The 70,575-nt window shown below is 48.3% G+C and overlaps 2 protein-coding genes and 2 non-coding genes across 5 annotated transcripts; 2 read left to right on the forward strand and 2 right to left on the reverse strand.

Moving 5' to 3' along the window:
* Positions 1-6,289: 6,289 nt before the first annotated feature.
* LOC131915796 (U5 spliceosomal RNA) lies at positions 6,290-6,405 on the reverse strand. The gene has a single exon (XR_009380438.1). It is a non-coding gene; the product is annotated as a U5 spliceosomal RNA (small nuclear RNA).
* Positions 6,406-12,866: 6,461 nt separating this feature from the next.
* On the reverse strand, positions 12,867-12,982 carry LOC131915797 (U5 spliceosomal RNA). Its single transcript, XR_009380439.1, has one exon. It is a non-coding gene; the product is annotated as a U5 spliceosomal RNA (small nuclear RNA).
* Positions 12,983-23,504: 10,522 nt separating this feature from the next.
* On the forward strand, positions 23,505-53,843 carry Parp16 (poly(ADP-ribose) polymerase family member 16). 2 transcript variants are annotated; one of them, XM_059268112.1, is made up of 6 exons: positions 23,505-23,990; positions 39,757-39,894; positions 44,074-44,280; positions 47,659-47,830; positions 50,640-50,781; positions 52,332-53,843. In XM_059268112.1, exons 1-6 carry the CDS (start codon positions 23,817-23,819, stop codon positions 52,567-52,569), a joined length of 1,071 nt encoding a protein of 356 aa, XP_059124095.1. In that variant the 5' UTR covers positions 23,505-23,816; the 3' UTR covers positions 52,570-53,843. The 2 variants fall into 2 exon arrangements, with proteins under 2 accessions (XP_059124095.1, XP_059124096.1); XM_059268113.1 differs by having other exon boundaries at positions 23,507-23,990; positions 52,520-53,843.
* A 13,126-nt stretch (positions 53,844-66,969) lies between these two features.
* Positions 66,970-67,452, forward strand: LOC131914361 (U1 small nuclear ribonucleoprotein C-like). The gene has a single exon (XM_059266983.1). The coding sequence runs from the start codon at positions 66,970-66,972 to the stop codon at positions 67,450-67,452; it is 483 nt and encodes a 160-aa protein (XP_059122966.1).
* Positions 67,453-70,575: the final 3,123 nt, after the last annotated feature.

Genomic DNA, 70,575 nt, shown 5'->3' on the forward strand with positions numbered 1-70,575 from the left:
AGAGAGAGAGAGAGAGAGAGAGAGAGAGATTGTTGGTTTTATGTGGAACTGTTTACCCTTCGAGGAAAAGCCACGAGGCAGACAAAACCTACTATGCGAGTTTATTAGGAGAAGGGAGGAACAGGAGAGGATGTGCTCAGGGCTGTTGGAGAGACGTGTGTGGAGAGAGAGGAAGAAGGAGAAGGGGGAAGGAGAAGAAGCGGGGAGGAGTCTGTGATCCATTTATTATGGATTCCCCCTGCACATTCACATAGGAGTTTACAGAGTTACGACACGCATGCGCACAGATTGCGTGATCACGCTACGCTCAAATTACATGATCACGCAGCTCACGGATTAAGTGGGACGTAAGGCCCTGGGTGACTAATGCTTTTGCCTGCCAGCGCATGGGAAGTCATGTAGCTGGAGGAGTGGCCAGTGGCCACGAATTCCAACATAGATGGAGAGTAGATAGATGAATGAACAAATGGTGAAATAAAATAAATGGCGGGCGGTAGTGGCGCACGCCTTTAATCCCAGCGCTTTGGAGGCAGAGGCAGGCAGATGTCTGTGAGTTCGAGGGCAGCCTGGGCTACATAGCAAGTTCCAGGCCAGCCAATAGTGAGACCATCTCATACATAAATAAATACATACATAATAAAATACATAAGCCCAGATAACTCAATCAGACCATCCGACTTTGCCAGTGGCTGGAGGAGACTTCATGTGGGGTGTTGGAGGATTGATCTGATCAAAATTCATTGCATATATCTATGAAATTCTCAAAGAATAAATTTTTTGGTAGCACTTTTTAAAAAAGATTTATTGTATGTATGCTGCGGGACAGGGCGGGACACAGAAAAGCCTCTCACTACCGTGTTCTGCTTGCTATATGCCTGCAGGCCAGAAGAGGGCACCAGATCTCTTACGGATGGTTGCGAGCCACCCTGTGGTTTCTGGTACTCGAACTCAGGACCTTTGGAAGAGCAGCCAGTGCTCTTAACCTCTAAGCCATCTCTCCAGCCCAGGAATAAGTTTAAAAATTAAACAATAAAGTAAAATAAATTTTAAAAGCCTGGTGAGGTGGCTCAGAGCGTAAGAGCATTTGTGCACCTGAATTCAAGCCCTAGGACCCACAGGAACATGCATGCTCTCACCCACACCAGTGACAGTGATGATGATAACGAGCTAAATGTTTTTCCAAGATAGACAGTGCTTGAGGAACAATACCCGAGGCTGGCCCCGGGCCCCTACATACACGTGTGCACATAGGTGTGTGCGCACCTTCACATACAAAATTTGCCCTTTTTTCACCCATATACTCCCACCCCCAAGGGAGAGCACTTTGTTAAACTGCTACATTTTACACCTGCGATGTTTTCCAAATGGCCACGTGTTGAAGGACAGGTGGAGGGCTACTGGGCAGTGAGAGGCCTTAGGAGCTGGGGCCTAGAGGAAGGACGTCGTGTGGGTTCACCTCCTTAGGGTTCCCTGCGGCACCCTTCTGCTCTCCCGCCCCTCCTCGGGTCTGAGTTCATGCAGTGACCCAGTGACCTCGGAGCGCTGAGCCGGAAGCAGCCCTCCCACCGGCACAGCACAGAAAGCTGACAACCAGTGAGGCTCTTTTTCTTCCTGTCGTTTAAAAGCAAAAGATTCAGAGGCCCGCCAGTCATGGAATGCCTGGCAACATGGACCCAGAGAGGCGGCCACGAGGCAGAGACTAAACAGACGGACAGCCGCAGCTAGCTGCTCGGAAAACTGGACATGATTCTGTTCTAGGTGTCCAGCCCAGAGAAGCGCCCCAAGCTCTCCTCTCTCACTGATCAAGGATGTGGGGATGGAGTGTGATCGGTTGGGCCCACTCGGGGACCACCGTCCCTCTCCAAACCCCAAATCTGTGGCGATTTCCCACCGCACAGCACTGAATCTCAATGGAAATAGTGCCTATGGAGAACCAGTAAACCTTGCAGTGGCCTGTGTCGCCAGGAAGGGCCTACCGTGGCCAGGGTGGCAGCCCCCGGCCCAGAGGCCCAAGTTCTGGGTAAGGGATGCAGATTCTTTAATAAGATAACCCCAGATTGTCCACTCCGCCCCGACTCAGCCCAGGCTACCCCATCACGGACATACTGTGTTGTTACCTCCCTGGCACCCGTGGGAAATTGTGGGCCAGGCACAATAATGTCCAGACACATGGGGGCCATCAATGGTGCTTTTGAGAGTGAATAAGAAGACCCTTCTGGGGTTGGAGATTTATCTCAGTGGTACAGCGCTTGTCTAGCAAGCGCAAGGCCCTGGGTTCAATCCTCAGCTCAAAAAAAAAAAAAAAAAGACCCTTCTCGGGACCGGAGGAAAAAACCTGAAGACTGGGGACTGAGCCATGCTCATCTCTGCTCATAGCTCCCTCCAGCACATCCTCTGCTCTTGTGGATACAGCAAAGTAAAGAAGAGCTTTCATGGCAGAAGGAAACTTCCTTCTTAGAAGAACTAAAGACTCCGGAGGCTGAGGCAGGAGGGTGAATCAAGCCAGACTTAATACATAGTAAGACCATATCTCAAAAGAAATGAAAGTCTAAAACCATTTGTCACTAAGTTGCTTTAAAGTTCTAAAATTAACTGTCTTAGTGACAGAATATTGTTACTTTCCTGTGTCAGTACAGAAGACTATTCTGGTATTATTTCTATGCATCAGAATTATACAGCTTAAACGGAAATCATCTTCCTGACCATCCACAACTGTAAGTGTGCACAAGGATGTAAAACACACTAACAGTGGGCTGTGGAAGGAACCCCACAGCTGTTCTTCTTAGGGAGGTATAGAGGTAGCACCCGAGAAAGTTACAGACAGAAAACAACCGTTTCCACAGCCAGTGACCCCACGGCTTTGCCAGGTGGGGCTCCCCATCAGGGGGTCATACATCTGGTGGGTCGACTTGTCAAACACTAGTTGTCACCTGCTGTATACTGCCACCTGCCTCCCATGGTCTGCATTAGGTGATCATAAATTACCTGCCTATTTTTAGCTGAAACTCACAGAAACCCATTCTAAAGACCTCCAAGAAAAAAAGCAATTCCCCTGCCTGCCCTGTTTTCCCAAGATGTGTGATTCCTCGTGTCAATGTAATTTTTTTGTTTTTTAGACAGGTTCTCATATTGTAGCTCAGGCTGGTCTTGAACTCACAGAGAGCTGTCTGTCTGTGCCTCCCCAGGGCTGAGATTAAAGGTCTGTGCCACCGAGCCCAGCAGTGTGATGCCTCCTACCATCCCTATTTGACACTGAAGGGTTTTTATTCTTGGGGATTATAATTCAGGGCCTTGTGCATTCCAGGCAAATGCTCTACTACTGAGCTACATCTCCCCACACTAGTTCACTTACTTCAATAAAATGATTTTTTGAAGGACAAACCACTCTTTATTTAGGAGTTCTGATATCTCTAACTAACAGTACTGTGTGGATATGTTCTGAGAGTCTTTTGGCATGATTGAACTAAGTCTTTTATGGGAGGTTTGTAAACATTGAAAAATAAATGTTGGGCTGGAGAAATGGCTGAGTGGTTAAGAACACTTGTTGCTCATGCAGAGGACCCAGGTTTGGGTCCCAGCACCCACACAGTGGCTCACACCATTGGTAACTCCAATTCCTGGGGACACAACACCCCCTGCTGTGATCTGAGGGCATTAGGCACTCACGCGGTATGTGGACAGGCATATATGCAGGCAAAACACTCATACACATAAAAATCTAAAAAAAATTTGCTGAAGAATATAACCTAGTAAAATTAATAGCACTTGGCTTTGATACAATAATTTTAACTTTAAAAAATTATTTATTTTTGTTTTATGGCACTGGTGTTTTGCCTGCATGTCTGTCTGTGTGAGGGTGCCAGATCTCCTGGAACTGGAGTTACAGTTGTGAGCTGCTATGTGGGTGCTGGGAATCAAACCCAGGTCCTCTGGAAGAGCAGTCAGTGCTCTTAACTACTGAGCCATCTTTTCTTTAGATTTGTTTTGCTGGGCTCAATAGCACATACCTTTAATCCTAATGCTTGGGAAGCAGAAGCAGGCAGATCTCTTGTGAGTTCAAGGCTAGCCTGGTCTACATAGAGTTCCAGGCCAGCCAGGGTTACATAGTGGAACCGTCTCCCACTCTCTCTCTCTCTCTCTCTCTCTCTCTCTCTCTCTCTCTCTCTCTCTCTCTCACACACACACACACACACACACACACACACACACACACACACAGAGAGAGAAAGAATTATTGCTGTACCCTCTCTAGAGGTGAGAACATCCAGGCCTCTAAAGGTTATGTGATAGACAGCAGGTAGTGGTACTAGTTAACAGGTCCTCAACTTCTGTCCAGCAGGCTCCCTCTGTGCTTACTCTAGCAGCGGATGTGAGGAGATTTTTAGATGGGGTGTGTCTCTCTGGACCGTCTTTGAAGAGCAGAACGTGATGATTCATCACTGTTAACTAATCATGACCCTTCATAGCCTGTGTCTTCTGTCACCCCGATGGTGTCTTTGTTTAGTGATCCCTGATCCAAAGTCAAGTTAAAAATCTCCCTCTCCAGCTGGCCACATCTGTACTCCCCTTCCCTCCAGAACAGCCCCGCTTTGCTTGCTTTCCAGGACACTGATGTTTCAGATGGTACCAGGCCTGCCCTCTTGCAGAGTGATCCTAGTGTGGAAATGCATAAATGACTCAGAAGCCATGCTACATCCTCCTTGATGGGTGGCAGCTTGTCTTACTTAAGGGACCCAGAATTGCCAGCCAGAGGCTTGTTTCGCCTTCTGGAGGCTTCCCCAGCCTGAAGGGGAGAAGAGATGGGCAGGAATTAGTTCCTTCCAATGGGAATTAGCGTGAGCCACAGAGAAACAGTCTCTGGGACCCTGACACAAAGGGTGAGCTTGGGAGGGAGTCTACCCATCCCAGGCGGAGATGTGCCTGCCAGTCCTTTCTGGGACATTCTGGGTTTGCCTCAAGGTCTGACAACCACACCTCTGCTTCCACAAAGCCTTTGTGAATCTTGGGCAGAGTCTGTTCCCACTACCCTTCACCTGCATGGCTTCCCTCAGATCCATTGCTGTAGAGTTCCAGCGCCCATGCTAGTGCTCAACAAAGCAAGTTCTCCACGGGCAGGGAATGTAACTCAGTGGTAGAACACTTGCCTGCCAGCATGCACGAGGTCATAGTTATGCGAGCTATGCATGCCCAGCAGTTTCACTTCCAGGCATGTATGTGAATATGCATGTGAGTGTATGCATGTGAGTGTATGCATGTGTGCATAAGTAACTGTATGTTATTTAGGGGAATGTATGTATGCAAGTGTGTATGTGGTATGTGACATGGGTATACTGCATGTTTATAAGTATGCATGTGCGAGTGTATGCATGAGAGTGCACACGTATTGTGTGCCTGGTTTTATGAATGCGTGTGAACATGTGACAGCATATGTAGCCTGTCAGTCTTGGCTTGACTTTGCAGTGTGGCTCTGTCCCTGCTGCGTCTTTCATCCCCACAGGAAGCCTGTCTGAGTCAGGTCCCATAGGATGGACAGCCTTGTAGTAACTAAAGGCGGGGGCGGTTCTTATAGACTGTGTGCACTTTGGTTTCTGCTGCTCTCTCATCTCTACTCCCTGGGGCCTGGAGCTTAGCATCATGAAATGTCAGAGCCTGGGGGACCGGGCTTAGAGATGATCTGACTCACCTGATAAGTAGGGGAGACCAGGCCCTAGACAGGTCCCTGAATCAGGACTAGGGGCCACACAGCGTTTAGTCCGTAAGCCAGCTGAGAACAGCATCTCCCCAGTCTGTTGCCACAACAAAGTTGGCCTCTCTGGGACCTATCGATCCTGGCTAGTAGTTAAGACGAGCTTCCAGAAGAGTTTCTAGCTAGGTGGGGAGATCAAGGCTCAGGAAGGATGCTGCCCTCCGTTAGAGTTTACCTCACTTGTTTGTTTCCTGGGTGTGTTGACTCATCTGTAATGCCAGCACTTGGGAGACTGAGGCAGGAGGATTGCTGCTGAGTTCAAGGAGATGCGCGAGAAAATCCAATTCTGTTCCTCACCCCTAAAAAGGCAAAGTAGCTATGGTTTTGTAATGCTCTAAACCCCTCAACTATACAAGTGGGGGGATCAGGTAAGTGCCTAGCCTGTCTAGTTAACGACAGGCAAGGAACTTGCTATCTTCCGTGTCTACCCGGCGTACCCACCGTGCTATAGTGCTGTTGATTTACCTTCGTAGCTAGACAAACCATGCTAACTGAATACGAAAAGCACGAAAGTTTAACTCTTACTTTAAACACCATTTATGTAGCCTTGCCAGAACAAGGCCTCAAAAAATTGGTTTAAGACTCAGAGTTGTTCCTCTCCACGGAAATCTTTAGTAAAAGGCGAAAGATTTATACGATCTGAAGAGAAACCAGAGTATGCCCGAGCTTGCCGCCACCCACAACTCGAGTAACAGCTACTCCTAGCTCAGTGGTGGTGTCTTCCTTGACGCAAGACTACTATAGCTCAAAAGAACCATTCTTTTCGTTTTATAAATTAAAGCTCACTTTCACAAAGACATTCTTAGAAAGATACGTTAATTTCTCGTTTTGTTGTTGTCTTGTGCGCGCTGTTCCGCGGGTATGCAAATTTGTGGCGGCCCCGCCCTGTGGACGAGGGCGGGAACGGCGCCGCCCGCAGTGCTCGGCCGGGCCACCAGAGGGCGACGCCGAGAGCTGGCTAGGAGCAGATCTGCGCTCAGTCCAGGACCCGGACTCAGGTTTTGGGTTTTGGGTTTCTGTGCGTCTACGTTTTATTAACGTTAAAGACTGTATTTCTTTTTTCTTTTTACTTTCGTAGTTCTGGGGATTGGACTTAAAACCTCATCCATGTCAAACAAGCGCTCTACCAACGAGCTATATTCCCGGCCCTAATGAATGCAATAGACTCCAACTAGAAGATAGATAGCTATCACCTGTGGAGATGCTAAATTCAGGACGCGGGTTCCTCGCTTTAGTAGTGAGAGCGAGGGATGAGTATAAACAATGCTCCAGTTTCCTGTTTCTTACTCTGCACGGCGGGCATCTACTACATCCACTATGGTTGTAGTGGATGCTAGCCGAGCACGCAGCGCTTCGTTTGTGAATATTCTGCTTTCTTATCTGTTCTTTGAAATCTCTGACCATGCTTGCTTTAAAACTGGAGCTTGCAGCCAGGTGTAGTGGTGTGCACCTTTAGTCCCAGCACTCGGGAGGCAGAGGCAAGCAGATCTCTAGGAGTTCGAGGCCAGCCTGGTCTACATAGTGGGTTCCAGGACAGCCAGAGCTACATAGTGAGACCCTGTCTGGAGAAAAAAACAACAACAACAAAACCCATATATATATATATATATATATATATAATTGCAGCTTGCACGCTGGTTCCGGTTTCCTGCAGGCTTTGCCACCGCTGTGGATGAGATGTTGTCTGTCGGTCTCTGACCCTGAACTTTAGTGCAGTGGCACCCGGGGCTGGCCCACCCTGACTCCTTGTCCTGAATGGAAACCAGCTCTTTTCGTGTGTTTGGAGGCCGTCTCGCTGTGTGACTCAGGTGGAGTCAGCAGTTCTCGCCTCGGTGGAAGGTGATGGAGCTCTTGGTTTGGAATAGCTTTGACAGAAAAGATATGCACAAAGTGACAGCCACTGTTCCCACGTGACCGCTGGGCCCTTGAAATAGTGCATCTGGGAACTGAATGTTGTTGTGAGATGGGTCTTACTCTGTACTTCACGCACGCTCAGGTCCTAAAATATTTTTTAAAAAAAAAATTTTAACTTTTATTTTCTGTGTATGAATGTTTGTCAGATCCCCTGGAACTGGAGTTAGAGACTATTGTGAGCCACCACGTGGGTACCAGGAACAGAATTCGGGTCCTCTGGAAATGCTCTTAGCCACTGTGTTGTCTGTCTAGCCGCTCCTGGGCTTTTTATTTCATAGTTTGAATTAATTACATCTAATGGATAGCATGGATAATGGTTACTGTGTTGTGCAGCGTTTACCCAGCCATGTTTGGGGCTTGATTTTCTACTTGAGGAAGGGGATGGACTGTTGGATTTTTCTCTTACAGGAAAGAGGAGATGGGAGTCAAGTCCCTCTCTTCTGCAGTCAGGTCTGAGAGCAGTAGAATATGACACGGAGGCACGAGATTTATTTTGAGCCGAAGACCTGGGGGGCGGGGGGCAGATGGCTGGACAGTGATGGTGCACACTTTTAATCCCAGCTCGCCCGAGGCAGCGGCAGGAGGATCTCTGTGATATTGAACCCAGCCTGGTCTACACAATGAGTTTCAGGAAAGCCAGGGTTACACAGTGAAACCTTGTCTTAAAGAAGGAAAAGAAAAAAGAAAAACAAAAAACAGAGCTGGAGAGATGGCTCAGAGGTTAAGAGCACTGGGTAGTCTTCCAGAGGTCCTGAGTTCAATTCCCAGCAACCACATTGTGACTCACAACCACCTATAATGAGATCTGGTGACCTCTACTGGTTTGAAGACATACATGCAGACAGAACACTATATATACAATAAATAAATATGTCTTAAAAAAAAAAAAAAAAGAGGGGCTGGAGAGATGGCTCAGAGGTTAAGAGCACTGACTGCTCTTCCAGAGGTCCTGAGTTCAATTCCCAGCAACCACAGGATGGCTCACAACCATCTGTAATGAGATCTGGTGCCCTCTTCTGGCCTGCAGTCATACATGCTGTATACATAATAAATAAATAAATAAATAAATAAATAAATAAATAAATAAATAAATAAATAAATAAATAAATCTTTAAAAAAAAAAAAGAAAAAGAAAAAAGAAAAACAGACTAGCCTGCACAGGAATGGCACTCTGACCTCACCTCCTCTTTCTGACAGCAGGAAACAAGGCCAGCTCCCTGTAAAAGATAAGCGAGTTCCCTGTGAAAGATTCCCTGTCCACAATAGGAGGAAAGAACATTCTGATCACCAGAGAGAGGGCATCCAGTTGAGAGAAGTCTATGCAAACAAACCTTGATAAAATACCTCCCAGCTTCCTGTAGTCTCATTCCAGTGAGGTTTCTATTGCTGTGGTAAAACCCGATGAGCAGAAGCAGCTCCACGAGGAAAGGGTTCATTTCATCTTTGTCTGTTTGTTTTGTTTTGATTTTCTTTTTTTTTTTTTTTTTTAAGATTTATTTATTTATTATATATACAGAAGAAGGCACCAGATCTCATTACAGATGGTTGTGAACCACCACGTGGGTGCTGGGAATTGAACTCAGGACCTCTGGAAGAGCAGTCGGTGCTCTTAACCTCTGAGCCATCTCTCCAGCCCCCTTGTTTTGATTTTCAAGACAGGATTTCTCTGTGTAACAGCCCTGGCTCTCTAGTCCCCTGTCCTCTTTAATGTTTTACAAGACATTATTGGGGATATGCTGTCATGTATGCGTGGAGGTTAGAAGTCGACTTGGGGGAGTCAGTTTTACCACGTGGGTTCTAGTAATCAAACTCAGGTCATCAGGCTTGGCAGTAACTGCTTTTGATGTTATTTAGGGGTGCAGGAATGGGTTCATTTTCTCTGATGATTAAAGAAAGGCAGGAAAGCAGTGTCATCATAAATCTTGGGGCATTCCAGCAGAGCTATCGTATGACATCAGGGATCTGGGTGTCCCCTCTTGAGGTTTTAGTCTCACTAGAATATAATTTAAGAACAGACACAAACAGAAGCTCAGGGTTTTAAAGAAAAATGCCCGGGGCAGGCAAGCTGTAGATCTTGCAGCTGCCTGGAGGAGAACCAAGACGATAAGTTGGCATGGTAGCTACATGGCTGGGAGCGGAGCTTTGAGGACGCCTCAAGCACCAGCTAAGGAGCTTAAAGCATTCTCGGGCTATGGTCAGCAACAGGAAGAAAAAGACAAGAGAGCAAAAGGAATAGTTATAGTTACATCTCAGAGAGGTGGGTGGACCCAGCCCAACCTCCCGCCACTCTTAGGATCTGCACCAGAACCCGGATTCAGAGAAAGAAATTGTATCTAATTGTAAAATGAACTCTTCTTCCTAGAGGGGGTCCCCTAGCCAGATCCCTCACCTGCCCCACTGGATTAAACCTCAAGGGAGGAGACAAGGGCAGATCTCTACCTAATGTTGATTCCACTCTGTACAGCTTTACAGCCAAGGGCTCCAGCCCACCTTTCCTTCTCTTTATTCAACAGTGCATAAACACGTGATCATCTATTTTAGTGGTCACTTTTTTTGTATATAGAAAATTTGTATGCTTTTCTCCTACTAATCTTTTTATAAAAAGATTTATGCGTTTTATGTGCATGAGTGTTTTGCCTGCATGTATGTGTGTGCACCATTGTGTGCCTGGTACCTTTGGATGTCAGAAGAATGCGTCAGATTCTTTGGAACTGAAGTTATGGCTGGTTATGAGTCACCATGGGTGCTAGGAACCAAACCCAGATCCTCTGGGAGAGTTTTGTTTTTTTTGAGACAGGGTTTCTCTGTGTAGACCTGGTTGTTCTGGAACTCTCTCTGTAGACCAGGCTGACCTTGAACTCAGAGATCCACCACCACTCCTGGCTGCCAATTTAATTCTTAGGCTGAGAGGTTTTATTTATTGATTGGTTGGTTGGGTTTCTTTGAGACAGCTCTGGCTGACCTGGAACTTGTTTTGTGGAGCATACTGTCCTGGAACTCACAGAGATCTGCCTGCCTCTGTCCCAACCCCCACAGTGTTGGGATCAAAGATGTGTGCCACTGTGCCCAGCTAGCTGAGAGGTTCTAGAGGAGTAGTGATAAAGTGTAGGGAGAAGTTTCTCTGTGTCCCGCCCGGTCCGCAGCTTCTCAGTCCAAACTGCTCGATTCCAAGCTGCTCGATTCCAGGTAAACATAGAGGCTTATATTAATTACAAACTGTATGGCTCAGGCTTCTTGCTAGCTAGCTCTTTCCTCTTAAATTAACCCATTTCTGCTGGGCGGTGGTGGCGCACGCCTTTAATCCCAGCACTCGGGAGGCAGAGCCAGGCGGATCTCTGTGAGTTTGAGGCCAGCCTGGGCTACCAAGTGAGTTCCAGGAAAGGTGCAAAGCTACACAGAGAAACCCTGTCTCAAAAAAAAAATTTTTTTCTATTAATCTATATGTTGCCACGTGGCCGTGGTGTTACTGGCATCTTGTGGTCCTTGGGCATCAAGCTGGCATCTCCCTTCTGACCCCACCTTTCTTCTCTCTATATCATTCTTGGATTTCTCGCCTGCCTCCATTCTGCCCTGCCATAGGCCAATGCAGCTTTAATTGTTAACAAACTATTCATATATATGAATATATAACATATATTCACAGCATACAGAAAGACATCCCACAGCAATAAAATTTGCTCTTGAATGCCAAGCAGATGTGGTGCACGCCTTTAATCCCAGCACCCAGGAAGCGGAGGCAGGTGGGGCTCTGTGAGTTCAAGGCCAGCCTGGTCTACAGAGCGAGTTCCAGGACAGCCAGGGTTACACAGTGAAACCCTGTTTGTTTGTTTGTTTGTTTGTTTGTTTTAGTTTTTCGAGATAGGGTTTCTCTGTGCAGCTTTGCGCCTTTCCTGGAACTCGCTTTGGAGACCAGGCTGGCCTCGAACTCACAGAGATCCACCTGCCTCTGCCTCCCGAGTGCTGGGATCAAAGGCGTGCGCCACCACCGCCCGGCGAAACCCTGTCTCGGAAAACCAGCAAACAAATAAACAAACAAACAAACAAATAAATGAAAGTTTGCTCTTGACGTCAAAGCAGCTCTCATTTCTCCTTCTATCCACTTATCACCTCCTAACTTCTCCAGGCTCTGAACAGAGAGGACCCCAAAGGTGTATCTAGAGACATCCGAGAGCAAAATCCGAGTGATGCTAGGAACTCTTGGGGCAGACAGGCAGCAGGGTAGTCATAGCTCCAGATCTTTCCTCTGAGCTCTAAGTCTGCAGTGCTCTGATTCATGTTTCTGTTGTGTTTAAACACATCTGTGCTTGTGTGTGTGTGTGTGTGTGTGTGTGTGTGCGTGTGCGCGCGCGCGCGTGCACTCAACTCCTCCCCCCCACCCCCCCCACCCCCCCACCCCACTCCCAGTGCTAGGGATCAAACCCAGGGCCTTGTATGTAGCAGGCACCACTCTACGCTGAGCTGTGTTCTCAGCTCCTTTTATACTGAGGAAAACCACCCGAGAGGCAGAGTGCCTGAGTGACTACGGAAGGAAAGACCAGTCTCCGTGTTACAAAGGACGAAAACGGTTCAGAGTGCTCCGGGCCGTGCATGAGGACAGGAGCAGAGCGGCTTTCAACAGGGGAGGGTTGGAGTGTGGAACGGGACGGTGGCACGGGGTCCTGGTAAGCGCTCTGAAGTTACACATCACGCCAGCCCGGTGTAGATGCTCTTGGGAGATGGTGCCAGCCTGTGAATAACCACACCGGACTTAAACAGCTTCAGGAAGGGGGGGCACATTCTGGCTTACAGATAGGTGGTGTAGTCTGGGACAGTAGTCACAGCAGCTGTCACACTGCATCAGTCGGGAAAGGGAGGGCGGGACTCTGCTGCTGAGGACCCAGAACTCAGGGCGAGGTTGGCCACTCTAAGTGGGGGTTTCCTTCAGAAGTTCCTGTTTTCTTTTTTAATGGATATGCCTCTATTCCAGGGGAAGGCATCAGATCCCACCACTGATTAATAGTCTGTGAGCCATCATGGGGGTGCTAGGACCTGAACTCAGGGCAGCTCGGTGTGCAGAGCCAACTTCCAGGGCAGCCAGAACGACTGTACACACCCAAACCCCGAGTAAATAAAAAATAACAGTCACTGCTAACAAGCATGCACAAAGCTAAGACAAAGCACAGTTAGGGAAGTCTGAAAAGTCGTCTATTATTAACACAGCATGTGGAGCCTTGTGAGAACAAGGCCTCAAAAAATTGGTTTAAGACTCAGAGTTGTTCCTCTCCACGGAAATCTTTAGTAAAAGGCGAAAGATTTATACGATCTGAAGAGAAACCAGAGTATGGATCCGGGGTGGCTTAAGTACGTCTCTAAGGTACCTGAACCTCCTTGTTTACTGATGGTGACTATATAGTTAAAGAGTCATTACATACAGCTATTTCTTCATGATTGTACTACATAATATGTACATTTTTAATTTTAAAACTTCTAGGGAAGCTAAGTATATTTCCACGAAAATATCGGTATTAGTTGCAGTGTGTTATGGGTATGCAAATGATCCTAGCAATCGCCCTGGAGACTGGCCGCGTTCCCGGGGGCCTCCTACAGGGGCGGGGCGAAGGCTTCCTCCTCCTGCTCACCGAGTGGCTGGGTTCGTACCTCCGTACCTAGGCATTTGAGCATCGTTTCTTTTAAATATTTCCGATGGTTTAGGCATCGAGGAACTGAAAAGGTTTTCTGTTCTGGGAGGTGGGATTGGGACAGGAGCCCAGAGGCCCTCAGGAGTGTTGGCAATGTGTTTTCTCTGTTCTTAGTTTCTGTAATGAAACCCACGTAGGTAAGATCTCGCATATTCAATGTAGTGTGTTACCTCTGTACAAATGGAGAAAAGAAAATGAAGTTCATCATTTCTAAACCATTGCGGCTTTCATTTCTGTACCATGCCAACTCAGCGTAGTAAAGGGGGCTACCTTTCCCACGGTTGATATATGTATCATATTTGTGAGTGAGTGTGTATGTGTACGTTTTTATTTATATAAAAAGGCCAATAACTACAGCACGCTCTGCATCAACAGCAGCAGCAGCTTTTCCAGGTTCTGCAGTCTTATGAATAAAATTGTAGAGACATCCAGCACACTCCATTAAAATACAAAGTAAAAAATAAAGTCTCGATAAACACATTTCTGTCAATGTTCTGGTACCTAAAACTTTTTTTTTCTTCTCCGTAATCTTTTTTTCTTAAGTAAAATTTACTTTTCTCAGTAAAAATTTTCTTTTTTTCTTTTCTTTTCTTTTTTTTCCGAGACAAGGTTTCTCTGTGTAGTTTTGGTGCCTGTCCTGGATTTCACTCTGTAGACCAGGCTGGACTCTCAACTCACAGAGATCCACCTGGCTCTGCCTCCTGAGTGCTGGCGTGGGCCACCACCACCCAGCTCTTTTCTTCTTTTGTTTTGGTGTTTCAAGACATGATTTCTCTGTGTAACAGGTCTGACTGTCCTGGAACTCACTTTTTTTTTTTTTTTTTTAAGATTTATTTATTTATTAATATACAGTGTTCTGCCTTCATGTGTGCCTGCAGGCCAGAAGAGGGCACCAGATCTCATTCTAGATGGTTGTGAGCCACCATGTGGTTGCTGGGAATTGAACTCAGGACCTCTGGAAGAACAGCCAGTGCTCTTAACCTCTGAGCCATCTCTCCAGCCAGGAGCTCACTTTGTAGACCAGGCTGGCCTCAAACTCATAGAGATCCTCCTGCCTCTACCTCCTAAGTGCTGGGATTAAAGGTGTGTGCCAGCACAGCTCGGCACAAATTCTTTTCTTTTTTCTTTTTTTTTTTTTTAAGATTTATTTTATTTATTATGTATACAGTGTTCTGCCTGCAAAGACACATGCAGAGTGTTCTGCCTGACACATGTATACAGTGTTCTGCCTGCATGTGTCTTTGCAGGCCAGAAGAGGGCACCAGATCTCATTACAGATGGTTGTGAGCCACCATGTGGTTCCTGGGAATTGAACTCAAGACCTCTGGAAGAGCAGTCAGTGCTCTTAACCTCTGAGCCGTCTCTCCAGCCCGCAAATTTTTTTCTTAAAATTGGGAAATCCAGGTTTTTATTTTATTTATTTAGGTTTTTCGAGACAGGGTTTCTCTGTGTAGCTATGGCTGTCCTAGAATTCACTCTGTAGACCAGGCTGGCTTCAAACTGAGAGATCCACCTGCCTCTTTCTCCTGAGTTCTGGGATTAAAGATATATGCCACCACTGCCCAGCTTAGAAATACTTTTTTTAAAAAAGATTTATTTATTTATTGTATATGCAGTGTTCTGCCTGCTTGTATCCCTGCAGGCCAGAAGAGGGCACCAGATCTCATTGTGGTTGCTGGGAATTGAACTCAGAACCTCTGGAAGAGCAGCCAGTACTCTCAACTTCTGAGCCATCTCTCCAGCCCTAGAAATAATTTTTAAGGTGCTGGTTTACTCATGTATCCTAAAGAATTTTGTTTTGTGGGCCAGGGACGTAGCTCCATTGATAGAGTGTCTAACCTGCACAACGCCCTAAGTTTGATTGCCAGAGCTTCATAAAATTGGACTTTGTGGAAGATGCTTATGATCCTAGCACTTGGGAAGGACAGGCAGAAGAGTCACTAGTTCAAGGGCATCCTCAGCTACATAGGGAGTTAGAGTCTAGCCTGGGTGGGATACATAAGACTCTGCCTCCAAAAAAAGTGAGGGGAGGTTGGCAAATGGCTCCGTGGGTAAGGGCACTGACCACCAAGCCTGATGAACTGAGTTCGGTCTCCAGGACTCACATGATGGAAGGAGAGAACAGACTCCCAGGAGTTGTTCTCTGACCTCCACATGTGCACAACACACACATACACATAAATAAATAAAGTTTATGAAAGAACTTTGTTCTGTAAATCTAAAATTAAGGTGGCCTATGAGGTGCATGGTTCTGGAGATGAGAAATTGCTGATAAACTCAAAGACTGCATACATGTCTCTGGTGTTAAGCAACCACAGCACGTTTCCTGTTTGACTCATGTTGGGCAATCCCGAGGGATCAGGACTGTTGTCTTAGCGGGCAGTCTCCCCCGGTTTTGTTAGTTCTACTGAAGCTCTTGACCCTCAGCCAGCAAGAAATGTTAACCAGATCCTGGAGTGAGCGGCTTCTTTCCCTTCCTTGTACGCTGAACTTTCCCTGTCTTTTTAATCCTGCCTTGTGTATATTACCTACTTTTCCTTGTTGTACTTTTCCTCACTTGACTGGCGGCTTTAGTAGTCACTGGTAAGTGCCAAATTTTCAGTAGAACAGCCCGGCTTTCCTGGCAGGGTGTCCGCACAGCCGCGTAAGGTCTGATGAGTACACAGTCCCATGCTGCTGATGCCTTCGTGATGCCCTTCAGTAACTTATTTATCCAGCACCGGGGACTGAACTAGGGCCCCGTGAGTACTGAGCCGGTGCTCTGTGCTGAGCTGTAGCCGCAGACCTTCCTAGAGAGTCTTTAATCTGGACATAACAGCATCACCTGCAGCAAACCAACACTTGGGACATGGAAGTTAGCCGATCAGGAGTTCTCCTTCTGCTCCGAGCTGTCCTGGAACTCACCAAGTAGACCAGGATGGCCTCAAACTCACAAGGATCTTCCTGCCTCTCTGCCTGCTGGGATTAAAGGCATGCATCGCCATCGTCAGGCAGGAATTGTTTTGACAAAGGTCTTTTACTCTATTTCTAGTTTTCTGGATATGAAGATGACCATGGATTTTCTATTTTTCTTTTTTTTTCTTTTCTTTTTTTTTTTTTTTTTTTTGGTCAGGATCTCACTATGTAGCCATTACTGCCCTGGAACTCTCCATATGGACCAGGCTAGCCTTGAATGCATAGAAAGCCACCTGCCTCAGCCTCCCTTGTGCTGGGATTAAAAGTGTGGACCCTGGCACTATTTTGTTTATTTATTTATTTATTTATTTATTTATTTATTTATTTATTTTGGAAGAAGGACTTATGTAGATCAGGATAGCTTTGAACTCCTGATCGGCTAACTTCCATGTCCCAAGTGTTGGTTTGCTGCAGGTGATGCTGTTATGTCCAGATTAAAGGTTTTTTTTTTTTTTTTTTTTGGTTTTTCCAGACAGGGTTTTTCTGTGTAGCTTTACTCCTTTCCTGGAACTCACTTGGTAGCCCAGGCTAGCCTCAAACTCACAGAGATCCGCCTGGCTCTGTGTGGGAGCCCGTTCTCGGGTTCCTCGTGGCTTTACCCAGCAGGTCCTCATAGAGGATGATTAGACCACGGGCCTGAGTGCAGGTGTCTGAGATGGTCTGCACTTGGCTGTGCTGGGGGAGGAGGTCTTTTGCTCCACCCCTTGGCGTCTCTATAAAAACCCTGGGGCAGAGGCAGTCGGGGCCCGTTGGAATAGGTTCCAGGCCCTCTCGAGGCTATCCTTTATTTTCTATCTGTTTATCTCCGCGATATTCTCTGCAATAAATCCTTCTATCTAATATTTCCTGCTGCTCGCACTCAAGAAAACTCTGGGGAACTGTGGGGATGGTTGGGTAAACGCCCCACAGCTCTGCCTCCCGAGTGCTGGGATTAAAGGTGTGCGCCACCACTGCCCGGTGCACTAGAGCATTTTAAAAGTATTTTATATTTTCTTTTTAGTTGTGTGTGTGTGTGCGCACATGCACATGAATGCATAAAACAGGCACTTTTTAAAAAGACATGTTTTTATTTGTGTTTATGCATGCAAAGAGGATAGAACAGGGCACTAGATCCCTGTGGGCTGGAGTTACAGATATTTGGGGGGCCTCCGATTGTTATTTGGGTGCTGGGATCTGAATTCTCACCTTCATGATTGCACATCAGGTCTGTAACCACTGAGACATCCCTCCAGTTGCCCGACCAGCACATTTCCTACAGAGCAAGAGTGCCACTCTGAAAGAAGCCTCTCATTGTCCCCACCCCATCTCCATAGTCCTGGGCCAGAGGCTTTAACTACCCGAGAAGACTGATGGTTTCCTAAAGGAATGGACTCCGTTTGTGACAGAGCATGGCGAAACCTCCTGCAAACAAATTGGGATGTTGTGTGGCTCAGTGGTAGGGCACCTTCCTGGTACGGGAAAGGCTCTAAGTTTAATCCCTAGCAAGACAAATAACAATGATAATAAAAATAACAACAATAGTTATAATAATAGAGAAATAAAGTGGGGCAGTCCTGGAGGTTGTGGTTAAGGGCAGCTGGGAGACAGACAATCTCACTGGTTTTATGGGCTCATCTATAGGCTTGCAGATTTCCAGGAGAGTAAACAGAGTCACAACATATGAATACTGACTCAGGGACTGTTCCTTCCCAGGAGTCCAAAACAACTGAGCAATCATACAGTACTGAGTGAATTGAACAACTGGATGTAGCCCGGGACAAAGACACATAAAAGGTCTGCAAAAAATACTGCCCAGAACTTGTGAGGCTGAGGCAGGAGGATTGCTGCATGTTTGAGACCAGCCTTAGCTGAACAGAGAGTTCCAGGACAGCCTATGTAGAATGAGACCTTGTCTCATAAAACCCAAAACTATGTAACAAAAAACCAGTCAGGTATGGTGGCACATGACTTTAATCCCAATACTCGGGGAAACAGAGACAGGAAGATCCCTATGAGTTTGAGGCTAGCCTGGTCTACATGGTTAAGTTCTAGCACAGTCAGAGCTATATAGTGAGAACTTGTCTTCAACAACAAACACAAACCAAACCAACACCAACAAAACAAACAAAAAACCCTACAAAAACCCTCACTGCCAAAGTCACCGTGAGCATACCCCCTGCAGTCACTGTGAGCATACCCTTGTGTAGTCACTGTGAGCATACCCCCTACAGTCACTGTCAGCATACCCTCTACAGTCACTGTGAGCATATCCCTGCAGTCACTGTGAACATACCCCTGCAGTCACTGTGAGCATACCCTCTACAGTCACTGTGAGCATACCCCTGCAGTCACTGTGAGCATACCCTCTACAGTCACTGTGAGCATACCCCTGCAGTCACTGTGAGCATACTCTCTACAGTCACTGTGAACATACCCCTGCAGTCACTGTGAGCATACCCCTGCAGTCACTGTGAGCATACCCTCTACAGTCACTGTGAGCATACCCTCTACAGTCACTGTGAACATACCCTCTACAGTCACTGTGAGCATACCCCTGCAGTCACTGTGAACATACCCTCTACAGTCACTGTGAACATACCCCTGCAGTCACTGTGAGCATACCCCTGCAGTCACTGTGAGCATACCCTCTACAGTCACTGTGAACATACCCCTGCAGTCACTGTGAGCATACCCCTGCAGTCACTGTGAGCATACCCTCTACAGTCACTGTGAGCATACCCCTGCAGTCACTGTGAGCATACCCTCTACAGTCACTGTGAGCATACCCCTGCAGTCACTGTGAGCATACTCTCTACAGTCACTGTGAACATACCCCTGCAGTCACTGTGAGCATACCCCTGCAGTCACTGTGAGCATACCCTCTACAGTCACTGTGAGCATACCCTCTACAGTCACTGTGAACATACCCTCTACAGTCACTGTGAGCATACCCCTGCAGTCACTGTGAACATACCCTCTACAGTCACTGTGAACATACCCCTGCAGTCACTGTGAGCATACCCCTGCAGTCACTGTGAGCATACCCTCTACAGTCACTGTGAACATACCCCTGCAGTCACTGTGAGCATACCCCTGCAGTCACTGTGAGCATACCCTCTACAGTCACTGTGAGCATACCCTCTACAGTCACTGTGAACATACCCTCTACAGTCACTGTGAGCATACCCCTGCAGTCACTGTGAACATACCCTCTACAGTCACTGTGAACATACCCCTGCAGTCACTGTGAGCATACCCCTGCAGTCACTGTGAGCATACCCTCTACAGTCACTGTGAGCATACCCTCTACAGTCACTGTGAACATACCCACTACAGTCACTGTGAGCATACCCTCTACAGTCACTGTGAGCATACCCTCTACAGTCACTGTGAGCATACCCCTGCAGTCACTGTGAGCATACCCCTTGAGGTCACTGTGAGCATACCCCCTGCAGTCACTGTGAGCATACCCCCTGATGTGTAGCATGAGTGGCAACTTTAGAGGCACTGAAGGGGTGACATGGATTTGATTCCCTCCATTGACATCACTAAATAAATAAACAAGCAGACAATAATCATACGCCCCAGAAACAGGAGAACAAGCAGCAGTATATTCTCTAAAAGCCCTTTCTCCAAAACAACAGAAATCACAAGGCATGGAAAGAAACAGGAAAATATGACTCACACAGTGAAAAGCTAACAAAAGCAGGCAGCAGAGACCGCCTAAGCAAGCGGGCAGAGGTCAGATTTGACAGACACAGCCTTCCAAGTCACTGCTGTAAACAAGGAGCCAAAGGAGTTAGGATTAAAGAAGGAAAGGCCTGTCCAAGGACAATGTCACATGAAATAGAGTGTCTCATGAGAGAGAAAAGTTGTTTTGTTCAAGGTCAGCATGGGCCACATAGTTCCAGGCCAGCCTGGGTTACAGAGTAAGACCAAAAAGAACAGAAACGAGAATTTCGTAAACGCGTTGTTGCTGGATATGGTGACACATGCCTTTAATCCCAGCACTCGGGAGGCAGAGGCAGGTGGATCTCTGTGAGTTCGAGGCCAGCCTGGGCTACAGAGTAAGATCCAGAACAGGCACCAAAACTACACAGAGACCCTGTCTCAAAAAACAAAATAAAAAAACAAAAAATTAATAGAGCAAAACTGTAAGCATATACTTGTTCTCTGTTTCATTAGTGTTTTTATTTATTTAATTTAAACTTATTTACTTTTTTTGTTTTGTTTTTGTTTTTTGAGACAGGGTTTCTCTGTGTAGCTCTGGCTGTCCTGTAACTCACTCTATAGACCAGGCTGGCCTCTAACTCAGAGATCCGTCTGCTTCTGTCTTCAGAAAGCTGGGATTAAAGGTATGCACCACCATTGCCCAGCAGTATTTTTTATTTGTAAAAGAATTGTAAAGATTATTTTAAAAAATTGTTTATGTGCATGGGTGTTTTGCCTGAATGTGTGTTTGTGTGCTACATGCATGCCTGGTGCCCAAAGAAGATGGCATTGGATCACCTGGGACTGCAGTTACAGAGGGCTGTGAGCTGCCATGTGGGTGCTAGAAACTAAACCTGGGTCCTCTGGGTGCACAGCCAATGCTCTTAACCACTGAGCCATCTCTTCAGCTCCTTTATTTTTAATTATGTGTGTCTCCATATGTGCACTCCACACATAAGTGCAGTGACCATGGAGGGCAAAAGTGTTGGATCCCATGGAAGTGGAGTTACTGGCTGTGGGTTCTGGGAACTGAATTCAGGTCCTCTGGAAAAACAGGAAGCTCTTTGAATTGCTGAGCCATCCCTCTGGCCCTTCATTAATTTTTTTTTTTAAGATTTATTTATATATTATGTATACAATGTTCTGTCTGCATGAATGTCTGCAGGCCAGAAGAGGGCACCAGATCTCATGGTTGTGAGCCACTATGTGGTTGCTGGGAATTGAACTTACGTCCTCTGGAAAAGCAGCCAATGCTCTTAACCACTGAGCCATTTCTCCAGCCCTCATTAATTTTTTAAAAATTACATTTGTTATAATTACCTGGCAGGAGTGAAGGTCAGATTTTCCCAGGATGAGGTTCTTCCACTGCACTCCCGATATGCAGCAGCTACCTTAGCGTTTCTGGTGCTTCACGGGACCCCAGGACTTTGGGGGCTCGAGGGGTTTTATTCGAGGCCATGAAACTCAGACATTTTGGTGATTCTAGATTAGCCCAGGCCTTAGGACAACTGTTATCAGGAGGACTCCTGGGGGTAGCCTGCACCCATTGCCTGACCTGGGAGGCTCTGTGGGGTCTGGGGATGTAGTCCTGTCTGCCTTCCCCCACCCACAAAGTTTGATGAGCACAGAGTCCAGCCCCACCTGAATGCCTAAGGAAGAGGTTTATTTCTTAGAGAGAGCAAAGTGACTGTATGTGTATGTTTATTTACATTATTTCATTAATATGTTTGGTTAAGGTTTTGTTTTTGTTTTTAATGTTTGCGTATGTGTTGGAGTCTCTCTCTTTCCACCATATGGGTAAAGAAGGATGATACTCAGGTCATCAGGCTGGGCAGCAGGTACTTTTCCCCACTAAGCCATCTCCCTACCCCCTCTCTGCCCCCCATTTTGGTGTGTGAGTTTTTGCACTCATGGAAATGGAGGCCGGAGGAGGAAGTGACTAGGTCCATCACTTTCCATCCTAGTCCACTGAGATAGGGTTTCACTGAACCTGGAGCTAGTCCAGCAGCTAGCAAGCCCCAGAATTCCTCCTGTCCACAGCCATGGCCACGCTCTGCTTTAGTGTTGTGCTGGGCATTTGAACCCGGGTCACTTGAGGAGCAAGTGTTCTTACCCACTGAGGCATCTCCTCAGTGCTGTTTGTGGCATTTTAATTTTTTTAATTATTATTTATGTTAATTATTATTTTTTTTCTATGATAGATAGATAGATAGATAGATAGATAGATAGATAGATAGATAGATAGATTATACATAGTTGTTATAATAGAGACACATGTGAATTTATTATGTATAGTGAGTGTTCTGTCTGCATATATCCCTGCAGGCCAGAAGAGGGCACCAGATCTCATTACAGATGGCTATGAGCCACCATGTGGTTGCTGGGAATTGAACTCAGGACCTCTGGAAGATCAGCCAGTGCTCTTAACCTCTGAGCCATCTCTCCAGCCCCTGTTAATTATTATTTATGTTGAGACAAAGTCTCTCTTTGCAGTCCTGGCTGTCCTGGAACTGGACACTTAGGCCAGAGTGGCCTGGAATTCACAGAGATCCCCTTGTCTCTGCCTCACAAAGCGTGTGCTACTACACCCAGAGTGTGTGTGGTTGTTAAAGGGGACTTTTTTTTTTTTTTTTGGTTTAATAATTCCGTATAGACTTGTGCTTATATTTCTATGTGATCAGGAGACCAAACAGTTTTGTTTTCCTAGAAAAGTCTCGAGTAGGGAGAAGTGGTGGCAGCCTGTTGGTTTTTACATTTACTTATTTTGTGTATATGTTTGAGTGTGGGCATTCTTGAGCCTTGGGGACACGCGTGGAAATCACAGGACAAATTGCTGGAGTCAGTTCTCGCCTTTACCAGGTGGGATCCCGGGATTGAACTCAGGTCGTCAGGCGTGGCATCACATGCCTTTCCCGTCCAGCCGCTGAGTCATCTTGGAGTCCGGGTCTTTTCCCTTCCTGGGGACAAGTCACTGTTCCCTCTGCCCTCCAGTGTCTCTTTTCCCAGGCTTCCTGTTAGAGGCCTTCAAAGCAGGAGGATCTCGGGAGATCTGAGGTCATACATTTGAGCAGTTGAGAGAATTCCGGAGGCTGTAAGGTAGAGAGGAAGGACTTTGCGTTGGCTATAGTGTCTTGAGAAAGTATTGCCTCACTCCGAGCCTCAGTTTCCCTGGGTGTCAAGTGGCTCCTTCTTCGCAGCGCGTCAGCTCCGGGAGGAAACCGATTTATTCAACAGGTGGCAATTCCCAAGGTGAGAGAGGCAAGCTCAACCCGCAGAGTCAGGACAAAGGCAAGTCCCCAGGGCGGGTCCCGGAACGGTTTCCACCTGGGGCTGCTGTGAGGGTGACTGTCAGCCGCATGGGCACCTTTGTCCCGCACCCTGGGCAGCTGGGATGCTCGGGAACCGGTGGGTGGGCGCGAGCTGAGCGCCGCAGGTCAGGGCGCGGGAAGGGGCGGGCCTGGGCCGGGTGGGCGGAGCGGCGTGAGAGCGGCAGGCGCCGAGGTAGGCCGTGGATGCAGGCAGTGGGGCGGGCAGGCCGGGTCGGCCCGGGTCCCCGGGGTGCTGCCCCCGCCGGGTGCCATAGCGGCTCCTCCAGGTCAGGGGTCCGAGAGGCGGTTCTCCAGACCTCGTGTTCGCCGCACGGAGCGATCGAGCCTAGTGTCCTGCAGAGGACGCTCGTCAGCGCGTTCTTACCACTGTCATCTTGTCACCCCTTTGTTTAGCTCCACCCCCCCGGGCTGGGAAACCCGGCCGCGGACGGTCCGCGATCCCCCGGGCCCAGGCCCCGGGCTGCCCCGCCTTGTCTTCCCCCGGCCACGCGCCGCGAGCCCGGGATGCAGCTCTCCAACAGGGCGGCAGCCAGGGAAGCGGCGAGCCGCGACGTGCTGGCCGCGGACCTCCGCTGCAGCCTCTTCGCCTCGGCGCTGCAGAGCTACAAGCGGGACTCGGTGCTGCGGCCCTTCCCCGCCTCCTACGCCCGCCGCGACTGTAAGGACTTCGAGGCCCTGGTGAGTGCGCCCTGATCCAGCGTTGCTCGCCGCCTCCCGGGCCAAGGGGCCCCGTGGAACAGCGGGCAGCGGCAGCGCCACCCGTGTTAGAAAACACGCCAGTCCCTTGGACTTCCCATTCCCAGCCTGGCCTTGGGGAAGGTTCCCATCAGCTAGAACACACTCCTAAACACCCTCGTGTAGACACACACTGCCAAGTGATTTGGTGGCTGCTTCCTCGTGTCAGTTACTGACTCCCAGGAGTGATGTGAGGAATAGCTGCAGAGTCCTCCACAAAATGCTCCCGTGTGTCCCCAAAGGGGCGTTGATCTCAACTAGCTGTTCTGCCTAGCTAGGAAGTTGCCCCTCCCTTTGCAAGCTGCTAGACTTTGCTCTTCAGATAAAGTTACATAGGAACAGTTCTTACATAAACTATAAACTGTCACACACAGTGCACATATGGATTGTTAATTTCTGATGACTTATAATTCTGAGTGCGGGGATTACAGGCTTCAACACTATGCCTGACCTGTAAGGCATACAGTTTTGTTTTGTTTTTTTCTCAAGACAGGATTTCGATGTGTAGCTTTCCAGCCTGTCCTGGAACTCTCTGTGGACAAGAATGGCCTCGAACTCACAGAGATCTGCCTGTCTCTGCCTCCCGAGTGCTGGGATTAAAGGCCATCACCGCCCATCGTCCTAGGCATATCATTTCTTGAAGAGATAGGGCCAGTATTGCAGATGTCAGCTATCCTTGTAATCCAAATATTTGGAATTAACTGGGAAGGTATAACTCGCCAAAATTGACTCAGTAAAGAAAATATAAAGTCTCTGGTAGTGGTGTGTACACCCACAATCTCAGCACTCAGAAGGATGAGGTAGAGCACAAATTTGAGGCTAGCCTGGGCTACAAAAAGAAACGAGCAAACAAACCTTTGAGCCTAGCTGCTTCATTGATGAGCGCTCTTTCAAATATAGGGGTGATACCTACATGCAGTCTCATAGAAATTCTTCCGACGTACTGATATGTAGTGAGGTGTGGTGGCTGGCAGACACCTGTAATCCCAGCACCTGGGAGGTGGAAGCCGTAAGATCAGTAATAGTTCAGGGTCAGCCTCATGTTGAGTTTCTGTGCAGCCTGGACTACATAATACTATCTCAAATAAAGCAGGACACTAGGAAAGAAAAAGAGGCTGGCATGTGTTTGGTATTAAATCTGATGAGGGTAGTACAGGGAAATTATTGAGCAATGCCATTCCCGAGTGTAAATGCAAAAATCCGGGACTAGGGAGATGACTCAGAGGGCGAGAACACTGGCTGCTCTCCCAGAGTTCTCGGGTTCAATTCCCAGCACCCACATGGTGGTTCACAACCATCTAACTCTAGTTCCAGAGGGTCCCAGACTCTCTTCTGGCCTCTGCCAGCACCAGGAATGCACATGGTACTCAGACATACATCCAAGTAAAACACCCATACATTAAAAAAAATTTTTTTAAGCCAGGCGGTGGTGGTGCACGCCTTTAATCCCAGCACTGGGAGGCAGAGCCAGGAGAATCTTTGTGAGTTCGAGTCCAGCCTGGTCTACAAAGTGAGATCCAGGACAGGCTCCAAAGCTACATAGAGAAACCCTGTCTCGAAAAAAAACAAAACAAAACAAAAAAAGAAAAAAAAATTTTTAAATACAAAAATCCACCACAAAGGACCCCAACTCAATGTATAATAAAAGGTAATTCATCATCACGGGGTTGAGTCCCTGTTAGGAATGCATAACCTTTCCAGTTTTAGGACATTAACTAATGTAATGAACCATGTTCATCGATGAAAGAAATGTTCAGAATGGACATTTAGTATGTAGTACCTTGTCCAATGAGCTCGTGAGTACTGGGTTCCCCCTTTGCTTTTTTTTTCCTTAGAGGTCAAACAACAAACAAGAGTGAGCCTTCTGGCTCCACCTGGCGCTTGCCATCCTCCCTGAGTGTGGAGGATGCCTCAGTCTTGGCCACAATGTCCAGGCCGGCTAGGGTGCAGGAAGTGGGACGTCAAAGAAACAGGCAAATTGACTTCCACCGTGGTTTGTTCCGCAAAGCTCTGGTATTCCCTTTTTTGAGTTTGTGATGTAAGGGACTTGGGCACAAAACATGCTTACTTAAGCTTGACAACAGATATTTATAGGTCAAGTGACTTCAAAGGCTAATTTTCAAAGAAAAGCAAGCCCATTCTGGATCTGGCCTTCTGGATCATTTTGTGGCTATCTGAAGAAGGTAACTTAGGAAGCTGGGTTTTTGTTGTTGTTGTTGTTTTTAATCCCTCATTTTCTTGCTGAAAGCATTTGGATTTGGGAAGTAATATGAGTGTTTGCTACTTTTGGACATTAGTTACTTTTCTCCACAGGCCTAGGTGTTATTACATGTGTTGTAGCTTTGGACAATTAGTGCTCTGGTGGGAATTGTGTTATTGACCCTTTGATAGACCAAGGTCCTGGCATTAGGCAGGGTCTAGCCTTGCCCTGCCACTGTCCCCAAAGCTCTCAGTTATCTCTGAGGTGTCCTGTTTTGAGAACATTTTTATGTTAACTCAGTTCTTTGAGTTTTGTTTTGTTTTTCAAGACAGGGTCTCTCTGTGTAGCCCTAGCTGTCCTGGAACTCGCTCTGTAGACCAGGGTGGCCTCAAACTCATAGAGATCCACCTGCCTCTGCCTCCTGAGTGCTGGGATTAAAGACGTGCGCCACCGCCGCCGCCACCACCTGGCCAGTTCTTTGTCCCAGCCAGATTTTCACTGTTGGGCCTGGCCTGGGAGGTCCTTACCCAGATTGGAGGAATCTAACTGAGTATGTGCTGATTGCACAGGCTGAGTCTCTGACTTTGTTCCTTGGCACAGGGGTTTCATAAACCCTTATCAGGCCAGAGAATCTATAGCCCTCTTGGGATTTCCTGGCCCTTTCTTTGCCTTTTGTCTCCAAACTTGCAGTTACCATTTGCCATCAGTCCTTGTCACTGGCTGTAACAACTGTTAAGTCTTTGTTCTGGTTTTCTGTTAGACCACAGACCCTTTGTGGGGGTGGGAGGTAGCTGGTGATGCCTCCTCTGAACTGACTCCAGGCTTCCCATGCTCAGGGTGTTTGGGACGGAAATCCACACCGGCATCCCAATCATCATCACCTTGGGGCTTGTTAAGATGGCAGAATGGAGCTGGTAAGCTGCCTGGGTAAAGGTGCTTGCTGCACAGGCCGGATGACTTGGGCTTGGTCCTTAGAACTCAGAGTGGAAGGAGGGAACTGACTCCTGCAAGTTGTCCTCTGACCTCCACAGTCACTGTGGCACACGTATGAGCACACACACACACACACACACACACACACACACTGCTGGAGGCAGAGCAGGCTGATCTCTGTGAGTTTTGAGGACAGGCTGGTTTATACAGTGAGTACCAGATTACCCAGTTAGACTCCACCCCCAAAAATTAATTAATTAAAAAAAAAAAAAGAAAAAAACGTGTATAAGGTTTTCAGTGCCCGGAGCCCTCCTGATACCATTTCTGCTCTGTGCCCTGGAAACTCCTTCTCCTGTAAGACTCAGATGAAAGTTTTCCTTGTTCTGTGTCCCACTTACAGCAGACAGTCCTACCCCTGGAGGTATTTTATTTATTTATTTTGCATTTTGTATGTGTGTATTCATCTGTGTGTGGGCTCGTGTGTGTGCACACTGGTGTGGAGATCTGAAGCTTATAGCTGGTGTCTTCTCCATCACTGTCTGTTTATCGAGGCAGGATTTCTCACAGAACCTGAAACTTGCCAATTCCAGCTAGTCTAGCTAGCCAGAGTGCCAGGATTACAGCTGGCCCACACACCTACTGTGGGGCGTTTACCCACCACCCCCACAGTTCCCCAGAGTTTTCTTGAGTGCAAGCAGCAGGAAATATTAGATAGAAGGATTTATTGCGGAGAATATTGTGGAGATAAACAGAAAATAAAGGAGAGCCTCAAGAGGGCCTGGAACCTATTCCAACGGGCCCTGACTGGCTCTGCCCCAGGGTTTTTATGGAGACGCCAAGGGGTGGAGCAAAAGACCTCCTCCCCCAGCACAGCCAAGTGCAGACCATTTCAAACACCTGCACTCAGACCCATGGTCCTGATCATCCTCTATGCGGACCTGCTGGGTAAAGCCACGAGGAACCTAAGAACGGGCTCCCACAACCTACCAGCTTTGTTGCATGGGTTTTAGGTTCAAACTCTGGTCCTTCTGCTTGTGTAGCAAACACCTTATCCACTGAGCTATTTACCAGCCCACCCCCACCCCACCACCCCTTCAATGTGATGCTGAGGATCAAACCCCAGGAGCTGGTATTTGCTAGACAGACACTCTGTCAACTAAGCTACATGCCCAGTTTTTTTGTTTGTTTGTTTGTTTGTTTGTTTTTTAAACCCAGACTGATCTGGAATTTGGAATCCTCCTGCCTCAGACTTCTGAGTACTTGGGATCACAGGTGAGCACTACTCCGCTTGCTTCTTTCACAACTTTTAAAAATGGCTGTGGTGGTGTGAAAGAAAATGGCCCCCAAAGGGCACTCTTAGGAGATATGGCTTTGTTGGAGTAGGTGTGGCCTTGTTGGAGGAAGTGTGTCATTGTGGAGGTGGGCTTTGAGGTCTCAGGTATGTTCAAGATACCACCCAGTGTCTCTGACCACTTCCTGGGACTCTCAGCTAATTCTCCAGCACCATGTCTGTCTGCATGCTACCGTATCCCACCCTGATGATAATTTTCTGAACCTCTGAACTGTAAGGCAGCCACCCCAATTAAATGTTTTCCTTTGTAGGAGTTGCTGTGGTCGTAGTGTGTCTTCACAGCAATAGAAACCCTGGCTAAGACAATGGCTGTCACAAAGAATGCCACAGTAAAACAGCCTTTTATGTTAATAATCGTTTACACTGTCTTCTTAGGACAAACTCTGAGGCATGGCGTTGCTGGGTCAAAGGCTGATGGAGCTTTGTGAGAAAGGCTTGTGCTTATTTCCAGATGAGAAATAGAGTATTGATGTTCACTGGGCTAGACCACTCTTTCCAGGCTCTCAACCTTGTCTGACACTGAAGTCACCCAGGAAGCTGAACCAAACCGAACCAAACCCTGATGCCTGGGTGTTGTCATCCTTACAGCATGTGGTTTAATTGACCAGTGTAGCCCGAGCATTGGGCTTCTGGTTGGTGTTTGTAGATTAGATGTAGCATTTGAATTTTCCTATCAGTTGATATGGGGGTTTCCACAAGTACTCAGGTGCTGGGTAGGGAGAAAATTATAGCGTTTAGATTTGGTCTTGTCTAATAAAAATGCTTTAGGTAAATACCATAACAGAGACCTGGCTGTCCTAGAACTCGATTTGTAGACCAGGCTGGCCTCAAACTCACAGAACAGCCTGTCTCTGCTTCCTGAGTTCTGGGATTAAAGGCATGTGCCATCACACCTGGTGGTAATACTTGATATTTTTAAGTGTAGCTTTTAGTCTTTCAGATTAACCCTGTATCCCCAGTGTTGGGGACCAAACTCAGGGCTTTCAGCATGCCAAGCAAGTGCTCTACCATTGAGTGACATCCCCAACCCTCACTTTACTGCTGTATTAAACTGCTCCACTCAAAGATGTGTATGAAGAGTAGGGAGAACAAAATGATGACGCAGCTCCCAAAGGCTTGGTTGGGTACAGACACAGATACAGCACAGTGTGACTGCTGGGGAAGATGTCTCACCTGTGGAGGATGGGGTGGGGGGTGGGGCATTTCCTTGCTCAGGTCCACTTCCTTTTTTGGAATTATTTATTTATTATGTATACAGTGTTCTGCCTGCAGGCCAGAAGAGGGCACCAGATCTTATTATAGATGGTTGTGAGCCACCATGTAGGTGCTGGAAATTGAACTCAGGACCTCTGGAAGAGCAGCCAGTGCTCTTAACCTCTGAGCCATCTCTCCAGCCCCAACCACTTCCTTTTAACCATCCTAGTAAGTATGGTGAGCAGTAGAGTGGTTGGTGATGATGATGATGATGATGATGATAGTTTAAACAGTGCTGGGGACCCAACCAGGGGCTTCATGCATGCTGGGCAGTCACAGTGTAGCAGTAGAATTACATCCCCAGCCTAGTGTTGGGATGTTTATGTATTTGTTTGTTTGTTTGTTTGTGTGGGTGAGTGTGTTCAAAGGTCAGAGGACAGGCAACTGGGAAAGTTTGTACTCTCCTTCCATGTGGGTCCCGGGGTTGGAATTCAGGTCGTCAGGCCTGTCTCCTTCATTTGCTGAACAGAAAGCTTCCACAGGTTAGTTCTAGAAGTAGCAGCCATAAGTTGACTCACATTCTGTTGCCTGAGAATCAGTGATGCCCACAACTAGTTCCAAAAAAAGGCCTTTCTAGAGAGCTGCCTGTGCCTGGAGGCCACTGGAATTCCTTCTAAGATGCAGAGTCCACATTTCCTTCTTCCCCTCCCTGTCTCTCATCTCTCTTTCTCTCTCCCTCCCTTCCCACTTTCTTTCTTTGAGACAGGTCTCATGTAGCCCAGGCTGGCCTCCAGCTTGCTATGAACCTATGTAACTGAGGCTAGTCTTCAACTTCCTGGTCCTTCTGTGTCCTGAGTGCTAGGATCCCAGGGATTATCACACACAATTTACGTGCCCCAGGGGTCCAGGGTTTTGTCCTTCAACCAACTGAGCTACAATTCTAGTTCCTTTGTTATGTCTTTGAGATTTATTTACTAGTTTAATTATTTTATTTTAATTTTTTTTACATACAATCTATTTTAATCATATTTTTTACTTTTCCTAACTCTTCCCCAATTCTCCTCACCTCTCTACTTACTCAACTTCATGTTCTTTCTCTTTCAGAAAAAATAATAATAATAATAATAATGGGCTGGAGAGATGGCTTGGTGGTTAAGAGCACTGGCTGCTCTTGGGGAGGACACAGGTTCAAGCCCCAGCACCCACATGACAGCCCACTGTGTATAACTGAAGTTCTAAGCGACCAACAGGACATACTATCGGAATTTCCTCGGGCCTGCCCTGAGGGGATTTCTCCCCGAGTCCTGGGGAAGATGCTGTGAACACTGGGACTAGTCTGAGGGAATGAATCTATGTACACCATGCTCTTTCGCCCATCCTCTTTATTCCAAGACAAAATTCTGTCTACACAGCTTCAGTCTGTTCTCACCCTCAGCTCCTCTCTGTCCCTTCTCTTCCTGTCCTCTCTTTGTCCTAACTAAGCTCTTCTGCTCTCGACCTCATCTTCGTCCTCCGTTCCTCCATCCCTCCATCCATGTTCGTCCCTTCCCTCCTACTCTCCCGACCCAATCCACCCACCATCCTCAAAAAACTCCGCTTTTCTGGTCGGGCGGGGCACCTCTGCTCCGAGCTGGGAAAACTGCCTCAAAGTCTCATTGCACCTGGTATGCAAAAAAAAAAAAAAAAAACCCTTTTGTTCTGAGTCAGTTGCTCTGGAATGCCATTTGGGCTGTGAGAGGAAGGAGGGTCTGAGCTTTATTTGCACAACAAAGAAACAAAGCTATGCTAGGCAGTGTCTCTGTAAGGATGCTTACCTTAATTCAGATCAGCAGTTGGTCTGTTTGCCATTTTTGCCTAGGATGCTTGAGACGTGTTTCAGATAAAATACACTGTTAGAAGTTCTTGCAGTAGGGAGGGGTGGGGGTGGGGGGCTGAGAGATGGTTCAGTGGATAAGAGCGCCCACTGCTCTTCCAGAGGACCACGGTTCAACTCTCAGCACCCACATGGCAGCTAACAACTGTCTCTAACTCCAAGATCTGACACCCTCATGCAGACACACTTGCAGGCAAAATACCAATGCAAATAAAGCTAAATTAATTAGAAAATTTTTTTTTTAAAGTTCTTGGGGAAGTTATGAGTGCACACGAAATTCATAGCAGAAGACAGCTGATATATTAAAACCCCAATATCACCAAACACTCCCTGAGATTTAGCTTAATCCTCCAAAAGAATTCCTTGATTCTTCCAGATATAGCTTTTCCATAATCAGCTGAATTTCTACTTCATATTTCTGCTGTGGCTCATAGCAACATACATGCAGGCAAAAACTCCAATGCACATAAAATAAAAATGAATATTAAAGCAACAAAAAACAAAAACAAAAACCCAAAGGTCAAAACAAAGAGGCTGGGTGGTGGCGCATACCTTTAGTCCTAGCACACAGGAGGCAGAAGCAGGCATATGTCTGTGAGTTCGAGGCCAGCCTGGTCTACAGAGTGAGTTCCAGGACAGCCAGCATTGTTACACAGAGAAACCCTGTCTTAAAACAAAACAAAACAAAACAAATCCACAACCAGACAAAAACGAAAAATGCATACAAAAAATTTGGGGTCCATTTTGTGCTGGCCAACTGCTCCTGAGCATGGGACCTGCCCTGGAATGTGTGGTATATCTAGTGAAATTGGGGGAAATTTCCCTTTCTCAGCAGGTGTCATTTGCAAATAACGTGTCTACTTTCTCTGTGCTAAGGTTTTGTCTGGTTTGAATGCATTCAGGTCCTGTGTGTGCTGTCACAGTCTCTGAGTTCATATGTGCATCAGCTCTGTCATGTCTGTAGGATGCTCTTACCTTGGAGTCTTCCATCACCTCTGGTTTTTAACAGTCTTTCTGCTTCCTCTTCTACATAGATCCCTGAGCCTTGAGAGGAGAGGCTTGATTAAAAAACCTTGCATTTAGGGCTGAGTGCTCTAAAGATACTCACTTTCTTCATCTTGTACAGTTGTGTGTCTCTGTGCTGATTACTATGTACTGTGTGGGGGTCTTCGCAAACACCAGAGCTAGGAGAGCGTCATCCAACCTGTGTGCGGCAAGAAGGAATCCAGTTCAACATGACTCAGTAGCTGGTGTTGGTTCAAACTTCTAGAGTCTGACACTGGCAGTTTATTTTAGCTATATTTAAGCCCAGCACAATTTGGATAAAGGTTTCCTGGTGATAATTAACTCAGTCCCTTGTATATGACAGAGCTTAAGATGAGTGCATCAAAACTCTTTGTAAAGTATGTGTGGCATCGTCCATAAAGATGGGTGATAGGTAAACGGTGCTGGTGGTGGCACTGGTTATCAGCGGAAAAGTCATGGGCCACGGCCACGACTACCAGAGTTACAAAGAACTTTATTAGAAGGAAGGAGGGGATAGGAGGGAGGAGAGCCAGGCCTGGAGAGAAAGAAAGATGGCGGGAGCATGGTACAGAGAGAGAGAGAGAGAGAGAGAGAGAGAGAGAGAGAGAGAGAGAGAGAGAGAGGATGGAGGTCTGTGTCTGGTTTTTTAAGGTGGGTACGTAGTCACCAGCACCTGCTATGACATAAGATGCAAGACCCCGAGCTGCGCATGTGCTGGAATGAGGGCAGGATCCTAACAATGGGTTCTATAGATTGACTACATGTGACATCTTAAGGGTCTGGGAGAGGATCTGGTGTGGTCTCGGTCATACAGGTAATGCAAAGGACATTAGGTTATTAACCACCTTAGCTCCTGGCCTTCTAGAAGGAAAACAGGTTATCTTTTGAAGAGATAACCCTGCAGGTTTAACATTCCTAGTTTTCCTAGTGCTTATCTGTGACTGCCTAAGACCTCGTGTCTCCTACAAGAAGCAGCTTTTCTGAAGATAGTTGAGTGAATACACTGATCTGAGTCCTAGCCAAGTGAGGTAGCTGTGGGTCCTTGGTAGAGAACTTTTCTGCTGGTCAGCTAGGAGTCACAAATGAACGGAGATGGCTAAGAAGAAATGGCAGAAATTATAACTAGGGATACCCTTGACCCTTGTCTGAACCAAGAGGCCAAGAGATTTAGTGGGGTGTTGTTTGTTTTGAGTTTTCTCAGTGTAACAGCCCTGGGCATCCTGGAACTCACTCTGTAGACCAGGCTGGCCTCGAACTCAGAGATCAGCCTGCCTCTGCTTCCCAAATGCTGGCATCAAAGGCATGTGCCACCACCAGGCTGAGATTTAGTTATTTTTATTTATGGGTGTTTTAACTACATGTATGTATGTGTGCCACATTTATGCCTTATGCCCACAGAGGCAAGAAGACATCAGGTCCCCTCGAACTGAAGGGTTGTTGGCCACCATGTGAATGTTAGGAATTGAACCCAGGTCCTCAGGAAGAGCAATCAGTGTTCTTAACTGCTAAGCCATTACTCCACCTTCCTTTGTTTTTGTTTTGTTTTGAGTTGGTTTCCTGTTACTCAGGCTGGCCTCGAACTCCCTATGTGGCCAAGGATGACCCTTAACTTCTTATCTTCCTGCCTCCACCTCCCGGCTGCTGGGTGTGTTCCTGATTTTATTTGGTGCTGGGCATCAAACCCAGAGCCTGCAAGATTGGAATGCTCCCAACTGAGCTACATCCCCGGACTGTCTGGATTTAGCATCTTGAAACAGGATTTCACTCTAAACCTGGCTGGCCTCGGATTCGTGGCAATTTCCTACCTCAGCTTCCCAAACACTGAATGATAGGCCCACGCCAGCTACTTGCGATTTACCCCCAATCCATTTTAGTAAATGTAGAACTTTGTGTCTTGGGCGTGTGCTTGGCCCGGCACGCCTATATGAAGTTGCAGCATTCACCTCTCAGCCTTTACCTGGCGGCCCCCCCACGCCAGCTTGGTCCTTCCTTCCCCTCACTGTGGCAGATGTCATGGTTTGGTCCCCAAGGCAGGTGCCCTTTGGTTCATTCTCTTCCCAGCACTGTCCCCTCCCCCACCTGTCACTGTGACCTCTGTCACTTTAATCTAGTCAGTTTCCTTTTCCAGGTGTGTTCTTGCCTGCTTTGCCTTTTGTGGACAGCACCAGCTGCCGCCTGCATCCAAGTAGCTCCAGTTTTGCCTGGGGATGAGCACAGATGTCACCTGTGGTAACATCTGCAGATTCCTGGGCCGATGATCCAGGAGCTGGTGATCTGGGGAGTTGTAAAGTGTCCCATCACTTGCTCAAAGCACAGAGGCCTGGCTGCCTCCTTCTGGGTCATTGGGCCTCTCCCTGCTGTTCACTCTTGGCTGGTTATTGAGGCTTTCTGTCTCCCAGTCATAAGCTCTCAGCTCTGCCCACCATTCATACCTCCCCAGCCATCTCTGCAGCTAGATCCTTTCCTGAGTGTCCGTAGCAGAGCGGCAGGGGTGTGGGCTGTGAAAGCCCGGCGGTCTCAGCTGGTGGGAGGCTGACAGGGTAGTAGAGATCGCCTCTGCTGTCCAGTGAGACTCTGTCTTGGACAAACACATAGCTGATAGGATTTGTTTGTCCTCTTGCTTTCTAGAAATTAGGAATTCAGGAAAAAAAAACCCTCGGCTTGCTGATTGCGTTTCTTCTTTTTATTTTTTATTTTTTGAGACAGGAGTTCACTGTGTAGCCCAGGATAGCCTCCTGTTTGACAGCCTCTGCCTCTGCTTCCTGAGTTCTGGGATTACAGGGGTCTACCACTGTGCTCAAGTGATTGATGGATCTCTTTGCTTCTGTCTTTTCTTCAGTTTTTTTTTTTCTTTCATTTTTCTTTATTAAGAAATTTTCTAGTCACTCCACATACTATCCACAGATTCCCCCCTCCTCCCTCCTTCAACCCCCCAGCCCTCTCTCCCAAGCCACCCCACTTCCCCACATCCCCCAAATCGAGGTCTCCCATGGGGAGTCAGCAGAGCCCAGCACACTGAGCCTAGGTAGGTCCAAGCCCCTTCCCACTGCACCAAGGCAGTGGGTCACACCACAGGCACTGGGTTCCAGAAGCCTGCCCATAGACCAGGGACAGATCCTGATCCCCCTGCCTGGGTGCCCCCCAATCAGTTCAAGCCAAACAACTGTCTTCCGTATCCAGAGGGCCTAGTCCAGTCCCCTGGGGGCTCCACAGCCACCAGTCCACAGTTCATGGGCTTCCACTAGTGTGGCCTTTTCTTCAGTTTTAAAAATATGTTTATTTTATTTATTTATTTTGTGTGTGTCTATCTGTGAGTATATAAGTATATGCCACGTGCACACGGGTGCCGGAAGAGAGTGTCAGGGCCCCTGGTGCTGGAATTACAGGCAGTTCAAGCCATCTGATGTGGGTCCTGGGAACTGAACCCAGGTCTTCTGCAAGAGCAGGAAGTGCTCCTAACCTGAACCGCCTCTCCTGCCCTTGATTTCTTTTTAACCAGGGAAGTCTCAGACATCACAGCTTTGTGAGAAGAACCGCCTGGAGCTAGGGTGGGAGATCCCCAGTGCCACAGCCTTTCCCCAGACCACCTCTTACTCATTTGTCACCCTTTTTCATCCCAGGGGGTGTTTGAGCCCAGGATGCACCTTGTAGGTGCCTGGCTGCTCAGTCCTCTGGGTGTCCACTTGCTCTGCCTCTCACAACCCCCCACCCCCACCCCCTGGCACTCCATTTCCACACACACTCCTAGTGCAGTGAGTTCCCTCTTCGTCTGCCCCACACACACACACACTTACTCTCTTCCACCCAGGTATTGGTAAATGCATCCAGTCAGGAGCTGTGGTGTAGCTCTCTTGCCCACACGGAAGTTTCCTGTCTCCTGCTCCATCCCATGCTACATAGAATATACTTTTTTCTCTCTGCCCTTGACAGGCCTTAGGCACACCCAGTAGGTGTCTTGGTTGTAGTTGGTGGGTGGAGTAGGGATTACATGATTGATTAGCTTCCCAAGCAGCAAAGTCTGGCTCAATTCTTCCTTTGCTAACATACAGGCTCTCTCTCACTAAAAGTTCGTTCAATAGAGCAGTGGTTCTCAACTTTCCTAATCTTCGTTGCTACTTCATAACTGTAATTTTGCTACTGTTATGAATCATAATGTAATTATTTGTTTTTCCGATGGTCTTAGGTGAACCCTGTGAAAAGGTCCAACTCTCCAGAGGGGTCTTGACCCACAGGTTGAGAACCACTGTGATAGAGGAATGTTAAGGTTAGGGAGATTCTGGAGTCAGGTTACCTGGCTTCATGCATTCTTGCCCTGCGGCTAGCTTTATGACCCCAGACGAGGCATTTAGGACTCCAAGCTTCAGTTTCCTTGCCTTTAAAGAGTTACTGTTTTGTTTTGGAGACAGGGTTTCTCTGTGTGGCCTGGGCTGTCCCGGAACTCATTCCATAGCGGCAGGAGGTAGGCCTGCCTTTGCCTCCCGAGTGCTGGGGTTAAAGTGCACCAGGACTGCCCGCCTATGATGAGTTGTTGAGTTAGCTGGGGCTGTCGCTGGATTGGTAGGGTGCTTGCCTAGCTGGCATGGGGGCTCCCACCTGTAGGCTACACGCCTGTAGCCTTTGTGCTTGAGAGAGGGAAGCGGGAAGATGACTCTAAGTTTGAGGCTGGTCTGTTCTACACAGTGAGTTCCAGGCCAGCCTGAACCAGGTAGTGAGACACTCTGCCCCAGATACCACAAAGGTTATTTATTCATTGAGACAAATTCTTACCATGGAGCCTTGGTTGTCCTGGACCCTCCCACTATAGACCAGGCTGGCCCTGTGTGTGTGTGTGGTCGGTCACCAGGCCCAGCTCACTTTTTGGTGGTGTTCATCTGACATTCTCATTTACCTGGGCCTATCCTACTTTGTCTGGTAAGCCTGCCTGCGTGTCTTCACTCCAAAGGCCCCACTGCAGTGCGGACAGGGAAGACTCTTACTTTATTAGAGCAGAATAATGTGAAGAGTGAAGAGGGCCCAAAGAAGGTGAGAGAGTGGGCAGATGGAGGGCCGGGAAGGCAGGACACAGCAGGGGTCCTCTCCCGGCAGATGGCCGTGGAGGGCCTGGAAGATGACTGTTCCTCCAGGGGGGATGGGTGGGTGTGTGTGTGTGTGTGTGTGTGTGTGTGTGTGTGTGTGTGCTGGAAGATGACTGTTCCTCCAGGGGAGATGGGTGTGTGTGTGTGTGTGTGTGTGTGTGTGTGTGTGTGCTGGAAGATGACTGTTCCTCCAGGGGAGATGGGTGTGTGTTTGTGTGTGTGTGTGTGTGTGTGTGTGTGTGTGTGTGTGTGTGTGTGTGTGCTGGCTCCAGATTGGAGCGGGTAGGGGGCTTTCCTATTTGCCCAAAGCCCCTAAAGGAGGTCTAACTACTGCTCTTCTGTGGGGCTCTCAGAGCGCAGGTCTGGATGGTGGCTAGGGCTGTGGTACACAGGGTGAGACCGGAGATACCAGGGAATGGAAGGAAGGGGCTGAGCTCCGGTTCTGGGTTAAGAAATATGCAACAGATAAACAAACAAACAAACTGAGCATGAGCCCGGAACAGAGTCGGGAGATGGAGTGTCGTTCGTTCGTTACTCTTTATGTTTCTCTCTCTCCCTCTCTTCTTCCCTTTCTCCCTCTCTCCTTCTCTTTCTTTTCCAGATAGGGTCTGACGGATCCTGGGCTGGGCCGGAACTCCTAACCCTCCTTCTTCTCCTGAATACCAGGATTGTAGTGTTGTTGCTCAAGCTGCCTTCAAACTCCCAGCAACCTTCCTGTCTCAGGTTCTTGAGTCTGGATCACAGGGGTGTGCTTCCAGCCCCGACTATGGAATATTATTTTTCAGGACTGGAGATTAAACCCAGGGCCTTATATGTGCTAGGCAAAAAATCTACCACTAGCCACATCCCTAGTATTATTATTATTATTATTATTATTATTATTATTATTATTATTAGTTTTTCAAGATAGGGTTTCTCTGTGTAACAGTCCTAGCTCTGTAGCCCAGGCTGGCCTCGAACTCAAGATCCACCTGCCTCTGCCTCCCTAGTGCTGGGGTTAAAGGCATGTGCCACCACGCCCAGCATTTTTTTTTTTCCAGTCTGTCTCATATAGTTCAAGCATATTTTGAAATCACTAGGTAGCTAACCCAGGTGGGTCTTGATTCTTGATCCTCCTGCCTCAGATTCTCCACTTTGGGTATGGCAGGCATGAATCACCATACTCAACTGACAGTTAATTTTAATTAATTTGTGTGTGTGTGTGTGTGTGTGTGTGTGTGTGTATGGGGTGTAGTTGCACCATTGTGGACATGTGGAGGTCAGAGTGTGGGAGTCAGTTCTTTCCTTCCACTGTGTGGGTCCTGAGGATGGAACTCGGGTTGTCAGGCTTGGCAGCAAGCACCTTTACCTGCTGAACATTCTCACAAGCCAGATGGTGAATTTTTTTTTTTTTTCCAAGACAGGGTTTGTGTATCCTTGACTGTCCTGGAACTCACTCTGTAGATCAGGCTGGCCTCAAGCTCACAGAGATCCTCCTGGCTCTGCCTCCCAAGTGCTGGGATTAAAGACGTGCACCACCAGCGCCAGTTGGTGGTGAATACCTTTAAATAAGGATTATTTCGCATCCTTCTCTATTTTACCAAGATTCCACCCTCTAATGCCTCCCAAATTTACAGGACCTGGCACTGAGTGGATGCTTAGTAAAGAAGACGACCTTCCTGGACAGAAGCTAGGAGTGGAAGAAGCAGAAAGTGGGAAGTGAGGACTAAGAATAGCATCAACCCATTTTGTTCAGGAGGAGGAACAGTGTAGGGACCACCCACTCAGGAATTCCTGAGCCTCCAGCCTTAACACAATAACATTCTTGCAACTAATTGCATTAGTTTTAACAGGATGAAGACTAAAACCTGCCATAAGCTCAGGGCATGTTTTGTACCAAGTGAATAAAACAAAACAAAACCCTTTAGAATTATTTAGTATTATTTAGGAAGGAGACTGATCTACTCTATAAAATTCCTCCAGGTAGAAGGAGTGAAGTTTTCAACATCACCACTAGAGGGCGTTCAATTACCGTTTTATCCAGGATCCTTGCTAATGGAGGCTCTTTCTCCTTTCAGCTTGCAGATGCTGGCAGGTTACCCAATCTGAAAGAACTTCTCCAGTCCTCCAGAGACACAGACAAACAGGCTTGGGACCTGGTGAGCTGGATTTTATCCTCCAAGATCCTGACAATCCACAGCGCAGAGAAGGCAGAGGTAAGCGTGTAGGTCACAAGTTCCTAAGGCTGACTGCTTTGGGACATCACCAATCCAGTGGTTCTGAGACCTCCCTGTGTACCACTGGGCAGCTGGTTGAGAATGCAGATTCATGGGTGCCACCCTCAGAGATTCTCGTATGTCTGAAGAGCCCAGGAACCTACACATTGGCAGGCTCAGTTCGGCATGTGTCTCCTCATCGATAAATGGGAATGACTACAGTGTACTTCAGTTGGGCGAATGCACATCAGCTATGGGAATGAGTTTTCACACGTGGAGCAGTATCTAGGAGCACATAGAGAGGGCTACCAAGAACTGCAGGCATTTCTGCCCAGTGAAGGCCTTGTCCATGCCTTAGGGATGACGCTTGGTGGCAGAACACTTTTTTTTTCTTTTTTTAGATTTATTTATTTATTATATTATGTATACAGTGTTCTGCCTGCATGTATGCTTGCAGGCCAGAAGAGGGCACCAGATCTCATTACAGATGGTTGTGAGCCGCCATGTGGTTGCTGGGAATTGAACTCAGGACCTCTGGAAGAGCAGTCAGTGTTCCTAACCTCTGAGTCATCTCTCCAGCCCTGGCAGAACACTTTCTTAGCATATGCTAGGTCTGGAGTTCTATCCTGAGCACTTGGAGAGGACAGAGGGGAGGGGAGGAAGGAGAAGGGAAGGGAATTGGCCTAGTCTGGTTGTTAAACAGTAAAGAATCCCAAAGTAGTGGGATACTTGAGTTTTGGGGTTCAAATCCTCTTTTAGTCCATTATTGAGTCCCTTTTGTAAGTTGAGACCCTAGTTATCTCCCAGAGGAGCAGTGACGGAAGGGTGTTACCCTAACAGTTGCTGGCAGAAGCCAGATGTGCTGGAATTTAGGGTTTTTTGCCTGGCCAGAGGCTCACAGGAACAGGCTGGGACAACAAGGTCCAGAGTGGGTCATGTGGTTCCTGGTCAGGTGTTCTGTTCTCTGAGTGGCAACAGCAGCTTGGTTATATGTGCTGTTACTAAGTTAATCAATTTCAAGTAAGCATTTAATTTTTATTTTATTTTATTTTGGTTTTTCGAGACAGGGTTTCTCTGTGTAGCTCTGGCTGTCCTGGATCTCACTCTGTAGACCAGGCTGGCCTTGAACTCATAGAGATCCGCCTGGCTCTGCCTTCTGAGTGCTGGGATCAAAGGCGTGCACCACTGCCGCCCAGCTCATGCTTGTGGATTTTTAAGACAAAGTCTTAATATGAAGCCTCACTATGTAGCCTATGGTGGTTATAGAGTCATGGCAGTCCTCCTGCCTCAGATTCCTGGGATCACAGAGATGTTCTACCAGCTCCAGCTGTAAGAATTCAGTTTTACAAGTGTCCCCAAGTAGCACAGATTTTGATGCCCAGGATTCTGGTAGCACAGGGACATGCAACTGTGCTGGATGGTGAGAAACATGAGGAGCCGTGGAGAGGGAGTCTGTATTCCAGAGTGGGTGGATCTACTTCATCTGTTGAATTGAATCATTTATCCATACCTCATATGGGATCAAAGCCCTGCTAGATGGTGGGTATTACAGCTAAAGCCAATGTGATAGTGGTTCCTTGACTTTCGATTATGAACCAATTTAAATACACATTAAAATGTGGGGTGGTGTCAGGGTGGGGCTGGAGAGATGGTCAGTGGTTAAGAGTGCTTGCTGTTCTTGGAGAAGACCTGGGCTCAGTTCCCAGCATCCATATGCAGCTTGCAACTGTCCTTAATTCCAGGGGATCCAGTGCCTTCTTCTGGCCCTCACAGGCACCCGTGTGCATGTGGTGCACACACAGACAAAGAGGCACACACATAGACACATAAATGAAAATGAAGACAATATTTTAAATGTGGGGGTCTGGTGCCCAGGAATGTCAGCTTTTTATTTGCTCAAGTCAGGACATTTGCCTACCATGTATTATCACTTTATTACAGGACATGTTAGCTGGGCATGGTGGTACACACCTGTAATCCAGCATTTGGGGGTTAGGGGGGAGAGGAGCAGAATTTCAAGGCCATTTGAGGGCAGCTTGAGTTTCATGAAATCTAAAAAAAAAAAAAAAAAAAAAAACCTCAAAAAAACCAAGCAGGGGCTGAAGAGAAGCCCCAGTGGTTAAGAATGCTTGCTTCTCTTCCAGAGGACCTGAGTTCGGCTCCCAGAACCTACATTGGGTAGCTACCAACTGCCTGTAACTACAGTTCTGGGGCTCAGCCCCCTCTTCTGACCTCCACTGGGACCCTGCCCACTTGCTCCTCTCCCATAAATAAAATAAAAAACAAATATTCTAAGCAACAGAAAGAAGTGAGGGGGGTGCATAAAAAATGAGAAAAATTAATCCAAGCATGGTGGTGGCACACATCTTTAAGCCCAGCACTTGGGAGGCAGAGGCAGGCAGATCTGTAGGCGGAAGTTTCTCTCCTGCCTGCCTGTTCCCAAATACCCAGCAGCCACTTTGCAAATAATTGACTTGGAGGTTTAATATTATTTATAAATGCTTGGCTGGTAGCTCAGGCTTATTACTGACTAGCTCTTACACTTAAATTAACCCATAATTCATATCTATGTTTAGCCACATGGCTTGGCACCTTTTCTCAGTGCAGCATTCTCATCTTGTTTCCTCTGGCTGGTGACTCCTTTCTCTGTTCTTCCTCTTTCAGAATTCTCCTAGTCTGGTCACCCCGCCTATACGTCCTGCCTGGCTGCTGGCCAATCAGCATTTTATTAAACCAATTCGAGTGACAAATCTTTACAGTGTACAAGAGCATTATCCCATAGCACAGATCTTTTGAGTTCAAGGCTAGCCTGGTCTACAGAGTGAGTTCCAGGACAGCCAGGGCTACACAGAGAAATCCTGTCTTGAAAAACAACAACAATAAGAGAGAGAGAGAGAAGAAAAAGAAGAAAAATTAATACTTAAAAAAGGAACTTAGGCATCCATGCCAGTTAGATTTTGCTGAATAACAAACCACCCTGAAGTTTAGTGACTTTCAAAGATGAAAAGAAAGTATTGGTTGCATTTCATGACTCTGAGGTTTTGACTCTGAGGTCATGACTCTGAGGTTGTGACTCTGAGGTCATGACTCTGAGGTGGTTCTTGGGGGTGGATGTTGTAGGGTAATTTTGCTTATATTTCTGGGCTTTAGTTGGGGGGTGGCTGCCATGGCTGAGGCCTTCCTTTGTGAGGCTCTCACTTTGCTGAGGCTGAGTAAGGGTGCCGGCCATCAGCAAGGAAGGATAAACCCTTTGCAAGTCTCTGCCGTGAATTGTGCTAAGGGCCCATTGATCAAAACAAATCTAAGCACAGCCAGCTTCAAGTGCAGAGAAATAGGCTCCATGTCTGGATGCCATCTTGGGGGAATCCCACCTGCAGAGTAACACTTGAAGGAACACAGACAGAGGCAGAAGGGGAATTCTGTGGCTGCTTTTGACGTTTGCCATGGCTCTCTGCCTCATGAGATTGTTGTAAAGAGAAAATATGGGAACAGATGGGAAAGTGTTGGTTTTGTTTTTTGGAGACAGGGTCTTGCTATGGAACCCGGGCTGACCTGGAACTTCCTGAATGCTGGGTTACAGATGTGGGCTACCATCCAAACCTGAAAAGTTCTGGGAACATTAGGAGTGATTTCTGAGCCAGGTGTGGTGACGCATGCTTTAACCCCAGGACTTGGAAGCAGTCAAATCTGGGCTACATGAGATACTGTCTTAAAAACTGAAGAAGAAAAAAAAAAAAGTAATCCTTGGGTTAGGAGCAGTTCATACTTCTCTCTCGCCTGTCAGTGTCCTTAGAGAAGCTCTCTTGAGCCGTCAGAAGCCCTGGTTTGACTATAGAGGAACATCTTCAGAATTAGGAAACTAATTGTTCTGATGGGCGAGCTGATTGGGGGTGGGGGAGCCCAAGGTTTTAGGAGGCCTTTTGTCTTTCTTCTCCCTCCTTCCCTCCTTCCCTTCTTCCCTCCATCCATTCTTTTGTCTCATGTAGCCCAGGCTGGCTTTGAACTTGACATCTAGCTGAGGATGAGCTTGAACTCACAACCTTCCTGTCTGTTTCCTAAGTACTGAGCGTGTAGGCCTGTGCCAGCACACTGGCCATTAAGAGGACACACCGCAGCACACTTACCAGTGTCCCAAGGAAAACCGTGACTCCCTTCATGTTTCGCTTTCATGTTTTCAAGTTCGAAAAGATCCAGCAGCTGACTGGTGCCCCTTGCACGCCTGTTCCCACCCCGGACTTCCTATTTGAAATCGAGTACTTTGACCCAGCCAACGCCAGATTTTATGAGACCAAAGGAGAACGAGACCTCATCTATGCCTTCCATGGCAGCCGCCTAGAGAACTTCCACTCCATCATCCACAATGGTCTACACTGCCACCTGAACAAGGTGGGCCTTCCCCCTCTCCCCTGCTGAGGAGCATGGGAGTTAGGGGACTGCTTGGTGGGGGGTACATGGCAGGCGGGTTACTGAGGCCATAGCGCTTGGAGCTTGGAGTGGTCTGTAGACCAGCAGCACAGTCACCTGGCCACCTGGGTAAAGGCAGCATCTCAGGCCCACTGCCGACCTTCTGAATCCTGGGGCCAGCTGCGTTTTGACAGGATCTGGGAGATTCCTGGGCTGGTTATGGTTGGGGACGAATCATGGTTTCTGGCCTTAGCTCTACATTTAGATCACTTGGGAAGCTTTTAAAAATCCCAGTGCTGGAGCTGAGAAGTGGCTCAGCAGCTAAGAGTACTTACTGCTCTTGCATAGGATCTGGGTTCAGTTCCCAGGCTCAACACTGGATGGCTACTGCCTGTAGCTATAGTTATCCGACACCCTCTCTGGCCTCCACGGGCATTGCCCATACATGGGACCCAAATAGACAAGCAGACTCACAAACATAAATACAAAATTTAAAATAAAGAAAACAAAAATACCAGTACTGGAGAGCTTGGGATGTAACCCAGTTGGTAGAATGTTTACTTGGTATGCACTGAGTTCAATTCCCAACACCAGATGATGTGGTGTTAACTGCCTATAATCCTAACACTAGGGAACTAGAGGCAAGAGGATCTGAAGTTCAAGGTCATCCTGGGCTACACAGGGTGTTTGATGTTAGCCTGGGCTACATGAGGCCTTGTCTCACAAAAACAAACAATGTTGACTACATCCCAGACCAATTAATTGAGATTCTGCGGGAGTGGGGCCCATCAGTATGCTTTACCAACTCTTCCAGTGGTCTTAATGTGTGACTGGCCCTGGTCACACAGTGTGGACCCTGGACCAGCAGCATAAGCATTACCCAGGAACACTTTGTTGGAAATGTGAAGCCCCAGGCCTGCCTTAGATGACAGGGTGAGAACCCGAACTTTAACAGGATCCCCAGACAACCATAAGCATGGCTGAGCTTCTGTCAGCCCTGAGAAATTGCTGCGGGGTGTGCCAAGATTCAGCAAGAGGAGGCCCTTCCCTAGAACTGTTTTCCTCTCGTATTTATGAATCAAAACTTTCCAATCACCCTCTTCCTTCTGACACTTACTCTGCCCCTTAGGAAGGAGGGGGAGGAGGATGACAGTCTATTACAGCTAAACAGGCATGGGCAGCCATGCCGGCCTGGGCAAAGGAACTTACGCTGTCCTGGTCTGTTCCCTCTTGTGTGGCACTGGACCCTTCTACTCTCTGAGCACACGAAAGGATTGGAGCGGCTTAGTGCACAAAGGCCTCTTCCTTCCCTAAGCTCCAGGAGAAGCAGCAGCAGCTATTGTAAGCCAGTGGAGAGGCCATCTGAGGTAGTGGGTGCTGGGGCCCCTCCCCAGGCAGGGCAGCATCTGTCATGTCTTGAAGGGCTGGCTCCGGGAGCCTGGACTCAGCTGGGGCTGATGTAGCCCCGAGGCTGGAGAAGCTGCTTCCAACCCTGCTGCATCTGATTAGTGCTGGTGGGTTCTGCTGAGGATGACTGGCTTGTTTATGCTGGCCCTGGGCTTCCTGCTATGGCCAGGCTACTGGAATCCAGGGGTCTCTGTTTTACCCTGGAGAAGTTGCCCGAAGTTTATACTCTGGGGCTCTCTTGAGGGCCCATGTAGCGGGGGGAAGGTGTGAAGTTATCTTGGGGGTAGAAATGCCCTAGGACTCTCTTGTGCTCTCCACTCACAGCAGGCCTGGCTCAAGGTTTTCAGTCTCAGGAGCTGAAGACATATGTAGGACTTAAGTCAAGGATTAATGTGCAGGGACAGAGAAGTGACTTAACGGGTAAAGGTGAAGTCATTGAGACTTCTGCTAGTCCTGGTGACCTGAGATTGATCCCAGGTGCTCGTATGGCCCAAGGGAGAAGCAGCTTCCACAAGTTGTCTTCTTACTTGTGTGTCACACACACACACACACACACACACACACACACACACACACACACACAGAGAGAGAGAGAGAGAGAGAGACAGAGAGAGAGAGACAGAGAGAGAGAGACAGAGAGAGAGAGAGAGAGACTGACTCTGCTATGGGGTCTGATCATGAGGGTGTTCATTGCCCCTGGAGACGGTCTGTGTCAGCTTTTAAGAGATGGCGACATTGTCCAACTTGGCATGGGAGCTTTCCAAAGGTCAAGCAGAGGTTTGTTTCATTTGCCCCAAGCCACAGGGTCTCCATTTCTCAGTTCCAGAGCAGAGGATGTATTTCCAGTGTACTCCTGGAGTTCGGTGTCATCTAAGATACTGGCGTCCACAGAGGTCAATCGAATTTCAACCTGAGTATCAAAGTCCATCCATGGATGGAAGCTTCTGGGATGTGATGAGAAGTGTTCCGAGTCAGTGTGACTAAGCACCAGGATGGGTGTTACTGTGACCGAGTGGTGATCAGCTATCGGTGCCTATGGTAGCCGAGGAAGCCTGTGTTCCCTGTGCCCGCTGTAGGCTCCGCTGGCCAGAGCTTCCACCCGCCACTCTTCCTTAGGGAGGAGCCAACTAACTCCCCCTGTCAGGCAGCTGCGCCCTACATTCTCAGATGTTTTCTTAGCCCACACCAACACAGTAAAACTCCACTCTGCCCCTCATGGCAGCTCCGGCATTTAGTCCCAGCTTCTGGTCAGAGAGACTCATTTCTTATTCAAGTAACAGGATGTAGCTCTGCTTCTGCAAACCCCTAAGTGTAGCTATGTGTCACACGTTGATATAATGGGAATTACTGTTTATTATCACAGCAGCACCCATGATGGTGTGCCCGCCTGGGGCTGTCACCACCTCTTAGGTGCCAGGTAGCCTTGGAATGCACATTGTTTTATGTACATACATATGTCTGGTTGTGTCTCTGTGTGTGTGTGTGTGTGTGTGTTGCTGAGGATTGAATGCTTAGGCAAGAGCTCTACCACTAAGCTACACCCCCAGCCCTATTATGTCTTTGAATCATGGTCATAAGCTTATGGAGGAGGAACTTTTACACCATTTTGTAGATGAAGACGCTGAAACACCAGAATTTATGTAATTCGTTGGAACGTTGAAACGGAGGTCTGTTTGAACTCTGATATCGATGTTGTTTTTTCCATTCGACCTTGACCACCAGGTACAGCTCCTTTGCCAGGCTAGGTGGCCAAATCCACAGTCAAACTATTATCAGATGGGAATGTGCTTAGTAATAAGCCCTATGATGACATCGGAGGTTGTTTGTCTTAAAGGAGTGGGAGACTGTGAAAATGTTTATGTTTACAGCTCTGTGGAAGAGCGATGTATGCTATCTGGTGACGTCCACTCTCCATTCACTTCTGTGTGTTTCTTTTCGCCTCTGCTATTCCAGACATCTTTGTTTGGGGAAGGGACCTACCTCACAAGTGACTTGAGCCTGGCCCTCATTTACAGTCCTCACGGCCATGGGTGGCAGCACAGCCTCCTTGGACCAGTCCTTAGCTGTGTAGCCGTGTGTGAGGTCATCGATCATCCAGATGTCAAGTGCCAAACCAAGAAGAAGGGTGAGTGAGCATGTGACGCAGGCCTGGCTGCAGGCACTTGCTACTGGCCCAGGTGTGGAGCGGAGGGCCGTTGCATGCTTGGGGATGGGTTGGTCCAGAGCAGTGCAGGACGGAGGCTGTTCTTCAAGGAGGGAAATGGCTTCTCAGGGATTGAACACATGATAGAAAAAGATCGCATGCTACAGGTAGGAGTTGGGGAGTGCTGGGGGACGGGCTGACAAGGGGCAGCTGAGTGGGTCCAAGCATCCAGGGAAAGCTTTGGGAAGGAGGCAGGATTTGAGCAATGGAGGCTCAGGGGTTAAGAGTGTTTGCTGCTCTTCCAGAGGACCTGAGCCCTGTTCTCAGCACCCACACTGTGGGATTCACAACCACCTGTAACTGCAATTCGAGGAGATCTAACATCCTCTTTTGGCCTCATGGGTACCAGGCATGTGGTACACATACATACATTCATGCAAAACACTCATACATATAAAATAAAAATTACAAAAAAAAAAAAAGACAGAATAGTCGGGTGGTGGCGCACACCTTTAATCCCAGCACTTGGGAGGCAGAGGCAGGTGGATCTCTGTGAATTTGAGGCCAGCCTAGTCTACAAATCCAGTTCTAGGACAGCCAGGGTCGTTACACAGAGAAACCTTGTCTCGAAAAACCAAAAAACAAACAAACAAACAAACAAATAAATAACAAAAAAACTGAAAACAAAGAAAAAAAGATCTGACAAACAGAAGCTCGTGTGTAAGGTGAGAGCAGGGCTCCCCGGAATCTGAATTTTGGTATTATTTCTGGGCACCTGCACCAGCAGAGAACCTGGTATACACTTAACATTCGATCCATGTTTGCTCAACGAACGCTAAGGATAGTGGGTCCAGATCCTCTGAGCGACACTGGAGTGTGCTGGAATCCCCGGATGACCAGGGGGGCATCTGAGGCCATGGACTCTGCAGGAGCAGATCGCTAGCAGGCACCTCAACTCCACTGGCTTGAGGTGTCCCTCTGGGCCACCCTCCCCCAAGGCAGAAGAGTCACAGGACCGTCCTTCCAGTCTCCAAACTGGGCTGTTGGCTTTACTAAGAAGAGGAGAATTCAAGACACAAACTGTTCTGGCCTCTAATGTGAAACAACTGGACCCAAGGAACAGGCCCAGGTCTGACGCCATCCTCCCAACCAGACAGCACGAATGCTCACTCGCATTCGTAATTCTTAGCAAGTCTGCATATGGGGACATCAAACATCAAAACAAGACCGCTCAGCCTCTGCTGCCACGGAGCCCTGGCTTGTGTTTGCTAAAGCCTTCTCATGTTATTAGAAGAAAAGAGAGTGTTCTCTCTTCCTCCCTCTCAGACTAGAGATAAAGTACTTGCTTAGCATGTGCAAAAGGCCCTGGGTTCAGCATCGCACACATACGCATAAAATCCACAACGAAAAAGCAAAACAACAACAAAAAAGTTTTGCTGGGTGTGATGGGACCAGCCTGTAATCTCAGTGGGTAGGAAGCAGAATCAGGAGGATCAGCAGATCAAGGCTAGCCTTAGCTGTGCTGTGAGTTTGAAGTCAGCCTTGGCTACGTTAGACCCAGTCTCAAACAAAACCCTAAAACAAACAAACAAACAAATAAATGAAAGAATAAAGCCAGGCGTGGTGGCGCACACCTTTAATCTTGACACTTGGGAGGCAGAGGCAGGCCGATCTCTGAGTACATGGCTAGCCTGGTCTACATAGTTCCAGTCTAAATGCAGCCACAGAGTGAGATCCTGTGTTTAAAAAACATTTTTTTTCTTTTTAAATCCTGGGCAGGGCGTGGTGACAAATACCTGTAATTTTAGTACTTGGGACATAGACAGGAGGGTCGGGAGTTAAAGGTTACCCTCAGCTACATAGCAAGTTCAAACAAACAAAAGTCTTGGCGTGGTGGAAGTGTTTGTTTGTTTGTTTATTTGTTTTTGTATTTGTGTTTTTTGAGACAAAATCTCACTACATAGTAGCCCTGGCTATCCTGGAACTCACTATGTAGACCAGGATGGCCTTGAACTCACAGGAAATCTACCTGTCTCTGTCTCCCTCTCAAGCACTGAGTGGCGGGTCTACACAGTGAGTTCCAGGACAGCCAGAACTACATAGTGAGACCTTGTCAAAAACAAAAAATAAAAAAAGTGCTGAGGTCAGAGGTGTGCTCCACCGGGCCTGATGGCAGAGTGTTCTGAGAACTCAGATCTGGTGTGGTTTATTCAGAACGCCTCCTAGGCCAAGGGGTTGTAGCTCCATTGGCAAAGTATTCACCTGGCAAGTGTGAGGCCCTGAGTTCCACCTCAACACAGCATCAACCTGGTACAGTGGTACGGGCCTGCAAGCCCAACACCCAGAGTGGAGACAGGAGAGTCAGAAGTTCAAGGTCACCCTTAGCTAGTTCTTGAGTTCAGGTGTGTGAGACTTGTCTCTAGACAGATAAATAAATAAGCGGTCCTGCTCCGGCTTTGCTCCAGGATGAGTCCGGGTCCTGGTCCTGGGGTGTGTGATGCCGATCTGCTGCTGCAGCCTTCAGTGTGTGGCTGTCTTCTGCTGTCTCCATTCTGCAGCTTTCTTGTCCTCCATTTTCCTATTCTTTTTCCCCGTTTGTCGTCCTGCCTGCCAGAGTCTCCTGTTCTCTGTGCCGAGTCTCTCACGGACACAGGTGCATTCCACAGCCTGTGACCTTCCATGCCTCAGGACCACGGGCCTGGACTCCTCTCTATTCCTAATCTGCTTTTGTTACTGCGTTCCCCACCCCCACACAACACCCGACAAAGCGTGCTTCACTCTCCTCCTTCAGATTCCAAGGAAATCGACCGCAGCAGAGCGAGAATCAGGCACAGTGAAGGGGGAGATGTCCCTCCCAAGTACTTTGTAGTCACCAACAACCAGCTTCTGCGGGTGAAGTACCTTCTGGTGTATTCCCAGAAGCAGCCCAAGAGGTAAGCGGATGCTCCCCGCACACACGAGGTTGGGCGATGGCTGCTGGGGTTGATGTCGGCTGCTCAGGCATCATTTGCCCACCTCAGGCTCTGATGTGTTTAAAGCGTGCTCCCCATAGTGCTGGACACCTGAGGGAAGAGGTAGGGACGTCAGAGAAGATTTATGTGGTTCTGACTCCAAGGGGACCAAACATTCTAGTTTGGAGAAGATCGATTTGGAAACAAGCCTGTTTGAGGGATATGTGAAGTCAGACTAGGGCTCTCTGGGCCCATAATTTGTCTGAACTCCATTCCAGAGATGGAGCCTAGAGGCAGGATGGGAACCAGACAGTGGCTGAGAAGGTGCAGCTCAGCTGCTTCCCACAGTGACCTGCTGTGGGCCCCAGATGCTTCATCTTGTCTCTCTAATGAGTTGATGTCAAGGATGTAGCTCAGTGGTAGAGTGGCTTGCCTAGCATACAAAGGCCCTGGGTTCAATCCCCAGCATCGCAAAAGGTATGAAATAAGTAAATGAGTAATAAAGAGTGTTGACCCCAGCAGCCGATGAGGGCCTTTAGCTCTGGAGGACTGTAGAGGAGGACTCATCCCTTCTAGTAGCATGGTGTAAAGAGGATGTCCAGGTCCTTACGGAGACTGACATTTTGCCATTTTACTATGTTGTTGGAGTCTATGGTGGAGCTCCTGCCAAACCCACAGAAAAGGGGTTGCATTGAATATTCTTTTTTTTTTTCAGGATTTGTGTGTGTGTTCGTGTGTGTGTGTGTGTGTGTGTGTGTGTGTGTGTGTGTGTGTGTGTATATAAGTGCCAAGGGAAGCCAGAAAAAGGCATAGATCCCTTGGAGTTTACTTGAAAAACTTTTTTTTTTTGAAAAACTTTTTTACTTTTTTTTTTTTTTTTTTTGTTTTTTGTTTTTTGTTTTTCGAGACAGGGTTGCTTTGGAGCCTGTCCTGGAACTCGCTTTGGAGACCAGGCTGGCCTCGAACTCACAGAGATCTGCCTGCCTCTACCTCCCGAGTGCTGGGATTAAAGGCGTGCGCCACCACCGCCTGGCGAAAAACTTTATTCTTAATTAACTCCTTAGTGAGTGTTTTCAGGGCACGTTTGGATGGCTTAGAATACCTCTCAGTGTAACACAAAAATTCCCAGGCTGGTGAGAGCATGAATTCAATCCCCGTGACCCACATGGTGGAAGGAGCGAACTGACTCTCACAAGCTGTCCTCTGGCCTGGACTCCTCTCTATTCCTAATCTGCTTCTTTTGTTATTGTGTTCCCCACAAAACACAGGTACACACACACACACACACACATACACACACACACACACACACACAAATAATAATAGTAACAAAAGATTCCCCCAGCTCAGATTTGTATGCTCATGTGGAAAAGACCACCTTTCTCCTACGTAACTGTGCAGACACCCTGAGCTGGGGCATCCTTTTAGATACCAAAGCCTTGCTTAAGAAGAAAACGAGTTCTAAAAGGTAATAGAGGGCTAAACAGGGAAGAGTGGGTGAGCTCACTGCATAGCTGTCTTTGTGCTTTTAGAAAATGTTCTGTTGAAAGGCGAGTTGGCGGTGCCAGAGCAAACAGCCCCAGATCTCCTGAGCAGAGCCGCACGAAGCTTCACTTCGTGAAATTCATCATGTCCTGTCCTCTGAGACAGAACTTCTTGCATACACTTAAAACAAAAATGTTTTTCCCGAGTTGCCAACACCCTTTTTCCCTCTGGGCAGGGCCTCCAGTCAGCTCTCCTGGCTGTCCAGCCATTGGTTCATGGTCATGATGTCCCTGTATCTGCTGCTGCTGCTCATTGTGAGTGTCACCAACTCCTCTGCTTTCCACCACTTCTGGAACCGAGTGAAGAGATGATCCCAGGCGCCTGGAGTGGGGGCCACTCACCACGTGCCTTATGGAAGCTTGTCCTCCACCTCCTGCATCTCATATCCAGCCAGGTCGAATTTGGGGACCGGTTGCAGGGGGTGCACAGGACAATTTTCATATGCCATAAATGTACTGATTGCCTTGGATGGTGTGCCCAGTCACAGTCCAGTCAATGGGTGGCCTCCCATCTGCTTCTTCCCAAATAGTCGAGGGAGGTGGCTCTTCAGCCAGGGCCAAAGGAAAAGTAACTCCTGCTGCGTTTAAAAGCAACGTGTCCAAGCTGTCCGTGGTGTTTACAATCGCTCAAACGGAGGCTGGCCCTTTCTTTAATGCCTTTTGGAAGACAGAGAGTGTGCAATGGGGGTGATAAATCATTAGGCGGTTGCCTTGTTTTGACTCAAGACACCCAAGAGGGACAGTCGTGTTTCTCGTAAGAACCAGTGGGATCGTTTGGGGATTCCATCAGCTTTAGTCTGCGGGTGTAAAACATTTGAACGGTTTTCTCAGATCAACAAACGGTTTCTGCTACAGCTGTACCTCCCTCCCTTCTTAACCACACAGAGAAGGAGCCACAGAGGGATAACAAAATGCAGACTTAACCACTAGGAACTCCGTCATCGTTTTCTAAAAATGACCAACTGCTGATTACAGCTGAAACGGAACCAAATGTTTGTTCTCTGCTTTTGTTGCTGTTTGTTTTAAAGTACCTGTTTGACACATTAGCCTCCGTGAGCCGAATAAAAGGAGAGATGTCTAAACCTAGAGCACCCCGTGGCCTGGGGCCACAGCCTCTTTCCTGGCTGTGTTATAGAGAGAAGGATCCAAGCCATAGGCTCGCCAGGGTCCTCATTCCCACGAAGCTGCCTTGATCTACAACACTCTAGGCCTTCAGGGGCCCGGTGGTCTTCAAGACAGACACCTGCCTCAGTTGGCCTCCTATCTTCCTGCACTGAGTCTCCCTCAGAGGAGCCGTCATCTTTGGGACTCAGCCCGAGTTTTAGTGTGTGAGCAGAGAGCCCCAGCTGTCCATGCTGGGTTGTTTACCCCTCCTTCCTGCCAACCTTCAACCAGGAAAGAACGCTGTTGAATGGGAATGAGGTCTCCACAGAGAAGGAGATCGTTTTTCTACAATTTGTAAAGTTTCTGAAAAAGCCACTATTAAGTTTTTAAATCAAATCGTGGGCCATTTAAAAAACAATAAAGATATTTTCCTAAATACCAAGTTGTCTGTGACTGTCCGCAGCCCCAGCTCAAGTCAGCTGTACTCAGTGTTAAAAAGCTTAGCCTTTTCCCTCTTCATGGTGGACGTGAGTGGCAGTGCCACCAGGATAGTTGGTAAGTGGGACCTGTGGTCATTGACCTCACACACGGGGACACTTACTGTGTGCCCTGCATTAGGAATACAAGTAGGATCAAAACCAAAGCCCTTGCCCGCCAGGAGCTGGCAATGTGGGCACATAGACAAGCATTCCAGGTAAGGCCGGCACCCTGAGATGTTATAAAGGAGAAGCACTTGGCAAAGAGTCCTAACATGGTCCGGGGTCAGGAATACAGAACCAGTACCATAGACTATACATGTGTGTTGATTTTTTTGATTTCCACAACAGGCCTTGTACTTTAGCAGATCTGAAGGCAGGCCCAGAAAGCTTAATAGCTTGTCCACGCTATACCAGGAGGAGGTGGTGGAGCTGGGAGTTAAATCTGGAAGGCTGGTTTCTCATGTCCATCCTCGGAGCTAGGAATATAGATGAGATGGTGAGTGCTCACATAGTGTGCACAAAGCGGAGAGTTTGATCCCCAGCACCGCATCAAACTGGGTGCTTGTGATGGAGTCACACTAACCCTCATCAGCTTGCTTTCTTTCTCTCTTTTTTTTTTAAATTTATTATTTTTATTTTTCAAGACAGGGTTTCTCTGTGTAGCCTTGGCTGTCCTAGAACTCACTCTGTAGACCAGGCTGGCCTTGAACTCACAGAGATCCTCTTGCCTCTGCCTCCCAAGTGCTGGGATTAAAGGCATGCCCCACCACCACCGGCTCTCATCAGCTTTCTTATTGCCGGGACAAAATGCCTGAAATAAACAGCCTGAGGGAGGGAGGACTGATGAAGACTTACAGTTTCCATGGTCCCAGCTCACGATGGCAGGGTGGGAAGGGTGTGTCTGGGCAGAGCATGCATGCACACACACACACACACACACACACACACACACACACACACACACACATACATGCATGCACACAGAGACACAGAAGGGTCAGAGACAAAACAGGAGCCTGTACCACATTCCCAGATCTTCCTCCATGAGCTCCACCTCCTAAAGTTCCCAGCACCATCAGCTGGGGACCAAGAACTGAATGCACCAGCGTGTGAGAGACATCTCACAGCTGACCTACAACACAGCTCCATTACCCTCTCCCACACATCATCTGGAACCTGAGGAGTGGTCAGTCTAGGCAGAGAGAGAGGAGTGGGGACTCGCAAAGGGCTAGTGTTCTCAGAAGCAGAAAGGAGGAAAGACACAAAGAATTGTGCTGAAAAGCAGATAGGGCAAAGTTAAAGGAGAACTAGGTTTTTGGTTTGTTTTTTGGTTTGTTTTGAGACAGTTTCATGAAGTCCAGGTTGACCTAGAACTGGCTACATAGTTAAGGATGACCTTGAACTTCTGATGTTGTTGCCTGTACCTCGTGAGTGCACGGGACACCAGATCTGGTTTTAAATTATTTATTTTAAAAAAATTTTTACTTTTTTTTTTTTTTTTTTTCTGAGACAGGGTTTCTCTGTGTAGTTTTGGTGCCTGTCCTGAATCTCGCTTTGTAGCCCAGGCTGGCCTTGAACTCACAGAGATCCGCCTGCCTCTGCCTCCCTCGGGCTGGGATTAAAGGCGTGCCCACCACCGCCCGGCTATACTTTTTATTTTATGTGCATTGGTGTTTTGCCATGGGTTTGGGTCCTCAGGAACTGGAGTTACAGACAGTTGTGATCTGCCACGTGGGTGCTGGGAATTGAACCAGGGTCCTCTGGAAGAGCAGTCAGCACTCTTAACTGCTGAGCCATCTCTCCAACCCTGGTTTTAAGTACTTCCATGAGTTTTGAATCCAGTGCCTTGTACATGCTAGGCAAGTGTCTACCATGGCGCTCTATCTGAAGCTTCCGGTTTTAAAAGAAATTAAGACATTTTCCAACTATGGGTCTGAAGCACTGTGCTCATGTTGTCTAGTGAATGCACTAGCCCTTGGGTAGGGTTGTGGGAGGTGCTGTGAGACCTCTGGGTCCCTGGAAATGATAGACAGGAAGGAGACGAGACTCAAAGCCACTCAGCCCCTACCCTAAGCCTACGGTGGCAGACGCCATTAGAACAGAGGCTGTGGAGGAGGCAGGCTGGGAGCCGTAGGGTGGGGCCCAGGAGGAGAAAGCAGCTTCCTCTCTGTTCTGTTTAATGTGCCCAAGAGGAGGAGCATGCCCGGGTAGTTGATGGCAGAGGAGGTCAGGAGGCACTCAGGTGTCACCACCTCGCATTGGGGCCCCTGCTGTCTTGGCCTTGTGAGAAGCACCGCCCACCCCACCCCCCAGGTCAGCTCTGTCAACTACACATCAGTGACTGGAATGTTGCATTCAGAGAGGTGTCAAGTGGGTCTCTCACAGGTAGGAGGCTGGCTTTGAAGGGCCCAGAATCCTTCTAGTGCATGCCTGCGGAGAGGAGAGAGAGGCAGATGTGAGTCAGTGTTGGTTCTGATTAATTCATTCCATTAAATGGCAGTCGCCTCCCAAGCCGGGCCACGGGTGGGGAGCTGATTTAAAGAGCCCAATTCAGGTGTTTTTCTGTATAACATGGCCGCATCACATCTGCGCCCATCCACTGCTAAGCCCAGGAGGTTTGTGTTGGCATGGAGTCTGCCGAACTCACCCTCCCCGTTGCCATGGTGACTCTTAGGCCCTGGGGTTGGATTCAGTTCTTCACACACAAACAGGACCACACCCCTCCAGAGCCCCTCTAACACTCCCACCCACCCCTCCTCTTCACTGCCTCACCACATGCCCCCCCCCCCCAGGTTTCCATCTCTTGGCTTTCTTTTTTTCTTTTTTTTTTCTTTTTTTCTTTTTTTGCCTTTGTCCACTCCCCACCATGGGTTTTTGTTTGTTTCCCAGCTGTCTGGGGCTGTGCACCATGGAGACGGTGTCCTGGGCTGCCTCTAACCCTGATCTGGTTAGGAGCCCCTCCGCTTTTGCGTGTATCTCCAACCTGATGTTTAGAACATCCAAAACAAATCCCGACATTCCAAAGCAAGATAGAAACCACCGTCCCCACCCACTCTGCTGGCGCCCTGGTCCACCTGGAAAGGACTTTTGAAAATTTCCAGTGCTCCAAAGCAGTGTCCATGGACTGAAGGGAAAGTGGTGTCTACTGAGTGTTTTAGTCCCAACGAGCTGCACTTCGTGTGAAGTTGATGTTTTTAGCATTAAAATTCCACCGGAAGCTTTCAGAGGGCAGGGTTCTCAGGACAAGCGTATATACATTTGTCTCGGTGCACCCAAGAGAAGTTCGTTGAGTGACTATATGAGAAGATTCATGGAATGGCTGAGTGGCAGTCTAAGAGGGTTCCCTCAGGGAAGGGGAAGGGGGAGTTGGTGGGAGAGGGCATCTGAGGAGGCTGTTGCTTGGCTTTGGGAAATCCTGCTTGCTGTAACCCCAGAAGTACTTGGTAGGATTAGTGAAGTGGGCAGCAAAGAGCCTGGTGTTTTGTTTTAAAATGCAAATGGTCCTGGAAAGTGGAATACTACTGGTTTTGAAGCTTGTTCACACATGGGTCAATGGCTGGACATTGTGCTAACAACTGTAATCTAAATACCCATGAGGCAGCCAGTCAGTGGTGACACATGCCTTTAATCCCAGCACCGGAAAGGCAGAGGCAGGAGGATCTCTGTGAGTCTGAGACCAGCTTGGTCTACAGAGCAAGTTCAGGACAGCCAAGACTACAGAGAGAAACTCTGTCTCGGGGGCGCAGGGTGGCGGGGGGTACATAAAAAAATACCCACTAAGCTGAGGCAGGAGGATTGCCACAGATTTGAGGCCAGTCTGTGCTACAGATATCTGTCCATCTACCTTTTTTATTTTTTTGAGCTCTAGGCTAACCTGGCTACAGTGTGAGAGCATTTCAAAACAAAAACCTTAAACTTTCAAGAAACCAAAACACAAAGCAAAGCCTGTCTAAGAACAGGCTGTAGTAATGAGTTGGTAGACAATGAGAGAGAAATAATTGGAGACTCACCAGCAAAAGGAGCCTTCACTAACAGGGCACTGGAGCCAAACATGGCTCTGTCTGCATTTAGCCAGAGGACCCCATTGAAAACAGCACGTATTCTTCCAAGCCCTTCCAGCCAGCCTTGGTGGCATGGGTCAGGTCAGTCAGATTGCAGAAGGAGGCAAGGCCAGTCTGAACTACTGGACCCACACATTGCAAACTGGCTTAAGATTTCACTGGTCTTGGGCAAGCACAGGCACAAGTATGTCCATATGTATAGCTGCTAGAAGTCTGCTGGACTTCGACTATAGTGTTTACTTATTGATTTTTAAAGGTGTGTGTGTGTGTGTGTGTGTGTGTACATATATTTGTGTGTGTAGGTATATGAACATGAGTGCAGGTGCCTTTGGAGACCAGGGACAGTTGATCCCTCTGAAGCTAGAATTACAGGCATTGGGAGGGGCAGTACCTGGGTCCCCTCACTACGTGAGTACTAGGAACCATACTCTGGTCCTCTAGAAGAGCAGTACCTACTCTTAACAGATGAACTGAAACCCCCCCACCACCAGGTGTATTTTAAAGGGGGGGGGTCATCCTTTCAGCTCTCGGAGTCCCTCATTTCTTCTGTGTGGGGTCACCTGTTCCTGTCGCCCAGCTCCACTCACCTTCCTGGTGCTGTACTCCGACCTCTCCTCCAGGGCATGAGCCCCATTTCCTGCTCTCCCCGGGTCCTGGTAAAAGCAGCTGACGGCCTTTCCACCCACCCACTCTGAATAGAGCAGCACTTGGCTTCAGATGTGGGTCTGTGACCCAACTGGATAAGAAAATCCTAGCAAGATGAAGTCCAGTTTTGTGGATGTTCCTGGGAAAGAGACTCGTATTTCCTCGTCCTGCATGTGAGAGGCTGGCCTTTCTGCTGCCTTTGTGCTGTTTGCGTTTTGTGTGAGAGGCAGGGTCTGCCTGTGTAGCCTGGGATGGCATGAGACTCAGTCCTGCTGCCTCTGCACCCCCCCCACCCCCCCCCCTCCCCCCACCCCCCCACCCCCCATCCCAGAGTTCTGGGATTGCAGGCCAGTGCTACCCTGCTGACCTTGTTACCACCCGGCTGCCACCTTGCTACCATGGGATGCTACTCACTAAATCAGAAGTGCTTAAAAACCAGGCTTAGCCGGGCGTTGGTGGCGCATGCCTTTAATCCTAGCACTCGGGAGGCAGAGGCAGGTGGATCTCCGTGAGTTCGAGGCCAGCCTGGGCTACCAAGTGAGATCCAGGAAAGGCGCAAAGCTACACAGAGAAAACCTGTCTCGAAAAACCAAAAAAAAGAAAAAAAAAAAAAAAAAAAAACAAAAAAAAAACAAACCACTTCAGGCATTTCACTTGGTGATCAATATATTCTTTGTGATTTAATGAAGTTAAATTGGATCTGGTGAGAAATGAAGGCATGTGCATGGGAGGACAGGGTTCTTAACTGATGCCCTCAGCTCTCCTGGATTCTTACTTTTGGTGTAAGTCTATGAATTACGAAAAAAAAAAAAATGTGACTTTTAAGCTGGTGAGTCTGGATCAATGAGGTTTGATTGCTTATAACCCATGGATGATCCCACAGTGCACTCAAATGTACACAAAACGAGAGATGGATCCCAGAAAGTGTGGACTCTCGAGCTAGAGTAATAATGGAAGCCGGTGGGTCTCAGCCTTCCTAACGCTGGGACCCTTTAATGTAGTTCCTCATGGTGTGGTGACACCCAAACGCAAAATGATTTCGCTGCTACTTCATAACTGTAACTTTGCTACTGTTATGAATCGTAATGTAAATATCTGATATGCAGGGTATCTGGTATGCGACCCCTGTGAAAGGGTCGTTTGATCTCCCAAATGGGTGTGACCCACAGGTTGAGAACTGATGACCTAGACTGATGGTGAAGGAAGTCTGTGGTACCAGCACCAGCCCCAGTGGGCAAAAAATCTCCCTATTGAGAGCCCTTAGCCCTTCTGCCTAGTTAAGCATGGGCCACCTGGGGGTGCCAGAAGTGGATCCCATGGGAAATCTCCCTGGATATTCACTTATTAACCAGAGCCTTGCACGCGACCCTAGTCAACTGTTGATCCCAGTCACTGCAGGTCCAGGAGGTGACCATGAGGCCCGCAGGGCACTGAAGGAGAGGCAGACAGGGGGACCCTCCCTCCTTTCCCAGCTGCTGCTCAGAGCTTAAGCCTCCAGCCTGCTCAGATTATGATTTCTTCGAGACCACAAATCCAGGGACTGCCAGCAGCCAAATCCTTCTCTGATTGTCTGAGTTATTCTGGACACCAGAGAATAAACAGTCTCCGCTGTCTAGCCAGCTGTGACGAGCAGTATTTCTGTCTTCCCCTGGCTGGCTATAGTTCTGTGTCCACCTCCAGCTGAGGCCTGGGGGCCCTGGAAGTGGGGAGAGGGGGAGGGGAGAGGCCTATGTGTTAGTGAGGACACTTTCTGAGTCTCTATTTTGCCTCAGTACCAGGCATTTTGGCCCCAAGTCCTGGTTTTGGCTTTCTGTTTTTGTTTTGTTTGAGGCAGGGTCTCATGTAGCTCAGGCTGGCCTCAAACTTGCTCTGTAGCTGAAGGTGACCTTAAATTTCTGATCTTCCCACATCCACCTTCTGAGTGTTGTGATCACGAGTGTATGCCACCATGCTTGGTTTAGGAAATTCGGAGGATCAAACCCAGGGCTTCATGCATGGCGCTTCATGAAAACGCTATCAACTGAGCTATTATATATCTCGACCTGCATTTCAACTCTGTCAGTTCAGAGGAGACCCCCTACCGGGTCGTTGTCCTTGGAGTTGGAGCCTGTGAACTACCTGGGGCACTTGAAATGTACCATCTCTCTGCATAGACCTGCAGTCATCATATCCCAACAGCTTGTTTCAGAGAAGTGGAAAGAGAGGTGAGGCAGAATGAGACTAGAACCCTGGCCTTTGATCCCTAGGGCCTCGGGATGACGTGGACACTCTGCTTTGATGACATGATGCCCATGCATTTGGAGGGGAGCAGGGTGTTCTCATACTAGGCCTGTTTTGGAGATCAGGCTTATGGCGGGACTGTTTCCTGAGAGAGGACATCCCCCGGGAAATCACTGGTCACCCGGCTCTGCTAAATCATCTTGTCAGGAGCAGAGTTGATGTAGCAGGGTCTCTGGCACTGTCCGAGAGTCCAGCGCCCAGCTTTAACTTGGCCAAGTCACGAGAGAAGCCAGGGACTAAGGGCAGAGCCCTCAGGAAGAGGAGCCCCCCTCTCCTCAACACACACCATCTGCTTCTGTGCCCTAGGATCCTGGCCCGAGATTACTGGGGCGGGGTGACGGGGGGGGGGGGGGGGGGGGGATGCCTCAGCCATCTGCAGCCGGCATTCCTTTAGGATTCCCATCTCTTTCCCTTCCCAGCTGCAGACAGGACGGTGGGGAGCAGACAGCGTGGGAGGGTTGGGGTAGCTCAGGAGTCTCTGTGGACAGGTGTCTCGATCCTGGTCTGTCTTGGGGCCTCAGGCTGTCCCTTTGTCTAGCTGTCCACATCTGTGTGGGTTTGTGCGACTGTCCTGGGCTTGCCTGTGTGGGCAGCTGTGTTTTCGGGGAAGCTGGTTTCTTTGGTAGAAAGTGTGTTTATGTGTACTTAGGCCTGGTGTAAGTGTCCACACCTCTGAGTAAGCCTTTGCATGTGGGTGTCAGGGAGGATAAACTATGGGCTTCTGTGTCTTCACAGAGATGAGTGCAGCTGCTCCTATGAGGTCATTTTGGAGTAAATGTGAGCTTGTCTTTATAGATATTAAGCTTAGGTATTTGTCTCTGGAAACATGCAGATTGGTCTATAGGAGGTCACTGAGCCTCTGCGAACATGTGGGTGGCCTCTTTATATTTATTCAGAAGCATTCATCTTACATTCATTGATTCATTCATAAAATTATATACTCATTTATTCAGGAGACATTTCTGAAGTGCTTACTCAGTGATGTCCTGTACTTGGCACTGAAAATCTAGAGGGTATTGGTGACCCACGTAGAGCTGTGCTGTGGCCTTCTGGGACCTTTCTTGTCTATTTCTTATGGGATGAAACTATGACAGGAAAAGAACTAAGAGCAATATACTCAGTCCAAGTGTCTAGTGTATACCTTTGCCTGGAGACATGTTTGGGTGTCTGCCTCCATGTTAGCTACATGTATGTCTGATTTCCTAGAGGACACAGCCAGCCCACAGCTTTCTGCCTTCCCTTTTCCTGCTGGGGTTGACTTAGGACAACAAGATGTGCTGGGGTGTTAGGAAGAGGCAAGCATCAAGAGTTCAAGATTCTGCCCTACATCCAGTCTGGGTCTCATCTGTGGAATAGTTCACCATAAAACTACAGCCAGGCAGTGGTGGTGCATGCCTTCAATCCCAGCACTTGGGAAAGCAGTGAATCTCTGAATTTGAGGCCAGTCTGGTCTACAGAGTGAGTTCCAGGACAGCCAGGACTACATAGAGGAACCCTGTCTCAAAACAAAACAAATTGAAAAGTAAAATAAAACTATAGAATGAAGGTTAGTTTACAGAAGGAATATGGTCAATACTTTTTTACATTTATTGTGTGTGTGTGTGTGTGTGTGTGTGTGTGTGTATGTGTGTAAACATGTGCAGGTCAGAGGACAACGTGCGAGAGCCAGTTGTCCCCTCCCACCATGTGAGGCTCAGGGATTGAACTCACATTAGCAGGTTTGGCAGCAAGCAGCATTTCCTTCTGAGCCATCTTGCTGGCCCCTGAGTTAAGTACTTTTTAGAGGTCAAAGTGGAAGATGCTCAAATCCAGACTCTTCAGGTTCAGACAGAACTGAGTCTGAATCCCAGCTCTGCCATGTATGGGCTGTTCGTTCTTGAGTTACTGAACCTCTCCTGGGAATGTTAAGATGATTAAAGGAACTACGTGAAGTGTTGAGGATCATGGCGTCCGGTAAGTAGGTGGTCAATAAATACCTGATTCTGTTCTTTTCTGGAGTTTCCTGCTATCATACCCTACCACTCCTGGGTCCAGCAGACATAATGACTGACTGAATTCATTTAAACCACATGTCTAGGTAGTTCTGGCCTAGATTTGGGGATGCTACAAGAAAATCTAGCCGTTCCTTCAGTGCAGGTGAGCGGTTCCCTCCACCCCTTTCCACCCTCCTCTACTGTGGAGCTTTGAGACCTTCTAATCACGTGTCCACACGCAGGTAATCACAAGTTCAGTGCTTTCTTCCATCTGGACTGTCTCCAGCCTATGCCAGGGCCGCAGCATGCTGAGTTCAGCAGGATTAGGCACAGGGCAGGGCTGGGTCACGTCAGGCCTCAGCTCCTTGACATGTCTATGCCTGCTTGCCCAGCCCCAGGTCAGCTCAGGCAGCTGTCCTCGCGGCTGATACTCTAGGTGGGGATCTCTGCTCCTGGCATGGGTGGCCTTGAGATCTTGGAGCAATGGAGGGACAGGAGACCTCCATGACTTCTGTCACCTCAAGGACACCTAGAATGGTTGAGTTCCAGGGTGGACAATACAGAAGGAGTTGTGGGGTAGGGCGGGAGGCAGCTCGGGTTGGTGGGGTGCCCGTCTTGGGAATCCCCTAGAACCTGTTAAAACTGGCGGCGGCGTTTCTGCTCTCCTGAAATATCTCTGACCTGGAGGGAATGAAGGAGGGGTCAGGGTGCAGCCAGGATTGCAGGCTGGGAGATGCTCGGAAAGGGAGCTCAGGGTGGCCCAGGGCCCAGGGCCTAGGGAAGGCTGGAAAGGGTCTGCCCTCCACTCCAGGTCATGAAACCGTCATCCTGACACCCTCGTCCCATGGGGACAGACAGCCCATTTGGTGGTTTCCCAGCTCCCGAGCTCAAGGTTGCCCAGGTAGGAGTGATTTAAGCTAGGAAAGAAAGACCCTATGGAGTCTTGTGTTTATTTTGATATCAGGTCTCCTTATGTAGCCCAGGCTAGATTTAAACTCATTATATAGTGCATGCAGCCCTCACACTTGCCACACTCCTTTTGCCTCAGCTCCCCAAATGCTAGGATTCCAAGCACATACCGCCACACCAGGCCCCTGGTGGGTCTTTGTGATATTTCCCTGACATCTCTAGGCTTCTCTGTTTGGGATCAGAACTAGGAATTTTCCTACTGGAAAAAAAAAAAAAAAAAAAAAAAAAAAAAAAAAGTTGAAAGGAAGGGAGCAATTGATAGATTGTAGCCAAAGTAATGTGTTTAAGGAAATTTCTGCTTCATGCTGGCCAGGGCTGGGAATGTCTGGTCAAAGAGCTGGTGACGGCCAGGGTCTCTGTAAGTAAACAGGCCGCCTCTGATGGCCGCCCTGAGCTCATTTCCCTCAGCAGTGTGAGATGGAGAATGATGTCACCATGAGTGGGGCCTTCTGGTCATGGAGTTTGTCAGTGAGCGGGACGGAGGTCACACGATTTCAGACAGCTGGTGCCACTGTGGGTTATTGGGAACAGCTGCTTCCCATAGAAGCCGCCGGGATGCCCTCCTACGCATCTTCTAGGATGGGACTCCAGCCACATCCATGACCCCACAGCAGGAGTGTTTCTGGGGATGCCTGGGATTAACTGTCCCAGCCCCTACTTTCCATGTTAGGCCTTGCCCTCCTCCAGGAGCAGGGCCTCCCTTGGGCCTAAGGAGGGTCACCGAGGGTGCGTTCACTTATAAAAAAGTGGTCTTTAGAGACATAGGTTTATGTCCTGTCCTCCAATCCCCCCACCCTGACCAGAGCTTGGACAGTGGCAATGTGCAACCCAGCCTGTCTCCTGGGGCCAGGCAGCCAAGTCCAGCAGGGGAGTTTCCATGAGCAGAGAGCCCACGCTGGGGGGACTGGGGTGGGGAGCAGGGAAGCCACAAAGCCCTCTCTGTGATCCCACGGGCTCTTCCTGAGCGCCGCCACCCCAGGTGAGGCTTTTATGGGGTCCAGAAGCCCTACAGCAGTCTCTGTACCGAAGCTGCCAGGGGTGGGGACAGGCTCACCAGTCTCCCCGCTCCCCCGCACCACAAGACTTCACTTCCTGGCGGGAGAGCCGTGAGCAGTGAAACTGAGTAGAGAGTGGGCCAGACACTTCTTGGAAGCAAGCCTGGGTCTTTCGCCTTGTTGTCACCCCAGGACTTCACTGTGGACTCATCAGTCAACAGACACTCACCAAAGAGCAACCCACCCAACTTAAGGGCTGCCTGACCCGGTCCAGGCTGAACCAAGACCTCAGGCTGGCTGATAGGCTTGTCAGCGACTCTGATGTGCCGCTTGTCTGACCACGAGGCTAGCCTGCTGCTCATCTCCTTCATCAGCAGATCCCCGCTTCGCTGCCAGACTTGGTTTGTGCCGAATCATTGCTGGATGCAGGAGATATAGGCACAAAGATGGCAGACAAGAGCCCTGCTTTTAGGGAGCTGTCAAAGAACGGTGATGAGTGAGATCCACACGTTTTCTTTCTTTTTCTTTTATTTTCCCTCTGGTTTTTTGAGACAGGGTTTCTCTGTGTAGCTTTGTGCCTTTCCTGGAACTGGCTGGCCTCGAACTCACAGAGATCCACCTGGCTCTGCCTCCTGAGTGCTGAGATTAAAGGCGTGCGCCGCCGCTGCTGCTGCCGCCGCCGCCGCCGCCGCCGCCGCCGCCGCCACCACCGCCCAGCTAATCCACACGTTTTCTATCAGGAAGGGTGAAGATGGGGTTCCGTGGAAGACAGCTCTCTACAGACCCTACCCTGATTACAGTGTGGGATGGAGAATAAGAAAGGGCTATATGCAGGGGCATGTGGAAGAGATGCCAAGTAGAGAGAAAAGCAACACCAAGGCACAGCGGCCCCCTAAACTAAGAACAATGAGAGGACCCAACACCCAGACATGAGGCCCCCTACTCTTAGAACAATGAGAGGACCCAACACGGAAGCATGGGGCATGGGAGCAGGGGAAAGTGGTAGGGATGTGGCTGGAGAGCAGGGATGGGGCTGGCCAGACAGGGCTTCATGAGCCACAGGAAGGACTGAGGTATGAGGGGAAGACCTGGGAGACTCTAGCAAAAGTGTGTCACCTCCAAGAACACAGAAATAATGGAATACATATCGAACATCTGAGGAAGAAACAATGCCAATTTTACATTAAAAACTGATAAGGAAGGAATACTTCCCCACTTATTCCACAAAGCCTGCATCGCTCTGATAGCAGATACAAAGATATTCTAGAAAACGAAAACCACAGGTCAGCCAGTCCCAGTGGCCCAGGCACTTGAGAGGCTGAGGCAAGAGGGTTGCCGTAAATTCCAGGCCAGCTTGGGCCACATAGTGAATTCCAGTGTGAACACCAGTCCCCAAAAATGAAAGACAAATATCAATAAGAGAATTACAAAACATAACCAACAAAAAACTTCAATCTAGAATACAGGGGGTTTTGTTTTAAATTTTAAATAATTTAATTTATAATTATTATATATGTCAAGAGGATAACTCTGTGGGACGAATTCTCTCTCCACCCTTACGTGGGTTCTTGGGATTGACTCAGACCATCAGGCTTGTGCAGCCGGGGCTTTTTCCAGCTGAGCCATCTTGCCAGCCCTAGAATACAGGTTTTTAAAAGCAGCTGGGTGTGGCGGTGCATGGAGCAGAGAGGCAGAAGATTAGGAGTTCAACACTGACTATCCTTAACCACCCAGCAATTGTGAGGCAAGCCTGGGCTATAGCAGATCACAGTTCCTAAAGAGTGAGAGCTGACAGTGACCTCTTGCTTACACACTCATGCACACACACACACCTTGGTGTACACACGTACACACACACACACACACACACACACACAGCAGAAAGATGCTCCTTGTTTAGCAGGAGAGTGTAGATTAAACCTTAAGGAGTACTGCTGAACGCACACTAGAACAGCTGCAGTTAAAAAGAAGGGCCACGGAACCAGGTAGCCAGCAGCCTGCAGAGCAGCATCCCTAAGTTTTAATTAATTAATTAATTAATTTTTCAGAGCTGAGGGCCAAACCCAGGGCCTTGCGCTTGCTAGGCAAGCGCTCTACCACTGAGCTAAATCCCCAACCCCATGCCTAAGTTTTATTGTGACTACTTCGCTATGTATCTGACCCGTGTCTCTCCCTCTGTGAGAGAGACACACCGCAGTGGTCGGAAACACAAAGAGAACGTGAAAGACTACTACCAGAAATGGACGGAAGAGCAGGCCCAGAGCCTGACTGACAAAACAATGGTTGCATTTCACCAAGGAAAGATACCGCCAGCTCATTCATTCTCTGCTCCTCCTCCTGCAAGGGCCATGATCCCACCTCCTCCCAGTCTCCCGGGTCCTGCTTGCCCTGGCATGATGCCTGCACCCCACGTGGGAGACCCTCCCATGATGCTAATAATAAGCCCCTCTCCTCCTGGGATGATGCCTGTGGGACCTGCTCCTGGGGTGAGGACTCCCATGGGTGGCCACATGCCCACGATGCCTGGGCCTCCAATGATGAGACCTCCTGCTCGCTCTATGATGGTGCCCCCTCAGCCTGGCATGCCTCGGCCAGACAGGTAGAGCAGAAAGGCTATTTATCAGTTTTGTATTTCTTGTTCTGTTTCACCAGGAGGTCACCGTGCTGAGCCCAAGAGTCTTCTAGCTGTGTGACGAGGAAGACTTACCCCTTCCTAACAGAGACAATCGCTCTGGAGGGAAGAAGTGGGATAAATGAGGTGCAGCTTTCACTTATATCATGAAATGTGAAAATAAAATTGTCAGCTGTTTTAGTTTAAAAAGTGGGGCCACGTCAAGTGCTACCCAGATCCTGGAACAAGTCACTTATGACACTGGTAGTGGGAATGTAAGCAGTGCAAACACTGTTTTCAGAAAACAGCCTGACAGTCATTCAGGAAGTTAAACATAGACCTACGAAAGTAATTTACCCAAATGATGGCAGAAGTCCACACAAAGACTGGTAGGTACATGACTGTTTCCAGAAACCCAATGTGCATCATCGTCAGAAGAATGCATAAAGAAATTGAGATACATTCCTCAGCAAGAAAAGGGACCAGTCACGAATAGAGTGAAGAACATGCATGAGACGGACTCTCAACCATGAAGCCTCATAAAATGAGTAAATATGAAAAGGAATACATCTGGAGTCCAGTTAAAAAGAGGGAGGAGAGATCATATGAGCAAAGGGGTCAAGATCACGATGGGGAAACCCACAGAGACAGCTGACCTGAACTAGTGGGAGCTCACAGACTCTGGACTGACAGCTGCGGAACCTGCATGGGACCAAACTAGGCCCTCTGAATGTGGGTGACAGTTGTGTGGCTTGGGCAGTGTGTGGGGCCACTGGCAGTGGGACCAGGATTTATCCCTACTGCATGAACTTTTTGGAGCCCATTCCCTATGGAGGGATACCTTGCTCAGCCTAGATACAGGGGGTTGGGGCTTTGGTCCTGCCTCCCTTGATATGCCAGACTTTGTTGACTCCCCATGGGAGGCCTTACCCTCTCTGAGGAGTGGATGGGAGGTTGGGGTGGAGGAGAGCGGGAGAAGGGGAGGGGAACTATGGTTGGTATGTAAAATGGAAAAAAAAACTTTTAAATAAAAACTAATCTGTAGTGACCTAAACTGGATCATTGAAGCTTGGGGGTAGGAAGTGAGTTGGGAAGAGCTGGATTTCAAAGGAGCATGAGGTCCCCTGTAAGTAACGCCAATAAAGTCAGTGTTACACGCGCATGAATACACACATGTACACATGCACATGAGGAAACTTTAAGGGGTTGTTTGCTTCTTGTGTGTGTGTTTATGTTCAGAGGTCAACATCCAGTGTCTTCCTCAATTGCTTGCAACTTTATTTTTTTAATTTAATGTTTTGAGTCCTGGAACTTATGTAGACCAGGCTGGTCTTGAATACCCAGTGATCCTCCTGCCTCTGCCTTCTGAGTGCTGAGATTACAGATGTGTGCCACTGTACTCAGCTTTTAAATAGGAGCTAGGTCGTGAACTCAGGTCCTTTGGATGGCAAACACTTTACCACTGAGCGATCACCCCAGCTGCTTACCTTTTTTTTTTTTTTTTTTGAGAGAGGGTTTCACTGTGTAGCCTGGAACTCAGTCTGTAGACCAGGCTGGCCTCGAACTCACAGAGATCCAGTTGCCTAAGTGTTCGAATTAAAGATGTGTGCCGTCGCTGCCTGGCTACTTGTTTTCTTCTTGATGTGTCATTTCTTTGTTTTACTGATGACCTAATGGATATGTGTGTGTGTGTGCGTGCATGTGTGCGTGTGTGCGTGTGTCTATGTGTCTATATCTATGTCAACTTTAACAGATTGTACAATATGACATATTAATTATATGCTAACTATATCTCTAAAAAAAAGCTGCTTCAAAATCAGAAGGTAGGGCTAAGGATACAGTCAATTAGTACAGGACTTGCCTAATGTGCATGAGGCCCTGGGTTCAATCCCCAGCACCCAGGGCATGGAGGTGCACACCTGTGATCTAGCATTTAGGAAGTGGACACAAGAGAATCAGAAGTCCAGGGACATCCTCAGCTACATCAAGAGTTTGGGCCCAGTCTCTATTATGTGAGGACCTGTCTGAAAAAGAAAAGAGAGCCGGGCCTGGCGTCCCAGACCAGACATATAGGGCTGGGGCTGCAGCTGGCCTGAGTTGTGTGGGAGAGCCTCATGGGGCCGGGAGGTAACTGCAGACAGGAGCCTCTCGCTCCTCCCGGCCCTGACTCAGTCTCTGGCAGCGGGCCATCCACACAGCAGCCAAAGTGATCTTGAAGTTGCGAATCTGTTCCCATCACTCTTCAACATGTGAGCCTCTAGCAGCTTCCTCTGATCCACAGAGCCCTGCGCCCCCCATCCACCTCTGTGTCTTGTCTCTTATTTGCTGTCTCCAGACACAAACTGCCTCTCAGGCCGGTGTCCATCCTGCCCCTGGTGTCTTGACCGGGTCTTCCCTCATGCTAGAAAGTTCTTTGACCCTTTTCACCAAATTAGTGTCCACTGAGGTCTCAGATCTCAACTCAGATTTCTCTTCTGTAGGATTTCCCCCTCAGTTCCATTTGAGGCCATACAGATGTGTGATGAGAATTCTCATGGCTTCCTGCCTCATCTTCCATAATACTATAAAATGCGTATTTATATTGCCTTTCAAATATTTAAGGGCCTGAAAGATGGCTCAGTACTTGTACAAGCTTGTTGGCCTGAGTTTGATTCCCAGAAGAACCCACACAATAGTGGAGTGAGAGAACCCACTCCAGAAAGCTGTCATGTGACTTCCACATGTGTGCCATGGAATGTGTGCCCCCCACACACACACCATGCACATATACACATAATAATAAAATGAAATGAAATTTAAAGAGGCATGGTTTTGTTTTGCTGCCCAGGATGGCCCTGAACTCCTGGTACAGGCTTGTAATCCAGCTATGCAGGAGGTCATGGCAGAGAATACTTGATCTCAGGTGTTTGAGTTCACCCTGGGGAGCATATCTGTCTGTCTGTCTGTCTGTCTGTCTAGCTACCTGTCTGAGATGGTCTGATCATTTGTATCTATTTAACCAGATGTGGCGAAGCAGCGCTGTGGAACATCTGAGGCAGGCCCAAGAGGCAGCTTGGCTTTCTGGTGGCTTTCTTTTTGGATGTTCCCTTTCAAAAGACAGTTGCCAGCAGGGTCT

This window comes from Peromyscus eremicus, chromosome 7, assembly GCF_949786415.1.
Source record: "Peromyscus eremicus chromosome 7, PerEre_H2_v1, whole genome shotgun sequence".
NCBI lineage: Eukaryota > Metazoa > Chordata > Mammalia > Rodentia > Cricetidae > Peromyscus > Peromyscus eremicus.

Bases quoted from the DNA above. Each gene is read 5' to 3' on its own strand.
- Parp16 (XM_059268112.1), top strand. From the start codon at position 23,817: ATGCAGCTCTCCAACAGGGCGGCAGCCAGGGAAGCGGCGAGCCGCGAC. The intron at 39,895-44,073 runs GTAAGCGTGTAG...CATGTTTTCAAG, and splicing joins ACAGCGCAGAGAAGGCAGAG to TTCGAAAAGATCCAGCAGCT. The intron at 47,831-50,639 runs GTGAGTGAGCAT...CTCCTCCTTCAG, and splicing joins GTGCCAAACCAAGAAGAAGG to ATTCCAAGGAAATCGACCGC.
- LOC131914361 (XM_059266983.1), top strand. From the start codon at position 66,970: ATGCCTAAGTTTTATTGTGACTACTTCGCTATGTATCTGACCCGTGTC.